The sequence below is a fragment of the Phoenix dactylifera genome, unplaced genomic scaffold (assembly GCF_009389715.1).
Source record: "Phoenix dactylifera cultivar Barhee BC4 unplaced genomic scaffold, palm_55x_up_171113_PBpolish2nd_filt_p 000397F, whole genome shotgun sequence".
In the NCBI taxonomy this organism is placed as follows: domain Eukaryota; kingdom Viridiplantae; phylum Streptophyta; class Magnoliopsida; order Arecales; family Arecaceae; genus Phoenix; species Phoenix dactylifera.
The window spans coordinates 237,068-308,242 of record NW_024067841.1 but is presented as its reverse complement, the minus strand read 5'-3'; the positions used below and the strand labels follow the sequence as shown (position 1 = coordinate 308,242).

Genomic DNA, 71,175 nt, shown 5'->3' with positions numbered 1-71,175 from the left:
GGCAGGTAGTGGTGATTGGGTCTTCTTTTAGAAGGGCAAAGGGGGCTCGTTAATAGGGGCCCAACAGCACAAGAGGTAGCATTAGAGAAAAGGGAAAACAGAGAGGGGGGTGGGTCATCTAAGAAGGGAGTATTGAGAGTGGGTGTAGAAGCTTATCCTTCTCTTGATCTGATTGGGTCTGGAGACCCAATTTATAATGGGGCATTAAAAACCCCACTAGAGAATGGATCTATGCTGGCAGACTTCAGTGGCTTTATAGATGTGGTTCCAGTTTTCCCAGTTAACAATGGACTGTTGTTTGTTTTGTAGTAAAGGATGCTTACCTAGACCTTAGGTGTTGAGCACTTCTTGATTGCTAATCTATCATTTTCTATCTTTTGAAATGTTGCAACTTAGTAGGAGAATAATCTTTCTCATGTTCTACGGACGTAATTAAAAACTAGTTTACTAATACGTCATTTTTTATAAATGTTTTTTCATAGCCTACCTAAACCTCACTGTTTAATTCTCCATGGCTTTCCTTGCATTTGACTCAATGTCTCTTTCAAAGGATTTGTTATGTGTCTAGCTTATGAGGCTCTGATTTGTATCTTGTGCCCAAAAAATAAATATTTGAAATTGTACTCTAAAGAATCATAATGGGTGCTTGATGTTAAACTCTATCTATAGAAACCTTTATGGCTAGGCTATCTTGAGTTTTAATGCATTCTTGGTACGCCATCATTATCGTCATCTTTAATTCCATTCATGCCTATTTTTATGAAATATTCAGTCTGCTGCACTTGTAGTTACCACCACTTTTGAGATATATGATAGTCATGCCATCACTAGGTTTCTAACATTTGGTCCTTTCCCAAGTGGAGAGGATGCAACCAATTGAGCTAACCCTGGTTGTCAAAATCAAATTAGCTTATAGTGGTAATATTGATCTCCATGACTTCGGGCTTATATGATAAAAAGTATTGGTAGAATGTGCACAAGTTAAAGGTGAGGTTTATGGTCTAAGTTGCTTGTCAAATTTTCATGAACTTGCGTGCCTAAAAAGTTCATGTTGTATGATTTTTAAGTAGAATGATTTTATGGAGTTCTGACGTATTTAATATCTCGTCTCATGTCCTGACTTTGCTATAATACAATTTTGTGTAGGGCAAAGGAAAGTCCAGAAGGCCTCCTATTGCATTTCCTCCTGCCGCTCGGAGAATGGACACACTCAATGACCTATTGGCAGCAAGCGATCTTGTTTCACTTCACTGTTCGCTATCCAATGATACAATGCATATTCTTAATGCAGAATGTCTGCAGCATATAAAGCCTGGTAACTTTAGTTGCACTTTTTGTGGTTATGGTCCTTAGTTTTTCTTTTTCTTTTTTTTTCCAGTTAACTGCTGTATTCTTAATCCTCTTGCTTCCTATTTATAATCTAAATGGTTTGGTTGCTTTTTACCAATTATCCATCAATTTCGACTTACAATGAACTGGTTTTCTCACAGGGGCATTTATAGTTAATACTGGTAGTGGTCAGCTAATAGATGATTGTGCACTAAAACAGCTTTTGATTGATGGAACTATAGCTGGTTGTGCATTGGATGGTGCTGAGGGGCCACAGTGGATGGAAGCATGGGTATGAGCATTAGTCTTAGGGTATGAATTATTTTCTTATTACATGTGGTCATTTAGGTCTGAGTAATAATATGATTAAGCTACCGTTTATAAAGGCATATCTTTAGGAAAAACACTTTTTGTTTTTCATGTATTTGATGTAAGTTTCTATGCATGCTCGATAAATGTTGTCGCTCAGTAAAATGGTTGCTGTACCTTACAATTTAGTGTAGTGGTTGGGTGTCCCAGCTACCACTTACTTTAATCTTCAAACTAGCCTATGGTGACAATTTTGAGTGTTAAAACATTTTTGAAAGCTGTTCAGTTGTCCTTCAGTTCTTCTATGATTTGTTCTAACTACAAGAAAGTTCCATTACTTTCTTAATCTTGTAGGTGTAGGCTTAATGGGCCTTCATCAACGAGGTTAACTGAACTGTGCCATTAAATTCACTATTTCACTTGTGTGGCTTGGACATATTTCATGAGCCTATTTTGTTAGTTATACAATGGAGCTTAAATTCTTAATAAATTGTAGTGTCTTCCATCCCTTGGCAGTCGCACTCTCTAATTATGAAATTTTTTTTATCATAAACCATGGCTACCTTTGGATGCTGGACAAGTTGTGCTATTTATCAATTTCTTGAATGCATTACCTTCTTGAGGGAACAACTAAATGAGTACTTGTCCTTGTGATGTTTATATTGTTGTTGGAAGACTAGCTTTAATTAAAGCTCCATGAGTAATCATGTTTTCCCCTCTCTCATGCACCACTAACCCCCTTTTTTGTGGTTAAGTAACTATGATTTTTGAAAATGAACCCTGATTGATGGGAAGAAACCATTTAGGGAGCAAAAGTGAACTAGCTAGGAGTGATTGACTTCTCGGATAAAAATAGTTGAACTTTTAATACATCTTTGTGGATGGAATATTATGTTGATAAGCTTTAGTTTTATATGGTACGATAGGATAGATTGAGAAAGGTGCATCTAAAATAGCTTGACTTGCAAGTTGCCACATTGGTGTGCATGTTGTTATCAACGTGTTAGTGACCCTATTGGTAGCAACGGATCATAAATGTTACACATGGATATACCAGAATAGGTCATATTTGTCACCGGAAAGCTAGATTGACCATCCAATAAGCAATGGTGAAAGGAGGAAGGCAGCGCAAGGAAGATAATTCTCAAGGTTTGTTGTACCATGCCATATCGTATCTTATTGGTAAGGTACCAGTATAGTAATGAGGTTTGGGTTGGTACATGAGCTGAATCAATTCATACTAGTCTGAACTGAGCACAACTATCCCACATCATCTGGTAACAATCTAGGCTACCCAGTTTCAAGCGGTACCATTGCTGGGAGTGAGAAAAAAAGTGTTGGAAGCTTGTGACTGTATAGGGTGTATGCCAATTGTATCGTACCAAAACGGTGACATCCAATGATTTCTGGTATTGGTTTTGTGGGCCTTGATAGACCAATAATCAAGGCATGACCATGCCTGAAAATAAGCAGCCTAGGTGTTGAGCCTGCAAAATTAGGTGGGATGTTTCTCAAGGATGCCCCATATATTGATTGACTTGATGTTATAATGGAGGAAAAATGAATTCTTGGTAAAAATTTTCTGGATAGTAAATTCCAGTTACATGGAAAAATGCTAGATAATTATGCTTCTTATAAATTGCATATCACTAGGGTAAAAACTTGAGTAGGTTGGAATGTTTTTTTTTTTTTGGTGGGTGGGGGTGGGGGGGGGGGGGGGAGGGGGGGCGTGGGTGGTGGGTAAAGGAGCTCCCTACCACATGTTTTTTGTCCATCATTAGATGCCACCTGACCGGTGACCACGTGAGAAGCAACTGGCCAGACAAAGAAAAGAAAAGGATAAAAAGAAAATCACATTCTAATTTTTGCACTTACCCCCAGAAAAAGCCCATAGGAGTGTTGAGAGTTTCCTCCCATTGGCTTGTAGCCGTAGAGGACCGCTCTCAGACTTTCTAGGAAATTGAACTCTCAACTTCTTACTCATAAATCTCCAAAAGGATAGGCATCTAAACTGACCATATCTTCTTTTCAATAAATCTTGGCTTTTAAAAGTAGAGAGAAAAATTTCATGGAATAAATGGATCAACCCTGTCTATGCTTCCTCTCATGTTCATCACATGGGTCAAGGTATAGTCTATGATGAATTGGCGTAGGCAAACAAGTACCTTGTTATATCTCAATATCCCAGAAAATTTTGTGTTAACCATAGAGTATATATCACTTGGATAATAATGCTTTGATTAGGTTAGCATTTCTGTTGGGGGGATTCATCTTATTGTTACATCCGTCTCCAGTCATCTTACTTTTTAATTCTTAAAAGCTTCTTGCAAGTAATTTACTTTAGTTTCTAGCTAGGTGTTACGTAAATATAGTTTCTTATTGCATGAGCATTTCACACCATTTTATCTGTTTCAAAATTAGTTATAATATCCTTTGTGATTGCAAATTCATAGATTTTATTTTTGTGTTTTTTTTTCTCCTAAGAGTTATACTTTGGTGCCTTCAGGTAAGAGAGATGCCAAATGTGTTAATTCTTCCTCGGAGTGCAGATTACAGTGAAGAAGTATGGATGGAAATAAGGGAGAAAGCAGTCACTATATTGCAGTCATTTTTCTTTGATGGAGTTATTCCAAACAATGTTGTTTCTGATGAAGATGAAGAAAAAAGTGAAACTGGGTATGAGGAAGACCAGTCGGAGAAACAAGACAAGGAAAGGGTTTCTGATGGTGAGCAGCAGACAGATGAGAGCCATATCAGCTCGGAATATTATAAGAAAAATGATATCCATCAATCGAAGGAATCTCAGGCTTCAGGTCTATCTCAAAACATTGGCTCTAGATCTGAAGGAAGGCATGGTAGATCTGGTAAGAAGGGTAAAAAGAGACCTGCTCGCCGTAGATCCCAGCAGAAGTCAGATGATTTTTCAGCAGTGGAAAATGATAGTAATTACACCTCGCGTCGGGAGGATGATACTGCTATAAGTTCTCGGTTTGCTTCTCCTGAGGATTCTAGAAATAAACAGATTTGTCTTGTGGAATCAGCAAGGGAATCAACTCCAGAAAAACAAATGGAAGTAAATACTGGGTTTAGCAGAAATTCTGTCAAGCTGCTGAGAGATGGTTTTGTTATAGCATTACATGCAAGAGACCGGCCAGGGTTCCATGTATCTAGGCAAAGAGTTCCTGGTAATGGGTGGTTCCTTGATACATTGTCTAATGTAACAAAAAGGGATCCAGCTGCACAATTCATTGTTGCCTTTAGGAGCAAGGTTTGTTTTGAAACTTTTTTCTGCTCTGTGTTTCTACTTTCTCCCTGCTCAAGTATGTACTACTGTCTGTATTACTATCCTGCTTACTGACCTATAACATTGGTTTACCTCATTTTACTTCAGGATACACTAGGATTGCGATCTTTTGCTGCTGGCGGGAAACTTTTGCAGGTCAGATTATATAGCCTTTATTTTTTGGATAAATAATATACAGCTTTGGTATATTATGTAACTGGTAATATTGTTGGATGATGTTAGATTGGAGACTGAAAAAGTTGGTATTACAGGTTCTTTAACTCATAGTATAAGCAAATGATGAAGGATTAATAAAGTCAATCTCAATTTGATGAGGCTTATCAGGTTATGGTTAAGGGCTTAAAACATGACTCTGATTTATGGATAAGAGCAGAATGAATGTCATTATAATACTTTGCTTTTTTTTATGTTGTGCATGTAATGGTTTATTAACTTGAGCAAGGGCATTTGATCATAGATCATCAAACTCTACCTTTTTTGTAAATTTATCTTCACTTCCCAACACTCGTATTAGCTTGACTATGAATCGTTCTTTTATACTCTGAAACTTCGGGAGCAAGTTTTGGAGTGGAACAAGTGTCTCATTAGGGGTGACAACCAAAATAAACAAATACTATGGAAATGCATAGTAGCAGTATCTCAGTTTCTGCTTTTAGACATTTGTCTAATTACAATAACTAATTAAAACCTGAGAGAAAACATGACACTCATAAATAGTTATATCTTTTTGATGCCATAATTATTAGTTGTTGGTATCATTAATACATAACCATTATATATTTCATTGTATTTTTTCAGGTAACTTATCATCTATCTTTACTTTCTTTTGATGTTTCCTTATTGATAACCTTTGAGACTTTCTAAAATTTCCAAATAAAACATGAAAAAGAATTAAAACCAGGTCTGCCGAACCGTACCGAACCGCCCGGTTCAGATAGTACCGAGCTGACCTGGTGCGAAATTGGGTCGGTTCGGTAATCCTATTCGGTTCCGGCTAGAGCAGGTCCTTTACCGGCCGAAATTGGCCAATTCACACCAAGTCTACCTAGTTTCGAAGTATGGCTTTATTGCCCCTGCCACCTAATACCTTTTAAAGGCATCTGGTGGCGTTGGAAAGGCCCGAGAAGACTTTCCCAACGCAATTTAAAAGCAGTTTCGCCACTTTTCACTCCTAAAAAATTTACAAACAACACTGATTCAGACTATCAGAAGAAAACTCCAAGGCTAAATAAGGTGTCCTTTCTCTCTCCTCTCCTTCCCTCACTTTTTTTTGGGAGGCTTGAAAATAGCTCAAAAATTGCAAAACAAGGAGAGATCATGCCAAATTTTTTGATTTGGGCTTATTTTTTTATATGTTGTAGATCTATAGATGTTGTATACGCTGACATAAATTTTTTTAATTTTTAGATTATATATAATTTTTAAAAATTAAAAATATATATATTTGGATTAAAAAAGGATAATTTTTAAAAATAAATAAAAAACTATAAAATCAGAAATATATTTAGGGGCATGCAAGCTACTCTCTATAAAAATTTGGTGTCCATTCATTCGTTTTGATGCGATTATGCGTACATTAGTCTAAGCCTAAATTTGAAAAAAATTGAGAAATAAGTATCCTTTGATGCTTGCCTGAGGGTCTAGAAAAATATATGTAGCATCCATTGTTGGATTCTATGTGGATCTGAGCTGAAATTAATTTTTTAAATATTAATATTTAAAAATTATTTTTAAATTTAAAAAATAATATAAATTATATAAATGATATCCAAAATTAGAAAATAATTAGTAGTACGTATTACATAATTCAGAAGTAATTTTTAAGGAAGAAATCATATTTTTTTGAATATATGATATTTAACATATTTTTAAATTTAAAAATTATTAAAGATATATAATAAATAAAAAAATTAGTATTATGTGTTAGATAAATTTGATGTATTTTTTAAGATATGTTACACATCAGGATGATATTTATCTAGCATTAGATGGTTACTAATATGGTACATCTTATATGTAATTTTTTTTCAATATTTTGCAGCTGAATGGTGGATTTATTTTGGGTTGTTCGTAAAAAAATTTAAGCGACTAGCTATCCGGATCTTCTTCCAAACGGTCTTCTCGAGTGGCTGTGAGTGCAATTGGTCCACTTTCGCCTTTATCCATAGCAAGCAGAGGAACCGTTTAACACAGAAGCACCTCAACGATCTTATATATATTCACTATAATTTGAAGTTGAGGCTGAAGTGTATTTAGGAGAAAGTGGAGCTCAAGTATGCAGAACCGGTTCATAGTATTTTCGTTGATAATGAGGATGATCCTGTGATCGGATGACTTATGGGCTAGCAGCAGAAGCCAGAGCTTGATGAGTGAGGATCATCTCCACAACTGCTAGTTTTGTAGCCAGTGAGGCTAGGGTTGATGCAGGGCAATGGACTGAGCGCAATATTTCATGCATTCCTCAAGCTGATCAGCCATAGCCACAGGAGAGCCAATCACCGTATGACTTCTTGTCCGAGACATTCTCTCAGAAATATGATCGAGAGATGCCTAAATGAGGCCGCTATGCTATCCGGTCGACTCGTTTAAGGTGGCATACATTCTTCCAGCATAGCCACAGAAAGGGGCACAAAGGGTAAGAGGGCAGTTGTCTAGCACACCAAAAAAGAAAAACAAAATGCACCTGCTGCCCCAATGGAGAGTGTGGAAGAGTTAGTACACTCAGATTTAGAGACCAGAAGCAACAACGATGACAATTCTTTTGGTCATAAATCTGCTGGTTAGAGAGGAAGTAGAGGACAGAAGACCACTGTTTATGAGATAGCCGCAGGGTGGTTTTCGATTCACCGGTGAGCCCCAGTTTACGCACATTACACAGGATAGGGACCACGGTGCATGATTTGGTAGAGCCCGCGAGCACATGATTGCATATAAGAGACAAGCTCCTCGAGGTCATTTAGGAGGATACGATGCAGCTGCAAATGATCTCACACGTAGAGTAGGATTCATAGACGTATCAAGTTTCAAGTCGTATACTGGATCCTATTATTCGCGACCATAGTCAGCCTATGACCATATGAATATGCATATAGATATGGTGCATTTGAGGCATTTTTCGGTGGCTACTATCCTATGTAACCCGGAGCATCTCATGGGTCGGATTTTACTGCCGGTATATTCTGATGGGCTCCTCCACAATCGTATTATTAGACAGAGAACACCTTTCAGAGCCAGAGCTTTAGTGAGAGATCCGAGCGTGCTTATAACCCGGCGCACGTTTCTTATGGGATGAACGTATTAGACTACAACGCTGTTTGAGTAGGATGGTGGGCTGATATGCTTCTTGACTATGCTGATGATCCAAATATTTATGAGAGGCATTGCCACTCGACCCGATTTTAGATATTGGTATGTAGGACTTTAAATGTATGTAATTGATTGCATTATTTTTTAATTATTACGTCACTACTTGATTTGAAAATATTTTATGTTGTTCATTTTATGATTTGTATCATTTTAAAGCAATAAGATGCATCACTTAGGTTAAACTGGGATCATAGAAACATCAAAAAACATAAAAAAATATCAAGCAACATCAAAAAAAATCAAATTAGACCTAAATTCATTGAAAAAGTTCAAAAAGAGTAATTACCAATTAAATTATTTTGAGAACTTAAAAAAAAAAAAGGGTGTGCCGGTCCGTGAATCGGCATGCCCTACCGGTTCGGTATGGTACCGAACCATACCGTGCACCTACCAGTACGGGTCCGGTACCGATTCGGGGGACTTTGATCAAAACACACAAAATAGTCTCAAAATTATCCTTCCAGATCCAAACTTGAGGATGCAAATTTTTTTATAATTCTTGAGCTTGCATTAAGTTAAGCGGATCAATTGCTCATCAGAGAAAATGGTATTTATGTACTGTTAGTTAAATCCTTGGTGCTTCAAAACTTGACATAGAGTTGAAGGATGTTCAAATATAATATCTTTTAAGATGAGCTGTGTTGCATGGACATGGATGCAAGGATTGGATTTATTTTTAAATACATGACCAAGGCTTTTGGCTTTGCAAAAGAGATAAAGGTGATTCAAGAACATTTAGGCAAAAATTATTTTAACTAAATTGGATATACTTGATGGCTTTTGAATCTTGTATAAGCGACCATTGAAAGCTTTTTTTTTGATGTGTTTTAATATGCATGTTTCTTATCCAAACTACAAAATTAGCTTAATGATAAAAGGAAATTCACATTTCACAAAGTTATTTTAATGCCTTATGTGGCTTTAAGAAAACAATCAAATCCTACTCTCAATGTCACTCTGTTGGTGGAACTCATTGCTAGAAAGGCCAATTTTCTATCAATATCTAAAGTTGCAAATAAGGAATTTGATCACTATCTAGGAGCCTGGTGCGTTTTTGACTTGCAAATATGCATCCAACATGGATTCTTTGATGTAGAAACAAGACTCCAGCAATGTAAAAGACAATTTTTTAACCGTGAGAATCATCATCAGCTTTCCTTTATTTGGGCTCCTTGTACAACTACACTCACCTCTAGAAAATCATCATCAGCCTTCCTTTATTTGTTTGTTTGTGGAGACATGCAATTTTAGATTACTCGAGTTTCATGGGAATCGGTTAGGGTCTATCTCAATCTTTTATTCATTAGCAACATTCCTTTTAGCATTCAATGTCTTGTCTTCATTCTTTGGATGGTTCACATGCTTGAAAGTGCTTAATTGGGAGAATATTGCATCCTTGTTGTAGTTAATAATAGTTTATTGATGTGGGCTTGAGAATAACATCATTCTTTTTAAACTGGTGCTCAAAAGCATAGCTCTGGAAATATTTAGAATAAGAAACAGTAATCAGGAAGCAGGATCAGGAGTGAATTTCCTGAGAAATTCTGAAGCGAGTGCAACAGTCACTTCTGGCATGGAAGTTGGTCTGATTTTTACATCCCTTATAATGAAAATTTATATGTAACGCCAATTTTTTTGGGTAATAACATGGCCATTGACTTTGTAAAGGAAATCTGAATTTAGTTGAATATTCAGGTCCACAAAGCTGTTTGCTAACAAATTTCTGGCATTTGTTTGGTTCGTTTCTTTTATAAAATTGTTCTATTAATAACTTTACTGGAATCATATAATGACTTAGTGAAATCTGTTGTGAACTAACTCTGCACAATGATATATATTACAACTAGTGTAATTATGATATTTTTACTGAACATAAATACGATTTTGTTTATTTTTCAATCTAATTTGGTTATCTTATACCAGATTAATAGAAGAATGGAATTTGTATTTGCAAGTTATAGTTTTGATGTGTGGGAGAGTTGGATGCTAGAAGGTTCTGTGTTGGAAGAATGTAGACTTGTGAATTGCAGAAATCCATTGGTATGTATCTTCTTTATCTTTCAAAGTGACAAGGTTTAAGCCATTTACTTCGTTTTAGCTGCAGAAAGTAAATCTTAAACTTGTTTATTACATGTACTAGTTTAGTAATCATTTTTAAGGTTTCATTTTGTATCATATTGTACAGTAAAATATATATTATATGCTGTAGAGTCAGCAAAATACTCCATATCTAAGAGATACACATTGATGTGGTATTCATCAGTTTCTTTCCCTTCTTATAACGTATTTACTGGTCCATTCAAGACAGAACAATATTTGTGATACCCTTCAATGTAGGAAACATTAACTTGACCTTGACATTCAAGAGTGTTTTCTTTTCTGAAAATTTTTATATTGATGTTAATCTATTGTTTTAGGATTAAAATGGTGCATTATGTGGTTTCTATTTAACACGTGTGTGTACCTGAGATACTTAAGTGTATGATGTGTTTGTATGAATCAAAATTTGTATTTTGCATTGTAACCATTTATAATTAGGCTGTCCATGAAATGTACATTAGAGTATGCATTTTCTGGGTTGCTTATCTTATGCCCGTGCGTGCCAAGCATCAACATAGTACTGAAAATGTGTATCATATTCATCACTGATTGTTATGGGCGCTATATGTGAAACTTAGAATCTTGTGGCTTCTAATTTATAGAAAAATATTAGCTAGTTTGTTCACTAGTAATGCTAATCTCTCTATGCATCAAAAGGTCATAATGTTATATATGTAAATTGGCACAAATTAGGATCAATAGGGGTTAATACATTTACACCGACACTATTTTTCTTAAAAGATATTGAGTTTGTTCGTTGATGAAGCATCAGGAGATCAATGATAAGCAACAGATTATTTGCTCTTCATATGCTTAATTTCGAATTTTGAGTTGATTTGTAAGGAGAGAAGTTTGTTGTTCATACATGTGGAAAAATCATGAAGATGAAAAGAAAACCAGAAGGAACATGCCAATTGTTTGAAAAGTATAATAAACATTTTTTTTTTTTCAAATTTCTCACAATAGTTGATGAATGATAAGCAAATTAATCTAGATTTTGATGAGCATTTTTTTTTCCAGTTTGCCATGATGAAGATATAACATAAATGTGAAAGTTAATTGAGCAAATTAAATTGATATGTAAGATGATGAAACTATGGCCTACCACCAATAATAGGATTTGCTTTATCTGTCATAAAAAAGAAGGAAAATAATACAATATTATTGCCATTTTGAACACTGGATTGGCTATTAACTGTATTATGGGCAAAGCGTGATATACGTCTTCCAAACTTATTAGTTTATTTTAATCAAGATGGACAAGAAACTAGTATGGGAACATTATTGAATTTGTAAGTTTTAAAGGAATCAAGAGTATTCCTGGACATCATTGACTATGATGCCCTACCATAAAAGGCAGCATATTTCCCATAAGAAAAGACAATGTTGATGGCCACAAGAAAGAACAATGTTATCAAGACATTGTTGGGTTTGTCATGTTAAAAGAATGTTCTAACCAAAAGGGTTCTTTTTACACAACTATGATTCCATCACCACTAAAAAACAAAGTTGCTTATGGGAAAGGAAATGTTTTTTCTAGCAATTGCAGTATTTTGAATGCTGTAGCATGGTGTTTATCTACTTTTATGCTAGAAAGTAGTATGATTCACTGGATCTCGTCATTAAACTTGATAACTGATTAAGTTTGTTTACCTTGCTAATGACTAAAAAAAAGTGATGTAAAAAAGAAAAATGTTGACTTTGTGACGATGGCAATTCTGGAAATCATCAAGTGAATTGTTGGTTCAATGTTTTCACAAGAAGTTTGATTTTGGTAGTTTCTTTTGAAGCTTTTCACCATGTTTTTAGGTCTCCCTTGAATCATTTTATTTGAAACCAAATGATAAAATCGGCCCTGTTTTCAGAGCTTGATCAAGTAATATCCAGTATGAATGGAAACTGACCCATGGATCCATTTCATGCATATAGGGGCTATATTTTCAATGGATTAACTTCTTTCATCAATGAATCTGGCCCTTGAGAAACATTGCTTCTAGATTAAACTCAGACTTGTGTGCTTTGGAACATTTGGCAGCATTTTTTTGGCTGCCAAGGCAAGTAGGGGACAACTAGTATTTTGAACAATTTCTTTGTATTAGTACTTCAATTTTTAAAACCTAACTAGGTCTGGATAGTTCTTGTTTTATTCCATGGAATCCCGAAATTAGCAAATTCATTATCTTGGAACTAGAATACAATGCCCCGACATAGATAGTGAGGATCAACTTCTTGATTCATTGGATTATTGCATCACTGCAATAACAGCTCCGAGAAATACTTTCATGATACAGAGTGTTTTGGTTTTCTATCCTCGATGCACTGCAACCATCTGAGCTGTTGATTGCATATTTTTGAGATGAGGAGTACCCATAAGGAAAATGGAGCCAATTCAGTCTGGTTGGATGGGACCAAGTTTAGGATTCTCTAATTACCTTTGGATGCTTCCAGTTGTATTCTTTTCCAGTGGACCTTTTTTGAGGTTTATTTTGGTTAGATGAACAAATTCACCTCGAGACTAACAGATGAGAATGTGGTTGTCATGGGATAGAAGGTGACAGGTCTTTTTTTTGGTGGAAGAGGCTTGATGCCCCATAAAAGCTCAGGTATTGGTAGATTTATGCAAATAAGCAAATAGGGTCTTGGCATAAGCTGATAGCTAAGATATATAGCGGTCTCCAGCAATGCTGTTAAGAACAATACAATGGTAAGAAGTGCCAATACCCTGCTAATACCAGTGTAGTAGGAGTAAAGTTTGGTCAAGGTGTTATAAATTGTCACTCTCGATCTTAAACCATCCCGGTCTTTGCTTTCTGAGTGATCAACCTACTGGAGTGATGCCTGTGTATGGAATGCATCAGTTCCTGGGATGGATGTCTATTGACTATGAAGGTCCATTGCTTCTAATAAATAATCTTGTTGAAAAAATTTGCCTGGTTAAACTAGTAATCTCTGCATGACATGAGATATACAACAATCACATAAGCCTTTTGGCTAGAAGTGGACTATCTTCGGAGGGCTAATTGCATTTTGTATCAAAGCAATTTCTTTTGGTGTTTGCTGAGTCTCAGTAAAATGGTGCAGAAACATGACATCAACAATTTAGAATATTCCTGAACTTTGATGAAATCAAAGAGGGCATGGAAGAAGCGAAGAAGTCGGGGCCAGGAGGGATGTCGGCCCTGATTCTAGCCACCTCGTAGGTCTTTGTCAAGATGGCTGAGAAGGAATGACACTGTTATTCACTAAGCATGGCTTATGTGCCTTGTTAATGCCTTGATTGATCTCATTCTTGCTGTGTATTTGATTCACTCTGTTTCTTGTTTAACTCTGCCCATTTTATTTGAGTGCAGGCTGTATTGGATGTACGCATTGAGATTCTTGCAGCTGTGAGTGAAGAAGATGGAGTTGCTCGATGGCTTGATTAAGTTATTTGTGACTTTTTTTAAAAAAAGAGGTTACCTGTGATTTGTGAGAAATGCTTAAGCGAACCAACTGCTCTTAGTTTTGTGTTCGTTTTCCTATCGGTTACGCCGCAAGTCATTCAATTTTTAATATGTTTGTGTGGGAATCCATGTCCTTGGATGTTCAATTTAAACAATGTCCTAGTTTTTGTATCAACTTCAATCTGCATCTTCTTAAATTTTGGCTCCCGTTTTCTGCCTGATATTTTTACTGTTATTGAGTGCGCTGCCTCACTTAAACATCGAAATTGTACTGCCTTTATTTTCTCATTCTAATTGGACTACCGTATTGCAATCTTAGCCTGCGTATTTTATATTTTAGATCATTGCCAATCATTTCCTATTGATTTTTTGCTGGAAAATGTTTCTTGCTGCTTGATGGCATAACAAAGGTTCATCAATTCCCATGGCTCCTCTTGATGCTTTGTTGATAGCGCATTGTCTTCTATCATCACTCGGTTTATAGAGGATTTGCAGGATTTATATATTATGGTACAAATGCTATGAACAGCACCAAGTTCATCCACATGTAAAGATTGGACCTAGGGTGGCCTTTACACAGGATTTACAATTACAGCTTATTATAATGGATTTTGTTTTAAGAAAAAGCCAACCTTCCAGTCTTCCACTGCCTTTGTCCAAAAGGTGAAGCAGCTAGGTTGTGGGCATTTGACGTGCCATCGGGCTAACCGAGACTTCGATATGTACGCATCGCAACAACTAGTTTACTAGGTTTGGACAATTTGTCCTTCCATGGAACGCTTCATCTTGAGCCCTCCTGTATCTTGTTTGACATCTGCTAGCTTTTCTAATCACTTCATCTTCAAGTATAGGAAGCCTATCGCAAGACTAGAACCTCAGGAGGAGGAGGGTCCTAAATGGATGGACTAAACCCCGGTTAATTTCTTGGTGTTCAATATTGAGTGAGTGACAGCTGGTCCTAAATAAGAATATGGTTCATCATGATACTGATCGACCCCAAAGATTTCGTATATGCTGAAGAGGCTGATAGCTAAGATGGTTATGTTTTCTCTTGCCAGCTGGGATCATAAAAACTTCCGGGGAGTAGTAGCATTCATATTTTAGGTTTCTTCTTTAACTCCTAGTCCATTTCAGTTGAGCCTACAAGCTCTGTAAAGGAGCAAGCATAGAAGAGAACCTTCAGCACTACAAGCATAAACTTGGAATCACAATATTTTACATCAAAAATCTATCTCTTGTCATCTTCTTCTTTCCACAGCTCAGGCCAGTTCTTCTTGGCTTCCTCCCATCCTAGAAGGGAACCCTCCTTGTTGTGATCCCAGCTGGTGGTCAGAGTAGCATAAGCAATGCCCATCGCCGACGTCCCGAAAGAGAGTAGGATGGTGAGGAACGGCAGCCATCCAGGCACCTCCCATAGGTTGCCTTTCTTGAGCAAACTTAGCACGTACAACAGGCCAATGCCCAATGCCATTGGGGTCCCGACAGAGAACAGCATACGACGTATCATTCTATCGAACACATCTGGGGGTATCTCGTCATCTCCATCATTCGGAGCGTTGTTGTTGATATCAGCTTTTTCTAGCCTTCTGTTCTTATCTGAGACTGTTATTCCGAATCCTCTGCCTTGGGCTTGCGACTCTTTAGCTCTTTTCTTTGAGAGTAGCGTATGGACAGGACTTGTGGGACGGATGGGAACTGGGCTTCTATTCATCCATGAAGAAGCTCTTGTGATGTGGGGAGGCGATGGCAGTGCCACTTGGTGAAGCAGAGTCTCCATGGCTTGCCCAAAAGCTCTTGCTTTTGGTGCCACTTTATGTGGCTTTTGGTGCCATTCCTCGCTTGGAAGTAAATCTTATCCGGAACGGATGGGTGGCAGTGCCCGACTCTTACCGGATTTAATATAACCCCACTGATATTTTGAGGGGTCGGTCCCATCTGAAAGTCATATAATGCTCTTATAGAAAACAGCTTTCTTGTACCGTCTTGGAACCCTAATTTGTGTGCTGTCTTTTGGTAGAATGTGCTCCATCTATGTCTCTAAATGGCTTTTTAAGTACACCACTATTGGAAGAGAAATCAATTGATTCAATTGTTTAAACACGGTCCGAATCCTAGATTTCAATAGTAGAGATTTCAAACCTAGTTGTTTGACTGATTTGTACTCCTGGGAGGGTTGCCAACCAGGCTTAGCTGAGCTAGCTGGCATCTTGGTTGGAGAAAGTGGGGGCAAAAGGAGACAGGAAGATCAGTGTGAAGAATCCGCGTGGTGCTTCAATCTGTCAGTCTTAAGGTTCTCACGATGAGCACGCATCCTCTGCGTACGGTACCTAGAATCCTGTACGGCCATAAATAACCATCCTCAAAACATGGATTCAACTAAGACAGTTCATGGGCATAGGCTTGATGGTTCATCCTTTGATGGTGGTCAACGTTCCATGATATATAGTTTTGCTTTCCAATAACACAATCTATTTAGGCCTCGTTTGGTTTTCAAAAAAAAAAAAAATCGAAATATTTTTTTTCTAAAAAATGATTCCTAAAAGTATAATGCCTGAAAAAAATGATTTTGGCATGTTGGTTGAACATCTACATTCATGAAATTACCACTCCAATCACATGCCTGCATTCCTGTGGTCCAATCATCGAGATGAGCAGACAATGGATGGAGCCCATGGGAATGCATGCATGTGATCGGTGTGGTGCACCGTCATGCACATGGCGCCATGTGGTTGGTGTGTGTGTGAGAGGGGGGGACGAAATGTTCAATATCATGAGCACAAGCATTGACTACTGGCGAGGCTTAAGAAGATTGCAGAGAATCTTGGACAATATCTTTCTCTCTCTTTTGTTCGGGAGAGAAAATCTGACCATGTCCATGTGAGGTTTATGGCAGACGCTGCCCGCTGCAGTTGATGAAAATAAACCAGTACAAGAAATACCAAATGACAACATCAATTTCAAAGAAGATCAACGGTATTGTCTAGTTTTGAATTTATGATGACACAACAGTATCTTATAAGATTACAACTTTTTTAACTATCATCGAGAACTAAAGGGACGTTCAGAAATAGCGACGAGCTTGCCCACGAGTCCTTTTCAAGTGAGTTATAGATAAGTTTTGGATGATGAGTAGTTTCACAAGTTCAAGTTGAAGGATTTAAGTTAGAGCAGTCGCCTTGGAACAGATACTATATCTTCTTCTGGAGGTTAATATTAGAACAATTGAGGGTAGGTATTGTTGGAAAGGTAGAATGGTGATAAGGTTCAATAGAAAGTTCCCAAAAGACTTTACCAAATAGCTTTAAAAAAGAGCACGAATTTTTTGCGGTGCATGGTTTGCATCATAAAATTCAGTGCAATGCTCGATGGCCGCTATCAAAAGATGGACAACCATCAAACAAAATACTCTTATGTGTCATATATGGCATGCTTTATTTGATGGCCTTCATCTTCTAATGGCGGCCATTGTGCGCTACACCAAGTTTTGTGGTGCAAGCAATGCAAGGATCCTCGGGCTTGGAAAAACATAAGGAGTCTAAACTTTATAGATGCTGTAAAGTAATCCACTAAGCTTTTTCTTCGCGACTATTAGAAAGGTTGGGTTTTTGGATCGTTCAAGACATCGGAGAGTTCTATTTGAGCACATACTTTATGAAAGCTCTCCAACGTGGCCAATGCTTTTGGGTTGCAATTCTTAGCATTTATTATTATTATTTGAGGCAAGCAAAAAATTTCCACGGAGCAGGATAAGAAGTCGAAACATATAAAACTTCTGCTGCAGTGCTATGACGTTTGAGTCTTCTATTGTTATCTTTTTTGGAAGGGGAGTCTTCTATTCTTATCAATTGCAGAGTAGGTTTCTTAATTGTTGACCGTTTTCCTCTTGTGACTTCCACGGTTCTTTTTTTTTTATCCTTTTGAGGAACCAAGAAGATTTGATTGGGATTGGGTGCTACTTTTTCTCCATCTCCAGTCCATGGTTCATTCCAAGTCAAATTTTAAAACATGGGTCAACACGATCCTTTTCACCATTACAGAGAAAACAGAGAGCCAAGGAATTTCTTTTCCTCCGTATTTTCTAACATATTCCTTGTAGAATTAAAAAATACATATTCCAGTAGTTTTACTCAAAAAAAAAGTTACAATTTTTCTTGATAAAGGAAAGGAGGAAAGAACGATACATATTTCTTGAAAGAACCCGTTGCGGCTCTAATAATCAAAAAATATTTATCCATCTTATTTTCTAATAACCAATAATTACTATGATGTGCCTTTCATCTTCCTTTTCCTTTTTTGCTGCCAATTTTCCCCCGTGCGCGTGGTGATCGATCGGGACACCCGGTTAACCCGTTTTTTGATCAGATCTGCCAAATTGTCTTGGGCTTTCATTGGGCTCGTGCGCACGTAGGCTTCGTCTATTTTCAATGTGAGACTAAAAAAAATATACAAGAGAAAAAAAAGAATAGGCTTAGAATTTTGAAATACTCTAACAATTGGCGGAAGAACAGTCCTTGGTGCCTTCATCCTCCACAACACTAGCTATACTACTAAGCTGGAGTGGTGGCTCGAACAACAGGAGAGTGCGGTGACAATAAGCTTGGGGTCATGGGGGTCATGGGGGTCATGGTGGTCATGCCCTCAAACCTCCGAGGAAAGCTTAAGCGAAGCCCATTCTGCCACCTCTTCTTTTTCGCCCGGCGCATAAATGACTTGAACCTTTGAAGGGCAACTTCCATGGTCTCGTCATCTATGTTGGCAAAGCATACCCTAAACCACCCAGGTTCACTGCAATGAAATGAGGAACCGGGCGACACATTGAGCTTCATATCGTCAATTATCCTGCGCCACAGCTCGAGTTCTCCTTCAACTGTGGATTCCTTGAGAAGCATTTTCAAGTTCATCCAGCAGAACAGCCCGGCGTTGCTCTCCAAACACTGGATTCCCTCTTGCGCAAGCCGAGAAGTGAAGATCTCGTGCCTCTTCGATAGCCTCCTCCTGCTCTCTGCTATCAACTCGGTTGTGAATTCATCATCTGATAGCATGGAGGCAAGCAGGTATTGTGTTTGTGAGGAGACTAGTCCAAAGCTCGACATCCTACGAGCGCAGCGAACCACTGTATCATTGTAGGAGTAGACCACGCCAACCCTGAATCCAGGGAGGCCGAGGACCTTGGAGAGGCTGTAGGTGATGTGGATGAGGCTTTGGTCACAATTAGGATCCTCTTCGAGTATCTTGGAGACGCCAACGAATCTGGGCTCGCTGAAGACGGTCCCTGCGAAAATCTCATCGCAGATTAGGTGGATCCTCTTGGCATTGATGAAGCTGACCAAGGTTCTTAGTGTTTTTTTGTCCAAGGTTGTCCCCAGTGGATTTGATGGGTTGGTTACTAAGACCCCTTTAACTCTAATATTCGCCTGCTGGGCTTTCTCATAAGCAGATTCAAGTGCGGACTGGGTGATTTTGAAATGATTGGTGCTCTCGCAGTGAATTGGAAAGAGCTGGATTCCTGTTCTCCACCTGAGGTCTCGATCGAATCTGAACATGATACATGAATTGTAAGTTTAGCTTTATATATTGTTGTGCAAATAATGAATATAAGATGATTGAGTTTCAAGATACCATTTGCGAGTAGGTTTTAGATATGCAGTGTATAGACTTGCAAAATGTTCAAACCTCTCCACAAATATGGCTACGTTAAATATAAATGAGGTTTTAGTAATACCGCTTTCGTCCATATATATATAAGAAGAAAAAAGGATAACCAGAAATATTTTTGTTGAATTTTCATTTGTTATTAGACTCGTAAACCAGAATGTCTTGGTATCTACCATATCATCAGCCTTGGAAGATTTCCATTTAGAAGAAAAAAAAGAAGTAGGATTATGTCGTGTTTGTGATAGACATCAAAACTTAAATATATATAGAGGAGCTTATACGACATACGCTGGATAATATGGCGTTGGAACAAGGAATGCTTCGCCAGGGTCAGCCAAACAAAAGGCCAATATTTCGGCAGCCCCGGTAGCTCCACCGCTCATCACTATCCTCGCAGGGTCAAAATTGATTCCTTCTCCTCTCACTTTCCCCATGAACTTGGCAATGGCCTGCAAGTTTCGACAAATCACATCGATTAGTCATTTCGCATTACAACCACAAAGCAACAACAATTACTAACTTTTACGGACAAGACCACCATTAAATCACTATCAAGATTTCAATCATCGTAGGAGTACTCTTAAGACAATTTTTGGTTTTTATGCTGGATAACTCCATTGAAAACTTCCGAAGCTAAAACCTTTTGCAAGGACTCGATGCATCTTTGCAAACTTGACGACATCATTCATGACAAGATAAGCAAATCATTATGCTAGCAATAAAAAAGCTGCGCTTTTGTTAATTACCTCTCTGAATTCAGGCAGGCCGTGGTAATCCTGGAAATTTGCGATCGCTTTGAATTCTGAAACTCCCGCTTCAGTGCAAATGGAGGCCCTCTGGTTCTTCTTAATCCACTCTTGCATCAAATCCAGGCAAAGCTGAAAAGTAAATAAATAAAAAAAAACACCTATGAGTAGGACACCCGAAGATTACTTTGAGATTATCGAACAGAGACCCTAAGTAACAGAAGAATGTGCAACAACTGCTACTTGGATTGGGGTTCGGGTTGCATATTGTTTTTTTTTTTTTTTTGCGACGTCAACCGTTAGATGTCAAAGTATTCCAACCTCTTTCTTCAAGCAAAGATCCTGAAGCGGGCTTTGTGTGATCCAACGGTTCACGTGGCGGAAGAAGGTGAATCATTCTTTCGTGCGAAAGATACAACCCGAACACTGGATGGGTGCTTCTTGTACTCCTATAGAGCATAGTCCGCAGCATATGAGAATATGGATATGCTCTGCAACTAAGTGGGTGGATGGTGTTGGTTTTGCGATTGTGATTGAAATTACGTACAGCGAGGTATCGAGATGACTGCTGCTGGATATGTTCTTACCTGGTTTTCGGCTAGACCCATTTGAATGACTCCCTCTGGGTTTTCGGTAGGATGGAATGGATCGCTATCGTAAGCCTTCCACCCGTCGAAGTAAGACGATTTCTCGCCGTGGCCATCATTGGTTGCCATCTTCGAAAGAAGTGGATAGTTTGGTGCATCGAACTCCATCACTAAAACTCAAATGTGTGAATGTGTAATGAATGTGAGAAACAGAGCGCGAGACTTGAGAATTTTGGAGTTTGTGCATATGGTCGGGCGGGAAAGGAATTTATAGGGCTCAGAAGCAAAGACTCTTTTAACTTTGAAATCCTACACGTGGACCAGAGAATGTTTGGGCTCAACCAAGGGACCCGTCACCCTTGAGAGTCGGGTCTGCCTTAAAATGGAAAACGTGAGAGGGCGTGGAATTTACGTGAATAACAGCAAACAAATCGTACGATGCCGGCTGCGTTTTCAAAAGCCTAGTCGCAATCGTAACCAGGAAACAAAGAAATCCGGGATGGGAGAAGCTTCGTGCGAAGCGAGCGAGGCGGAGAACACGGAATTCTGAGGAGGGCGCTGACGATAGAAGGGAGACTGCGCCTCCTTGGTGGGGACCGCGCACTGGTGGTGTTTTGAGGTGTTGATTCTGTGGGAAGGTTAATCTCACCACTATTTTTCTTTCTTGTCTTTTTTTAGTACAGCTCTCACCACTGATTTCGTGGAAGAGTGCAGAAGAGGTTTTGTTGCCTACAACTCGAAGTTATGCAGCTGGTGAAATTATTGCTAAGAAGGGATGGCCGGTGGCTGGAACTGCTTCGTGTGGATGCCGTCCTTCTATTAAAAGCATCTGCTGGATATTGAAAACTCGAACATTTCTGCAAGCGATCCTTCTATTAAAACATTTCTTCTCGTGGATGGCCGGTAGCTCTGTTCTCAGGAGTTCGTGCGACCACTGTTCTAACATTTCTGCAAGCGATCCTTTATTTACTAATTAACTCGCCTGCTTTTAATAAAATTTGAGTGGCGCTTAGCTTCCCTTTTAAAAAGAAACTCGAACTTACGCATAATTCCTCGGTCACGCTCCCGTTAAAACTATGCCTGGAAAACCAAGACGGCAGTTCGGTTGTATAAACCTGTCTATTAGTATGCAGACTCCGCTGTAGTCGCCCGAGTCATATTCCTTCATGTGAATGTGCCTTCCTACAGGCGAAACGCTAGGATAGCATTTATTTCTAAAGCACGCATGGGCGAGGAATAGTTATGTCAACGCTACCCAGAAAAATTGTGATAAACTTCTCTTATATCATAAAGCAATTATCCATGCTTACATTTTTTCTTTTGCGAAAAAAAAGAATCTCCGACCAACATCATTCTACAAATTACAGGACAAATAGGATTAATTTATGGCACATCTACGCTAAGTAGCATAACTTTTTCTATTCTAATTCTTCTTATTCTACAAACAAAGGCAACTTGAAGTCATGGATGCTTTGATAATTACCTATCATATCTAAAAATCCATGTGTTTAAATAGATGGGGGCAACACGATTAGTAAGTGGAAGCATGAGAATTTTGATAGGCAAGAAGAATCGGTAGGCTCTAATACCATGTTCTGATCCGATCTAAAAACTCGGACCTTTAGATGGATAGGCTCAATAGTATATAAATGCCACAAGAATTGTTAGCCTATCCAATATGAGATTATTATTCCTCAACACCTCTCTCATGTGTAGAGTCGGAGAGACAGAATCCAAAAAGAGTTAAGATCCTATCTAAAAATGGAAGAATGGATTAGTAGGCATGTTAACGAGGCGAGCTGCTCGGGCTCGGCCTGGTAAAAGCTTGGCTCGAGCTCAGCTCGTTAGTCGAATGAGCCCGAGCCCGAGCCCGAGCAGCTCACGAGCCCAAACGGAGCTCGTGACATAACACGACCAAATGAGGGGGCGGCTTCGGGATCCGACAGTCGAGATCGCGCCATCGACAGAACCGTGGGCGGTCAGATCTGGATCTTACTACATGGAAACCCTGCATCCAACGATTCCAACATAAGGGCCAAGGCCCTCCCTCTCGTTCGCGTCCATGACTTGCCCTTCCGTTCTTGTTATCATCTCTCTCATCCTCTCTATTCTCCTCCTCGTCCCCTGCCAAGCCCGATCCACCTCCAAAACCGGCGGCGGCCTTCCATTATTAGAAAAGGAGGAGGAAGACGCCGTCATCAAGGAAGAAGAGGCGCATCAGCGGACAGAGTGCGAAGGATGATGGATCCACATCCACGACATCCCGCCGCTGTTCAACACCAACCTCCTCCAATCCTGCAATGCCTTCCCCCTCTACTACGACAGCAACTTCTGCCCCTATCCCTATCTCACCAACCACGGCCTCGCCCCCCGCACCCACAACTGCTCCCGGAGCTGGTACCACACCGACCCCCACATGCTTGAGCCCTTCTTCCACCGCCGCTTCCTTGAGTACCCCTGCCTCAACCCCGTACTACGCCACCCTTGACGCCCTCCCTCTCCTCTACCATCTGCCCCTTTTCAACTCTAGTGCCCTCCACGGCCGCGACCTCGCCGATTTCCTCCGCTGCGACCGCCTGGCCATCTGGGGTCGGCGCGGCGGCCATGACCACTTCCTCGTCCTCACCCACCTCGCCTCGGATTTCTCTCAAGACCCCGACGCCGAACCCCCGCTAGGCACCTCCTTCCTCCATCTCTCCAACTTTTTGACCTCACCGTCCTCTCCCTCTGGGGGTACCAAACTCTGTATTGGGCTTGAGCTCGGGCTTGAGTTCGTAATTGAAACGAGCTTTACGAGCTCAAGTCCGAGCCTTTGCTTTGCCAAGCAAGCCCAAGCTCGAGCCCTTGCTTTGCCAAGCAAGCCCGAGCTCGAGCCCAATATAGAGCTCGGTACTGAGCTCGAGCCCGAGCTTCTGTGAGCCCAATACAGAGCTCGGTACCGAGCTCAAGCCCGAGCTTCTGTGAAACGAGCCAAGTCCAAGCCTGGTGAGGCTCGGGCTCGGCTCGGCTTGGCTCGTTAACAGGCTTATGGATTAGTAAGAATATGATCTGATAGAGATTAAGATTTATAAAATATGATCTGATAGAGATTAAGCCTGGTGAGCCAAGTCCAAATGATCAAGTTTGCTCACAAATACAATATCCCATTTGGGGTGGAGTTAGTGTCGGATCTTACGGACTACACAAAGACATGACGAGCTTTGCATACGAATTTCCAGGGCAACGCAATGATGTTGCATGCACAGCGGCAGCAGCGGTAGTCGGTGTTTTTTTTTTAGTACAATGGTGCCTCACAGCATACGTACATGAGTGCAGCAAACAAAATCTAAAAAGAGAAACCGACAGAGAGGAGCAAACGCTTGGTTCTCCCAAAGGAACCCTCTAGAATGTTAAGCCGTGAAGAAGGCCACCTAGTTGGCTGCACTGTTCACCTCTCGGTAGACATGGGAGACCTGAAAAGAGCCACATCCTCATGCTAGTCTCTGAATATTGTAGAGCAGTGACTGCCCGCCCGTCTCATAGAGGACAGGAGTCATCAATGATAAGTGCATGGGGACCAACCCATGGCGCTGAACAAGATGGTATGGTCTTCTCCGTATAGCTGATAGCTAATCTAATGTTGACGGCCAAACTATGCTATTCTTAAAATTGATTGCCGCAGAGGTGCAAAGCCATCACGAGTGGCCTTTTATTTGCTGCCACGCCATTCGGGTGCATAAATGTCTTGGAACGAAAATCGCACGCTTCCAATTTCTTTATTTGTTTTAAAGCAAAAGAAAATTTTTACATACACAAATCGCTTAATTTGCATTTTACAAACTTAAGATATTTTTATTTGGGAAATGCTTTAGGGCGTTACATGAAAAATTCATCAAGTCCAAAAATTGCTAATTTGCTAACTCCATAATCAACTAATTTCCGATAGAAATAAATTCTATAAGCTGCATCAATTCTAATGACATATTACCCTCAAGAAATTTATTAAATTACAATAGCTTTTTTTGACTAAATGTCAAGTGTTGCGAGGTTGACCAGGATGAGGCTTTCTCATGCCGTCATGCGTTTTGTAGAAAGGCAGGTGACAGGAGCTTGCGAACCTGGAGTCAAAGTTTTGACTATTTTTGTAACCTCATCCCCCTCCCCCACCCCAAAAAAAACCTCCCCGGCCTTTTCTTTTTCCCCCACTTTTTTAGATGGAGGAGGCTGCATGACGTACTCCGTAGGGCCTCGAGTATGTAAATGGGCAAATCGAGCAGAGACTCGTAGATCCAAGACTTACTGCTCAAACTAAGACATGGATCATTGCCTGTGTACTGCACAAAGGGCCCTGATGCATGTGAAAGGGGTGTTACAGGAGAAATTATCCCCTGCATGATGTGCACCATGCCAACTAACTATCTATAAACTTCGTGCTGCATGCTCCTGTAGAATTGCTCCACCAAGCATCTCATCTCAATTTGTTTTTATAGTGCATTGTTGACATGATGTGCATGGTGTTAGATATAATTTCTTATGTTACAAGCCATCTGGCTTGAGGGAAATGCTAGATTTTTCAATAGGAGAAAACAGTGTGTTAGAGGATGTCTTGCAAAAACTTCCAAGCCCATTTTGCAAAAAATGCTAAGTTGATTTGCTCAACATTTTTAATCCTCAATCCTTCTCGTTCTTTAGACCTACACACCAAAGTCCAATTCACCAACTAATGGAAGCCACAAACTTTGTCCTCTTCTTTACAAAGAAATGCACGGCACATATGATCAATCCTCTCCTTGGTCTATATAATTTTTTTTTAAACAAAAATACTTCAATAAATTTGACTAGCTGGACATCCGTGCCTAACACTTACATAGAAAAAAAGAAAATAGTGATGTTTGGTGCAAGTCTCTAGGTTATACGCATTATCTAATCACTATGATGTTTGTTGAATTACCGTGATACAAACCCTGTGCTTTGGCCAAATCAATGTGCTGCAGTAGGTTTCTTATCTATTATTCCAAGAAGGATGTTTCTTCCGCATTTCCTTTAGTGTTGAGACATTGTGGACAATTAGAGAACGAATCCTGTTTGGATTTTTTAAAATTTTGATATCGTGATGTTTGTCTACCAAATTGTCTCACCCTCATTTTTTGCATGCGTCTTTACAACACTCTCGTGTCAGAATTAAACACTTGCTAGCTAGGACAATGCAAGCCATCCTTTATCACCTTTTTACCATTGAACAAACTCACATGAGGCGAACGTCTTCTATCATAAGCAAATAATCCACATGCTGAAGGATTTGATTTTCTCTCCATCTCAATCTTTTTCAACCGCAGACACATCCACGAACGTGCATGGAAGCCCGAAAGGTGAAACAAAGCGAATGGAAAACAGGTTGGTGATGGCCTGATAGGAAACGTGGTCTTACCATGAAAACGTAGTTGTCGCAGCCCAAATTCTTATCCGAAGGAAGCGGAGACCGAACTGCTCAGCTCGGCAAGTCAGACAGTAGTTTGGGAAGGAATAGTAGGAATATGAGAAGAACGGCAAGGCGAAAAGCCTCCTCCCTAGAGATCCTTTTTGTTGATGTGGTTTGTATAAAGAGGAGGGTGAGAATCCGTCATAATTCTAGACGCACACGATCTATTGGTCAGCCATATGTCACCCAGCTATTGGTCAGCTGAGCTGGCAAGCATAACTTCGACGGACGGTGGATTTGAGCCGCATTAGTAACCCTTATGCTTCAACTCAAGAAAGGACCCCCGACCCTACATGGGAGACAGTGTTTCGGTAATCAAGCAAATGGACGACAAATGCCCAAACGCGGAGGTGGGTCACGCGAGTGCGAGGAAGGTGGGGCGGCGTTTTCCTGTAGTACTCTGTGGACCAGCGAGAGGGAGCTTTCGGAGCAAAATCCAAATCACTCTGTGGTCTAGATCACAAACTTGATCAATTGGCACCCTCTAAACGGTGCAAATTAAAATAGAATTTTTCATATTTGTGTCGTGTAGGAATTTAAGTTGAGTTTCATATCGTTGGTCTTAAACGATTTTGTTCAGAGTTTTCATATTTTTGCCATGCTGAAAATAGATATTATTTTGTTTCAAGCACAAATGCCACGTTGGCCATAATGCAAATCCATAATTTTTTCTTTTCTTTTCTGAGTAAAATCCAACGAGGATCTTGACCCGTATTAAAGAATGTAGCCCAGCTCGGAGGTACCCACAGTGCACGCGGCGTTGCCCGTTGAACAAAATCCAACGACGAGAAAAACAACGACCATCAATAGCTGGTCACGAAGACTTTGGAGCTCCTTGCCCTTACTAACTCCAGCTGGCTGCTGCAGCCTCTCAAACTTCCCTTATGGACTTCGAGTTGCCCCTTTCTTTCTTTTTGTAATTTAATAACGTGCCTTTGATAAATTTTGGGCCGTACCTTGCTCCCATAAATGTGCAGCTCAATGCTGCCGCGAGATCTACCAAAAATCATAGTAGCATGCCCGGAGGTGGAGGAGACCATTTACCATGCCCTCATCAAGTGCCCACGGGCTATCCAGATTTGGAGGAGCGTCTCAGCCTTCACCAACCACCAGCAAATGTAGGCGTCTATTAGGGACTTTCTGAACTTCCTGAAGTCCTCGATGCGTGGTCCGGGAGATGAGAAGGAAACGCCGGCGACCTACCTGGCCTATCATAGCTGGCTGGATAGGAAATGCCCGGGTCTTCGAGGACGGTGGCTCACACCCGAGGGTGGTAGGAGATAGAGCTCTTATGCACGCAGCGAAGTTTTTTGGAGTCAGTACTGCTTCGCCTGCGGAGTTAGTTGGAGAAATCTGGGGCACCCATTATGCTATTACAGCGTCAAGGACTGTGTTTGTTCTCAGGTGCCCCCACTCTTTGGCTACCTCAAGGTGAACTTCGATGACATTATTGGCGAGGGAGGGACCCGCAACGGTGTGGGTTTTATTATTAGAGACCACGATGCTAGACTTGTGGCGGCAGGGGGATGATAGATTTTCGATATGTCTGTCCCAAGTGCCAAGCTTAGAGCTGCATGGGAGGGTGTCATCTATGCGAGGCGGGTGATGAGCGCGGATAGCATCCTCCTCGATGGAGACTCGATTACAGTGATTGAGTGGGTCCAGAGTTGGGGAAGCATGGTCGAGGAGAGGCCATTGCTCCATGATATCTGCAGTCTACTAGGAGGGTGTGTATCCTATTAAGCCACGCACGTCTACAGAGAGATAAACAAGGCAGCTAACTGGGTTGCCTCTTATACGGCTTAGCATTTTGGTGGTTTCATTTAGACGACCCACGAGGCGGTGCCAGAGCCCCTCGAGAGCCTTTATTTTTTGACTTTGTTAGCTGTATTAACACCAGCAGGGTGCGAGCCGCTGTTGTACCAAAAAAAAAATAATCATGGTCGCCGATGGACGCACACGAGAACTGACATGGCTGGCACCACTATGTACTGGCAAGATCATCTTTTGAACACCTCACAGATGCGTACAGTTCGATCCATCAAGTCATTCCATTCCATTTGCTCATGTTCGACACATTGCTCGTGAAAAAGTCATGCCTGCATGTGAGTTTTGATGAGGAAAATACTGGGTATTCAAAGCCAACAAGTTTGGTTCCTATTTGGCCACCAAAAGCCTCCCATGCCGAACAAAAATCATATGGGGCTAGCGTCCGAAAAAAATTATAAGGCCAGTTTCCTATTTTATCATGTTTTTCTTAATGCTCATCTTAAAGAAGAAACCTAAAACTCAAAGATTTCTCTTACTAACCAAGTTGTCGGTCTCGTGATTATAAATGCAGCACGGCATCCTTCTTCTTCCTTATTTTCAAGACATCCTCCTTCTTCCTCATTTTCAAGACATCCTCCTTCTTCCTCATTTTCAAAACATACTTTTTACTGGTACACACTATATGGCCAGATTGGTACACACTATATGGCCAGATGATACATACCAAGTGAATTAATAATCTACCAAGTTAGTACACACTTTTAGGTAAATCGATACACATTTTTTAAAATATAGTGTTTACCAATATACAATACACAACCAGGTAATACACACTTAACAAATTAGTTATTTAGAAACTCCATACACATTTTCAAACAAATTAATACATAGTTTTTAGAATATCATATTCATCCGTATACAATATATGGCCATATGATATACACTTATGTACTTCTAATACATGCCGTAAGCCTACTTGATATATACCCAACGGTGATCTAATATATCTTTAGGTAAACGATACAAAATTATTAGAATATACTTTTTATCAGTACACACTACATAACCAAGTGATATATATCAAGCAAATTAGCCATTTAGCAAGGCAATACATAACTTTAAGTAAGTGATACATAGTTTCCGGGCCATCATGTTTATTAATACCAGTATACAGTTTTTTAATTTTATTTTTTTTAAAATATTTATCATCTGATTATGTACTATATATTGGTGAACACTATGTTCTTCATTTACTTTCTCTTCTTAAATAACAATTAGGAATTGGTGGGATATGCCAAACATATATCTACATAAAGTGCGGAGCCGGGAATAAAATCGTGCTGCCTAGCATTCTTTGATGGGAATTAACGTGAATACTAATTTCTAATGCGTGGCATACGTACCAGCACGAAGTCAATGTGATCGCGCTGCGTCAAATACTCATGGTCTAAAAAGAGAGTGGTGAGCCTTCCAACCATAATCTAGCTTCCCTCGAGGTGAAAAACGCATAAACGGCGTTCAGGAGGGGACTTACCACATCTACCGTCCGAATTACAACATTTTCCTTGCATGGGACCCACCAGCGGATCAGTTCCTTCGGGGTCATCGACTTTGTTGTCTGGCGCTGTAAAAGTCCTCGGTTAAAGTCAAACTGGGGACCACTTTTTGGATAAGTTAGCCATGGATCCTGAGCCCATTGTTTTCATTTATAAGTTGGTCATGGAGGCCTTCAGAGGGTGCTCGTTGAAGTATTTTTATTTTCAACCATTTTTGTCACATAGTTGTCCCTTAAAAAAAAATAGTAATCTGTCTCGCGGTGTGTTTGACTTGGTTGCTTATCTTTTACTTGGTTGCAACGAAAGATCTAGAGAATTTCTCACTGGATTTGGACAGGATCGTCAAAAATGTTGACCTAAGACCGTTTGTTTCGTGGTGGTTGGCAAGTTGACTTCCTTATAAACGGAAGGATTTCAAAATTTGACTGCTGGAGGCAAGAGATGCGGAACAGCTTGATTTCTCAAATAGGCTCGTATTTTAATCGGGTCAGATTAATGTTAATACTGCAAAGGGAAATTGACTCGGGATGTCATGAAGCACAGAAAAACAATAGCTTTGAAGAATTCTTATGACCGTGCTCTAAGCATGAGCTAAGGAAAAGGGAAAAAGAAAAGCTCCGAGCTCAGGGGAGTGCAATATGACAATTTCAATTGTTTATTGCAATTTCTCCAATATAGACAAAATGCGCCATCTAATTTCGTCAGCATTCAAGTACCGCTGTTATTGTTACAAATTTCCCTTTGTGCACAGAATACACATAAGTTCATTAAACCTCCCCATATTTTGTAGGATTCAGCTATTAGTTTTGGATTAATGACAATTCTGGTGGCAGCAATCTAAGAGCCATGGCCCTAATACCTAGGTAACCATGTATGTATGCCTTAGTAATCCACATTTGTTAATATCCGATATAAGCCCTTGTTGACGGCCAATTACAGCTCATGTGATTCCTTTTTCAACGGAAGGTTGGTAATGAATGCCATCCTGCTTCATTTCATCGCCAACGGATATTATTCTTACTTATGGATATCCAACCTGTTTCTGTATTCACTTGCCAATAATCAACAATGAAATTTAGATTTAAATTGAATCCTCATAGCATGATAAAAAAATGCATATGTGGATATGGTAGATATACATCTGATCCAGATCTCAAATAGTTTGGGTTAACTTCAACAGTGAAAGCACCAAGAAAGGCAGAGTCATGCACCAGATACTTTAAATAAGGTTGGCAAGGCAATCAAACTACTGTTTGTGACCTTGGCACTGTTGTTAAATCTTAAATGAGAACGATGATGATAATTATGATTGTGATATCTCCGACATGGTAGCGACAAGGAAAAGTCTTTGATCGTGCCATATCACCACAAACTCCCAAGAGTAAACATTATTGTTCATTAAATACTTGGAACATAGACAGCAATGATCAAGGCATTTGCAAGGTGACACTTCAATTGTCACATTTGCAGATATGGTTGAGACATTCTCAAACACAATTTGCAACCTATGTTTTCCTTCCTTCCATTTTTCAATAAAGTAAAATTATCATAAATAGTCATGAAACATTTAGAATGATGAAAACATTAAATTGGACTGATATTTCAGCACATGCTATATACAAAAGCAATAAACAATATACATACTACATAGCAAGCTAAGATAGGCAATCAATCCTCGCTCTCTCAATTTTTTTGAAGCTTCTCGTATGATTTCTTGAGACCTGCTAATTTGCAGCAAAGTTAATCAAACATGTGGAAAAACAAGCATTGTCGATAAAGGTACCAATAGAACTACTCAAGAAAATAGTAAGGTACTGTTCATCAAAGTTGATCTCAAGTAACAGTGTTATTGTGCCGCCATACAAGTGCAGCCATCATTCAAGAAAGTCATGAAAACTAATTCCATCACTAACCGTATACTGACTACACAATGTGTTTTATTCAGTAAAGTAGCCTTTTTTCAAGAAAAAACAGTACCCTATCTTCTATTGGTGAATTTGGAAGCTTGTAAAGAGGAACGAGAAATTAAAGGTTTATAACGATCCACCTAATACGTGTCTGGAGTACATTTACAGGTTATGAGTAGTAGTTGTGATGAGACTAGCACGTTTCCAGTTGCAACATGCCAAATAGAGGGCCGGACGCCTTTTTGAGTTTCTTATATTGTCACAAGAGAACCAAAATTTCTATTCCTTTTCTGAAACACCCCATGTATCATAACTAGCAATAATTTAGGTTAATTGCAGAATAGAGAACAGAGGCAAAAGTAACCAAAAAAAAATAGAGCAGAGACAAAGAATGATGACATAGATATCAGTCAACTAAAACAGTGAAAAAAATACAGTAATCAAAATGACTGAATGAATAGTTCAATGGTATAAAAAGTTCCAGTAAAGTAGCAGCATCAACAATCAATGCGCTCAGACATTCAGGAAGAATGACCCCCTGCAAAGCAAAGCTGAAGAGTATTCCACTTACTCAATTTGAAGCTGGTAAACTGTGGCTTAGACCTGCATGATTAGCTGGTGAACTTGGCGACAACTTTCAAGGAGAATTTGAAATGGTTGCTGTTGGACCAGCAGCTTGAAAATTTGGAGAAACAGGTGAGCATGACATGGAAGTATGATGATAGGGAGAAAAGGGAGAAGCTGTTAGCACTAATCGTGCAAAATGAGAGATATATGCAGCTCCTGGAGATCTTGGTGATAATCTTCTTGGTGGTAACATAATTATTTTGATCCTGAAAAGGAAACCATAAGGCCTTTGAAAGCAATAAGAAATTTTGCAGCAAAATACAGAATTCACATGGTTGTGGCTTACTTGTTGTGGACATCAACATAACGTCTGTTTCATCCAATATTTCTTCCTTCAAAGATAATTCAAACTTCAAAGCAAAAAAAAAAAAGATAATTCAAACAGAAGTATTAGCTTTAGCATGCTACAATTGATATAAATATAGTATGACATATGAATTTTAATAAGCATAATGAGAAACCCTCGTACCAATCACAAATTGAAGGGAAGACTTAATGAACTCATGCTATCTAAATCAATTTGGTCGGGATTCATTTTCAAAAGATATGAAATGATACAAAGATTGCAGAATTTGTAGGTAGTTAATGTGCAGCTGTAATTGCACACAGCAATAAATATGCATGCACGGTCTCAGACACACCTATGCCAGCAGTGACACAAGCACCTGAAAGAATGCATGCAAATGAGAAGTATAAATTTCTTAAAATTAAGGAATCCAGCAAGGATTCTTTTCTGAAAATCAAACCAATGGAGACCGAGGATGCCAGCAACCTAAAAGCAGATGAAACAAGATAACCAATTGATCATAACATAAAAGTTGGATGATAAAAACAGCAGATTATCTTCAGATTTCATATCATGGTACAATCATTCTTGAAAGTTGACCTGCCAACTATTGCAAGTGAAAGGCCTATTTCGCTGTCACAGAAACAGATACAAGCAGCAAACCCTCCTTACCTGTCCACTTCACAACAAGCTCCAAGAAAGCAACTGCATTGACTTCATCACCAACTAACATCTCTCCATGTTACCAATATGACTACCACCAAACATCTTACTTTTCAAAGTTTTTGCGTTTGTGTGCAGGATCCCAAATTCATCCAATCTGATTTTAAATTCGAGCTATGTATGCCCATTGGGCTCGATATTGTAACAACACTAATAGTTTCTTCCAAAATCGACTTAATTTCTAATAGTATATCCTTTGTTTTTATCGCTGCTTGAAAAAGTAAACCATAACTACGATATTCAACGAAAATTTGTGGATATAAAAAATCAAAAATAATGATTAATAGCCACATACTTTATACTATTTTTTTAAAAAGTGCAAAAATCCAAACCAAAGAACAAATACTTAATGTTGTTAACTTTCTCCCTCTTAGCTATTCTCTTGAATCCTCTCTATTGAGAACAGCTAATTTCTTTTGGTGATGCTTCTGGCCCATCAATGTCATTTTGGTGATTGATGCAAGTTAACAGTCATGGACTCATCACCATAGTTATTAAAATCAAACTGGTGACTGTCCCAGTCAAGGGTCCATGCCACGGCATCATTGGTCTGACCGTCGGGTCAATCAGTCAGACTAGGTTATAATTGAAAAATAATAAAATAGCTACAATATTAGAAAAATATGCATAATAAGTGATCAATTGTGATCCAATTGGAGAAATGGAAGATTTTCTTCAACCCGCTCAACTCGAATCTATCGAAAAATAACTAGAAGAAGATAGAAGAATTTCAAAAATAGAGCTTAAGTCCCCTTGATGATTAAAAAAAAAAGATATATAGCCTCTATGTATAATGTGAGGTCCTCCTTTACACAATTTAGGTCAAATTTCTCTTTCTAATCATAGCAGAACTCTCTTTTCTAAAATAGACATTACTAGTAGAAATCTTCTAGAAAAAGTTAAAAATTATAAGGAGGTAGATCTCGACTTTTACATCAACTCTGTCTTCAGTCGCTCCGTCTAATTCTTCTCGGATAGAGAGCTACAGCCGGTCAAAGTTTTATCTATTTTTTTTTTGGTTTGATCGGCCTATTTCGGGCCCCAAACGATGGAATTAGGCTCAATTCCTAGAGGCACCACCCCCTAAAGGGTAGGGCATCATGTCATAGATCTCAAAAAACTGTCCGATTTAAAAAAAAAAAAAAAGATAATTTCAATCAGACGTCATATGACCAAGTTATGGTCTCCGAAAGTTTGGCCTACGACTCGATTTTTCAATGTAGCGGATCTTGCTCCTAGTCCCTTTGCAACTCTGCTCATAGTGGCCAAAGTGATGTACGTCAATCTAAGAATCCTCGTGGATCAAATTGTCTTTTAAAAAGTATGCTTTAAATAACATAGATCATTATTTTATATTAATGTTTAATTGCATTATAAATAAAAAATAATGATGAATAATTTATTTTAAATTTGCTAAAAATGTATAATATAGAAAACATGTAGAATCTATTAAGCTGAATCTAATATGTAAAATATGGTAGAACAATAAAATGATGTTTATGTTTTGGGTTTTGTATCAAAAAGCAAAGAGTTTTATTTTTTATGAAAATAAATTATTATTAAAATATGATAATATAGTTGAAATAGTTCTACCATAAATATTTTAAGTTTCACGGTCATACTGACCTAATGTCACACCCCGAACTCAACACCTGGGTCAGCCATGCGACACAACCACATGAACTTTAAGCGATGCCCTAGAGATAATGAAAGGCCTGAAAATTTATTACAACCTCAATATCACTAAACATAAGTGGTCTCAATTCATAACAAATAACAAAACTTGTATAATTATAAAATTTGATCATCCGACCAGTATCGACGGTGGTCTATCTATTTATCCTTTCACTCGCGATTCAACCATAGCCAAGTACTAAACATCCTACAATTCTGAAAGAAAAAAAGAAAAGAGGTGATGTGAGCTTTATAGCCCGGTAAGAATCCTCCACACACGCACACCAGCACGAATATGGACAATATCTTTTAGCAAATACAAAGTTGATAGGAAACAATATGATTCATACATCAACAACCTAATAATCGCATAATGCTCAATGAATCCAATGTATATATTTATAAACACATATAAGCCATGCCAGCATAAACATCAAGTTTAATCAAATAGCAATCCAATCATATGCACATGACCATAAATGAGAGTCTCGACGTAGATGTCATGTATCACCACAGTTTTGTGTAACACATCCCATATCACCCAATCAGCAATTCTATTCAACCGTAAGTAACCGATCAGCATAGTTTAGTTCTTGACAACACTTTCGTTCTGGCACTATACTAGTCCCGCCTACGCTCCAGCCCATGGCAGGCCAAAACACACCACGTTTTTGCTCGTGGCTAGCAACCACAATATCGCATCTCAACTGCAGATGATATCACGAACACCACATTTCACACATGTCGGCTAATCCAGTTGCCTCTCTTTTTCTCAATCTTATACTTAGGAATTCCATTAAACATAATTTATTTTCTTGATTTGTTTTCAGCATTAGACTAGTCACAACCATGCTGCTGTCCGTGGTAGGCCAAACACATGCTATGCTTCCACCCATGGCTCGCAACTACAATATCACAACTCAGCCCACGGCTAACACACCACGTTTCACACATGACCGGCTAATTCAAATGCTCCCCCTTTCCCCCACCCCACTCTTACAATTATGTAAAATTCAATTTGATTATGTTACAACTACGATTAAACTGCAGTTCATTATCTAGAATTGATTTTCTGGCATTGGGCTACTTACAGCCACGCTCCAGCCGTGGCAGGCCAAATACAATGTGCACCCCAGCCCAAGATTAACCCAGCATATACACCACGTTTCTTACATAGCCAACCAATCCAGATGCCGCCCATACCCATCTTATCTTATATCGAAGCCTTGATTTATTTATAGTCTACATGATTTCTATAATTAATCATCAATTAAAAAGTTTCATACTGAGCTAGACTAAGTAACATCATAATCCACGCAACATCACATCAACACATGATACACATAGCAATATGTATAAAATATTCACAATCATACAAGATACATTTATATACAAAACTTCAATAATCATGTAGATGATTGTGTTGAGAAATTTTACCTCTATCGATGACAGACTCAACTCAGTCCACACCTCGTTTTAAGAATAGAGATGTACAATACCTTGCTCAATCGCTTTCTTGTCTAGATAATTGCTCACCTACAGAGTCAATCTCATCATCAGAATAATCATAACCATCCATGGATTATAGTAGAAGATCATAACAAGGTCAGCCCGAAAACCTAGAATCTCTCCTACGGTCGCATAACGCCGACTAGGATCCGTAGTTATGCAATCCCAGCTCGGACCCCTGGGCGCTCAATGGGAGCTCGGGACCAATACCAGCTCGAAGCCCCTGGCCACACAATATTGGCTCAGGACTCCTCCAAGGGTCAACCAGTCCATAAGATTTTGGGTCCTTTCCTTAGGCCCATTAAGAATTCTAGAGAGAGAGAGTGATTAAGAGAGAGAGAGCAAAAGAGAGACGAAAAACAGGGGAGGGCGGTTTGCTTCAGCTGGACGGAGGATCACAGGGTGGCCGGCGGTGGGAGTGAGCGTCTGCCCCAGCACAACTTCCGGCGACAAATGGCAGCAACATCGTCGGCCATGCTGGCTGGCGACTGGGAGAAAAACAAGGAAAACCGACCCTAGCCGGCTCAAAAACAAGGAGAAGAAGGGAGCAGCCCGGCTCACCGGTCGGCGACGGCTCTGCATCTGGTGTTGGAGGTGGCCAAGGGCTCTATTAGAGCTCCGGCAAGAGCCTCGGCCCCAATATCAGAGGATCCAACGGAAACAGGGAAAAGAAGACTCAAAACAGGCTCTCATAGTCAAATCCGGCGGCTGGCGGCTCTAATCAAACTGTCAATGGCTGCCTTGGGATCGGAAAAGAAAAGAAGAAGAAGAGATAGAGGCCAATACCTCAGCTCCGACGAGGTACTTGGCTGCACTCCCCAGCGAGCACGATGGCTGAGACGCCGCAAGGAGGGAAAGAATCCGGCGATGGTTGATTGGAACTCATCACAGAGGTGCTCAAAGGGAAGGGGAGAGGGATTTATAGATCAATTCCTAGGGTTCACCGGAATCCAATGTGCCCTAGGAATCCTTCCTTCCGCCGGACTCGCGGAGGAAGAAGCCTCACCGGAGTCCAACGCGCCCTAGGGTTCCACTCCGTCTCACACGCCGAGCGTTGAACAGCCACTGGCCCGGCCCAGGCCAACCAAGGCGGACCCGGCCCAGTGTCTCGACAGACATTGGCTTGAATCCCGTTTTAAATGCATTTTAGTTACAATTTGTGAACTCGGTTTGGACAGGGATACAATTTTTGAGAAAATGGCTGGTTCAACGGTTTCTATCTAGTCCGAACAGGCGAACACAATTACAGTCCCGAGAAAAAACCAAAGCGGCCAGAGGTCCGATTCATCGGTTATCCAATCAAACTGGCCAGTCCGGTTCAGTTTTTGTAACCATTATCATGTCAATCAAGTTGAAAGAATTATATTATGTGATTCTTCCAGTAAAATTGTGTACATGTTGAATATTTTGGAATTTGACCTGTCGTGCTCTATCGTATATCAGATACATTGTTAAAATCTTCACTAGCTTTTTCCAGGTAAAAAGTCAAAAGTATTGTCTCAAATGAGTCTGCTATTCTCTACACCATGGTATGACAGAAAAGTTTATTATCTGAAGTTATAGAAAATTATTTTAGATTGCAGATATGGATGCCCTGGTATAAAGTAGAAAAATAATATTGTCACATATTGAAATTGGGCCCAAGTGTAATCAATAAATAAAAGAACAATGATAGAAAATTAGTTAGGCAGATGATCTTGCACCGACCAAATAGAGCACTTGGAGACATTACTAGCTAAAATAATTAATACATGGGTCAACAATTTGCTAAGGTGGCCTGCCCAACAACGATCTCTTAAATTCTTTAGAAGATAAACCGTATGTAGATCTCTGGCTTGATTACATTACTCCTAAATTGTCTTAACACACATAGCAACATAAGATATCTAAATAACTTGGGAAAATCTACAAATAGTAAGTCATTAGGCTCAATGGTAGGTCTCTAGTCTCCATATATAGAGTGTTCAATACATTTAACAAATAAAGGACATTGAGTTATGTATTTCAAAGGAAGTAAACTCAGAAAATCAATTGATTTTTCTCCTATAACATTTGCTTTTGTAGTGTGGAACTTCTTCTTCACTCTTTGAACGATCAAGATCATCTAAATCATTAATCAAAACAACCTAAAGCTACTGACAAAAAGACAGACTTCCCCAATCAAAGTCGAACTTGACAATCATATATCAAGTTTGAACTTTTAGGTCATTTAAACAACATATGAGCATAAGACGTAAATCGGTATGCTATGGTTAACCTTCCTTTTGTTCTCATCATATACCCAACCCAATACATACATTTTATCACATGTCTAGCGATCTTACACCTAAGCACTGAATTTATTTTTGCAACTTTTATCATATCCCAAGTGATCATAAACTCAAGACCCGATATATTTTTGTCGCAGTTTCTAGTTATCTTAAACCTTAGGCTCTGATACTAATTCTGTTACGATCTCCAATGATCTTAAACCAAAGCTCTGATACCATTCTGTCATGCCTAAAATCTAGCATCCGGGTCCGGAACGTGATACGGCCGTACACTTCCTAGAGCAGAGCTCTATAGAATATGCTAGGCCTAAAAATTTAATACAACTTCAATATCCATAATCAATAATGATCTCAATTTATATCGAATAACAAAGTTGGCCCAATTATAAAATTTGATCAACCAACCAGTATCAGTGATGCTCTATCTAGTTACCCCTTCCACCTATGATCTCAACCATAGCCATATACTATGCAACATGCAACTCTGAAAAAGTAAGAAGAGGAAGAGAGTTATGAGCTTTACATTTCAGTAAGAATCTCAAATTGCTACACCATAAGTAATATAAAAATAATCAATTAACAATACTAAATAAATAAATATTGTATCAATACTCAGAAAACTCATCAATAACATGTACATAAGTTTTCATAATCAGCTTTTCAAAGAAGCATATATATATATATATATATATATATATATATATATATATATATATATATATATATATATATATATATAACCAATTGCTCAATAATAATTTCTTATGTCATGTTATCCATTTCTCATTATTTCTTATCAATTTTTTTTTAGCTTTGAACTAACCAAGATCAAGACTTAGTCCAAGACTGATATTGTATCACGTTATAGCCCATGGTGGCTATCCGACCCACATTATAGCCTGTGGTAGCTTTTCGACCCACATTATAGCTCGTTGTTGCTTTTCTTGTGTCAGCCCATGGGCATTATGACGAGATTAGTCCAAACTATTTCTTATCCGTCTAATTTACCTGTTACTCTTGTCAAATCAATTATCACATATACAATAAATTTTTTTTCAAATTTAAGGTATCTTTGTTCATATAACCATGTTCCAATATCTGATGCGTATAATAACCATACGAATATATTTGAACTGAAAATCATATAAAGCATATTATCATATGCCAAACCAAATTTATCGATATAAATTTTACGATACAAATCTAGTGGTACAAACCAATAAACATATATATATATATATATGTATGTATGTATGTATGTATGTATGTATGTATGTATGTATGTATGTATGTATGTATATCTGATCATCGCCTACAAAAAATTCTTATCTTTACCAAAAACTGACTAAACACAATGATCACTGACCCTCTTTAGGGTCTACGAGCTGGCACTACCAGAAAACACGCGTATAGTGACGGAGATTCCCGTCACTATACCGTGTTTCCGGTTACTAATATGGAATTTGTGACCGGAGCTCCCGTCACTGACTTCGTTACAAAAACACGCGTCGCTAAATTCTCCGTGACGGCGGCGATTCCCGTCACTAACCTCCGTGACAGAACCGCCGTCACTAAGCCGTTACAAATTCAAGAATTAAATATTTAAGAAATTATGTATTTCCCATCACTATCCAGTTGCGGAGTTAGTGACGAAGGCAACTTGGTCACTGATTTTGTCACAGAATGCGGTCACAAGTTTGGTCACTAATCTGTCACGACCTTTAGTGACAGATTTAGTCGTCACAGACATGGTCACACATTTTGTCACTACATTTGTCATTAATCCCGTCACTGACCTAGTGATAAGTTTACGGTCACTAATTGGTTACAAACGCGCTGAGCAAAATCAATTTTTATTGACCAAAATCCTGTCACTAAGTTTATGACTGCTCGTCACAATAGTTGGTAAACAATTTAGTAACCAAAATTTGGTCACCGATCACAATCTAATAACCTGGTACATTTGGTACATTGATTGGCACATAATAATAATAACAATAATATCATTAATAGCAAAGGCATTCAACATTACGCAAAAGTCATTTTAAATGTCATTCAAAATTGGCATCAACATGTCCTGAATCCATCAAAATCAAAGTCTAAAAATATGTCATAAAGATCAACAGAGATTTCATTCCTCCTAGGAATGCAAAGACCTATCATCTAAGGCAAAAACAATTATAATGAAGCATGATCAGCAGAACCAGAATCACCATTACTCCCCCGATTTGCATGCCTTGGTCCAAAGCCAATCTCTTCTCTCATCTTTTGAAGAACCTCCTCTTGCCATTTTTTCTTTTCCTGCTCAAGAATACGTAGAAGGTCTTCATGAGTGTACAGCTCTGGAGCTTGACTTGTAGAGGTGGAAGCAGATGATGATTGCCCAATAATTCCAGTGAGATCCTCTAGGGGACTAAAGCCATAGACATGGCCATGAGTTGGGACACCAGTTGCCTCAAACCACAAGTCATAATCACGTGGAGGAGCATCTGAGGTGGAGGCATCACCATATTTTTTGGAGTATTCAGCTGAATACTTTGCCTGCCAGTTGATTTAAAAGAAGAGAAAAACATTATGGTGGATCAAACAAGAGATAAACATGAGCAAGCTCAATAATATTTATGAATCATAAAAAAATTATACTTACCATGACAGCTTCACTTCTCTTATCTACATATCCTCCCATGCCTTGCTTTGTCTTATGCGTCCGATTAAAAGATTCAACTATTGTTGGCTCCCGGCCTAACTTTAATTTCTACAAAAGAGAAAAGAAAAAATTCATTAACATATAATGGGCTAATTTAAGATGACTGAACAATAATATAAAAATTATTATAGAAATCTAATTGAATAAAGATATGTACCAATCGTTCGTCATGATTGACAAATGTGATTGATCCTCCACAGTGTTTAGAGATGCTACCGTTCTTCATGGTGTTTCTATTATTTTTGTTGGCTTCTGATTTCTTCTTCCATTTTGGGGAGATCCAAATATCAATTAGCTTATTCCAATTTTCTCTAGAGATCCAATTAGGGGGTTTATCACGGGCTTTGTTTAAATCTCCTTTTGCTTCCAGAAGCTTTTGGCTTCTGACCTTCCCTAATGAGGTTGTCAATCGTCGCTGACAATGCTTGTTCCAAACTTCATGCACATGATGCAATTGTCCTGGAAGAATTGTGTGTATCTCCTAACAATATATAGATCGCAAGTAATCAGACTTACTATTTGTTAAGGGCAAAAGTTAATGATAAGAAATATAAATTAATTACATCACCTCAAATTTGTTCCACATTCCAACTTTAGCATGTGTAGGGACCTCCCTCCATGACAACCACGGACCATTAAAAAATTGGCGCATGATAGCAACAGCTTTGTGACTGACCTCATAATCAGCATGAAAACATGACAATCGTGACTTTTTAACCCGTAAAACTTATAATCATCCAGGTTAACACACTTCGATATGTTTGAAGCATATCCATCAGGCAGTCTTAACCCTTTCACCCACTCGCAGACCTCCATTGCTTGGTCTTTGGACAATACATAGGAAGCTGGAGGCTTAACTAGCTTTCCATTAACAAATTGAATCCTCAACTTAGGACGCTTGCAATACAACTCCAAATCTTGCCTTGCTTTCACATTATCTTTAGTCTTCCCTTTTACATCCATACAAGTGTAAAATATATTGAGAAACACATTCCGAACAATATGCATGACATCTAAATTATGTCGAATAAGTAGTGTATGCCAATAGGGCAACTCCCAAAATATGCTCATTTTCACCCAATTATGATCTTTACCGAATCCAGGAATGGTGTGCTTAGGAGCTTTCAAACCAAAAGTTATATTAGGCAAAGCAGAGATCCTATTTTTCAACTCCTCACCAGACAGTCGACGAGGTGGGGGGTCTGTCTTTATTCTACCATTGAAGAAACTATCAACTTGGTATCTGTATGCATGGTCCATGGGCAAGAATTGACGATGGCAGTCAAAAAAAAAAGTCTTCCCACCATGTTGTAGTGTAAATGTTTTTGAGTTCTCCATACAATACGGGCAGGCCAACTTTCCATGCGTACTCCATCCTGAAAGCATGCCATATGCAGGAAAATCATTGATAGTCCATAATAAAACTGCCTTCATTTGAAAATTCTCTTTTCTAAAGATGTCATAAGTGGTGACCCCTACTTCCCATAATATTTTAAGTTCATCAATCAAAGGCCTAAGCAAGACATCAATACTTTTGCCAGGGCTCTTAGGTCCAGAAATGACTAAACTTAGAAAAATGTAGGGTCGTTTCATACATATTGATGGTGGAAGATTGTAAACTGTTACGAAAACTGGCCAACAAGAATAAGGACGAGCTGATTGGCTAAAGGGGTTAAATCCATCCGTACATAACCCAAGTCTAACATTACGAGGCTCGGTAGAAAAGGATGGATGAATGCGGTCAAAGTGCTTCCAAGCCTCCCCACAAGCAGGATGCACCATCTCATCTGAATCACCTCCCTTCACATGCCATGACATGAGTTCAGCCGTTCTGCTTGACATAAAAAGCCTCTGAAGTCTTGGTGTTATTGGAAGATATCGCAACCTTCTATAAGGAACATCTTTTCTTCTACCACCACCATCATTTCTTCTGAGTTTATAACGAGGATGACCACAAATAGTACACTCAATCAAATTCTCTGTTTCTTATAGAATAGCATACAATTATTCTCACAAACATCAATACTTGTATACTCCAACCCCAACTTCCGAAGCATCTTCTTTGATTGATAGAAATCAGAGGGCAGCTTCTCACTTTCCGGCAACATATTCTTCACTATTTTCATGATTCGATCATAGCAAGATATACTCATATTAAATTCAGACTTGCAATTTAATAATTGACTAATAGCAGATAACTTAGAGTGTTTTTTACACCCTTCCCACAAAGGTACTTCTGCATCTTTCAACAAAGAATAAAAATCTGCAGCATCCTTGTTTGGCTCTTCCTCATGATTAACTTCAAATGCACTTCTCAAATGAAGTTCCTCTTCTGGACCCATAGCTTCCATCACCATGGTTCTATATTGCTGACCATGTTCACAACCAACATCCATTGATGTGGATGCTTCTACTGCACTTGTACTTACAGGAGCAACTGCACCAAGTAACTCCCCATGTGCAAACCATGTTGAATATCTCGGTGTAAACCCCTTTCTCAACAGATGAACATTGACCGTATCACGGTTAAGAAATTTCTGGTTGTCACATCTTATACAAGGGCATCTAATCTTATCACCACTACAATACTCTAACTGAGTAAATGCAAACTCAAGGAACCCTTTAACTCCATCACAGAACTCAGCTCTTGTATAACCATTTTCACTAAGTCGGTGGTACATCCAATTACGATCAACTGACATAGTTCCTCTAAAAATCAAAAAAATAAAACAACATAAGAAAGCCTAGAAAATATTAGAGAGATGATAAAAAAAGAAAACAACATAAGAAAAACCGAACCATTAAAAACACGAAAGGCAAGATCGTAAAAAATGTAAAAGAAACAAAAACTGGTATGATATTTATGAAGATGAGAAGTTATCATAAGCATGACAAAAATAAGTCATTCAATCTTGTCCCAGCATCATTGACATTAAGAAGGCATTCAATCTTTACAAAAAGCTGAACATAAGGAATTAACCTTTACAAGTTATTTGTTCATTCATCTAATACCAGCAATATTCAAAAAGCATTTAATCTTTACAAAGACAAGGAATACAAGTCAAATCATCCAAATTTACATATGGAATACTATCTGCTTCACATAGAACAAATGTGAATATACATGATCGCCTCTGATGCTAGGGAAGCATGGTACTTCTTAGCAAGCTTTTTGACCAGCTTCTTGATTGCACACTGGAAATAACTCACAACCATGAAGCAACACCACTTTCCACCACTTTTCATTATTCCTTGCAGATGAACAATGATTGTAAAAATGAATAACATGACGAAAAAATTAAAATCCATGAACTTTACATAATCCCAACCCATCAACCCTCAAAATTACAACAATAATCAGTGAAGCAGTCTAAATATATGCAAACCATTGGTAGGACTAACAAATGTGTCAGAATAAAAATGCATAATATTAAGGAGCTCCTCAAGTACAACATTATTTTTGTCTATTTTAGCAACAGTAAATTCGACACAGTGCCCGTATCATGATTTACCCAACCAAGTGATGTGTCCAAGTATCATAATAAAAGCAGCTACTCAGATATATCAAAGTTTCTTTCGTCTATTTTAGCAAAAAAAAAAAAATCCCTCCTCTCTTTCTCTGTCTCCCGTCTCCACCCAAAACAAAACCACTGTCCCCACTCCCCACTCTCCCACTGTTCCGAGCTGTCTCGCTGCCCCACCACCTCTCTCTCTCTCTCTCTTTCTCTCTCCGGGCTTGGGCAAAATCTACCGGGATCGAGCTTGAAGAGGAGGAGGAGGAGGAGAAAACTCTTACCGGTGACTGTGAGTCGGTGACCGGAGCCGCGGAGGTTGCCGTCCGGGGGAGAAGGACGCGAAGAGCCGCCGGCCGGTCGTTGAAGAGGCGACGACACCGAGAGGAGGCGGCTATCAGGCTCTCAGCGAGGGAAAAGGGGGGGCGGGGGCGGCGGCGGCGGCGGCTCTCAGCGAGGGAGGGGGGCCGGCGGCGGCGGCTCTCAGCGAGGGAGGGGGGGTGCGGCGGCGGCTCTCAGCGAGGGGGTGCGGCGGCGGCTCTCAGCGAGGGAGGGCGGCGACGGCTCTCAGCGAGGGAAGGGGGCCGGCGGCGGCGGCTCTCAGCGAGGGAGGGGAGGCAGCGGCGGCTCTCAGCGAGGGAGGGGGGGTGCGGCGGCGGCTCTCAGCGAGGGGGTGCGGCGACGGCTCTCAGCGAGGGAGGGCGGCGACGGCTCTCAGCGAGGGAGGGGGGGCGAGGGAGTGGGGGGGGGGGGCGGCGGCTGCTCTCAGCGAGGGACGGGAAGGGAAGGGAAGGGAAAGGTTAGGGTTTTGGTATTTAAGTCGGTTTGCAAGCCAAATTGTATATAGGCTGATTTGGGCTAAATCGTGATTTGGGCTAAATCGGTTTGCAAGCCAAATTTCATATCAAATTTTTTTTTTATTTATAAGGCTGATTGGATGGGACTTGCAAGGCAAAAATATTTTTGAACTATAAAGTATGGTAAAAAAATTCTATAAAGCAGGAAACTTGCAATAGGGGTGCAAATGGATCATGGCCGACACCATGAGATTTTAAAATGAGAAGAAGAAATTTGAGTTTTATAGAGAGCAATTGGAATTTGGATTATCGAAGAAATTTGGGCGGAACGGCGGGCACACTTAGTTTCATTTTGGATATTCCTCCTTTTATTTTTTCTTTTAATTTAGGTTTACTCAAAAATAATATTTTTAATATTTTTGGAATTAAAAATTAAATTTGGTGACAGAAATTTTTGTCAATAATCTGTTACTGCCAAAAATAATCTTTTAAAAATTTATAAATACTAGGGTTACTATATTTGTAACGGCTGCATTTGTCACTGTCTGGTTGCAATTTTGGTTATCATATTGCTGACAGATATCCCGTCATTATGATGGTCACTAAGGTTTGGCGCCCATCCTACCCGCGCATTCTGTGACCGGTCCGTCACTAAACGGTCACTAAGTTTACACCACGGTGACCAAATTTCTGTCGGTCACTAATCCGTCACAAATAGTAACTGATAACGGTCCGTCACTAATTTCCCATCACTACTCACTATACGCGTGTTTTCTGGTAGTGTGGGGTGCAGAGTATTCTGATCAAAACCTTCTTGTGCAGATGACTCTCCCTCTACAGAATCAAACTCGATTATCAAAAGAAAGTCAAATAGTAAACTAGTAATCTAGATTGCCTACCGGCATCCACCAGGGATCCATCACTAGGTCCCCCCAAGACCCCGTTACCATCTACTTGGGTCAACTAGAAAGAGACACCAAGAGAGAGAAAAAGAAGGAAGAGAGAAAAACTAGAGAAGATAATAGAGAGAGAAGAGAGAAAGAGAGAAGAGAAAAGAAGAGAGAGAAACTCTCTCTGCTCTCTTCGCGATCGGTCGTCTCCTTCTCCCTTCCCCCTCATAGGTCTAAGGGGGATGGCGGCCATGGTGGCCTGCCCCCCACTCAATGGCTGCCATGGCGACCGCAGCCCTGGCCAAAGCAACGGCTGAAAGAGGGCACCTTTGTTTTGGCGATTTGCCGTTTCCAATCACGACGTACAAGGCTGAAAACAATAGAGAAAAAAGAGAAGGAGAAGAAAGAGCCTTACCTCGATCCCGCGAGGCGCTCCGACAATCCTTCTTGACGACGAATGGTAAAAGAAAGACTGGGAAGAGGGCTTGAAATCGGTGGTGATCTTTGGCGACTCCGGAGAAAAAAAACTAAGGAAGAGGAGGGAAATTACATAGCCGAGATCCTAGAGTTCAAGTCAAACACGGATTGCTCCTGGAGAGTCTTCGACTCCGCCAGAATCGGGGGAGGAAGAAGACTTCCATTGGAGTCTTCTTCTTTGCCTACATTGGCCTTGGGCCTGGCCACTCTGGGTCAGCCCACGAGCCTAAAAAAAAATTGGGTTATTACATACTCACCTCCCCCTTAAAATAATTTCATCCTCGAAATTAACTTACTTAAGGTTCAGACTTTGAAAGTACTCCACCATCATACTTCCGCTACGCACTCTCATCTAACTCATCAATTACTCTAAGGATGCTAAACGATTTGTAACCGAACTAGTATAGCTTTGTATCATTACTAAAAAAATCCAAATTTCAAATTTTTGAGTAGGACTAGAGCAAAACCACTAGATCGCCTTGTCCTCAATTTATGTAGAGTGTACTTACCATAACTAACCCTCAAGCCATTAATCAAGCTTAAGGTCACTACATGATCTCCACAATTTTTTTAGAATCTAAAATATCTAGATTTAATTTAAAGTGGATTAACACTAGATGTCCTAAGCAATTTGATTAGACAATGTAGATCGACCTTTCTTTTCAAAAGAATTTACTCCAAATTTAATGGGTTATAAGTCTTTAAGCCAATATCACTATGAGTAGAATTAACTTTATTAACCTCCAAATCTTCTTTACCAAGATTCTTAATATCTATCAGTAATGCTATATATGATAATTCATGTAAGCATCTCTACTCAATATGATATTTTATTAGCGGCTTCATCGACAATGATAAAAGATCCCTGCTCAAATCATAAATCTAGACTTGAGTTTAAATTAACACATCCAATAGACTCCAACAATTATGAGAAATATCTAATAGCACAATCCAAATATAAAAGTTGCTAGAATTTTTCACCGATACGCATACTCTATGGCCTTAAAAATAAAATTAAATCGACCAACAGAAATACACCTATTTACAATATCTGACAATTTCAATTCCAAATATAATTCACATACAGATTTAACCTCGAAGGACATTCCTTTCTAATATTACGAAAAATCTTTCTTAGTTCACTCCAATACTATGACAGATCCATGCACAAACTCCATTCTAATAATTAGCAGCAAAACTATAGGCGTGATCACATCTACAACCATATCAAGTTTGAACTTTTAGGTCATTTAAACAACATATGAACATGATACGGTATCATCCAGTCCTTCTGTACTCATCATATACCCAACCTAATACATATATTGTATCACATGTCTAGCGATCTTTCACTTAAACACTGAATTTATTTCTGCAACTTTTGTCACGTCTCGAGTGATCATAACCTCAAGGCTCGATACATTTCTATCACAATCCCTAGTGATCTTAAACCTTAGGCTCTGGTACTAATTCTGCAATGATCCTCAACGATTTTAAACCTAAGCTCTTATACCAATTTTGTCATGCCCCAAACCTAGCACCCATGTCTGGAACGCGATGCGGCTGCACACTCCCAAGATGGGAGGATGATGGATGGAGCCCAAGGGAATGTGTGTATGATTGGTGTGGTGCACCACGGCGTTGTTCACATGGTACCATGTGATTGGGGTGTTTATGAGAGAGAGAGAGAGAGAGAGAGAGAAAAGAAGATGAAATGTCCAAAATGACGAGCAAAAAATAAAATCTCACAAGGTTGGCATCTCGACATTTGAAGTTGAGGATTGACTATTGGAGAGGCTAAACAAGATGACAGAGAAGCTTGGACAATATCTTTCTTTTTTTTCAGCTCTTTTTTTTTGGGTGGTGGTGAAAATCTGACCATGTCCATGTGAGGGTTATGGTAGACCCTGCCCACTGCATTGATGAAAATACCAAACCAAACCAAACCAAACCAAAACCAAAACCAAATGACAACATCAAGTTTAAAGAAGATTAATGGCATTGTATAGTTTTGAACGTTATGAAGACAACAGCATCTAATAAGATTACAACTTTTTTGACTATCATCACATGTTCAGCAATAGCGATGAGCTTGCCAACGTGTCCTTTTCAAGTGCGTTATAGATGCGGGATAAGTTCAGGATGATGAGTAGTTTCAGGGTCAGAAAAAAATTTCATGTTGAAGGATTTAAGTTAGAACAGTCGCCTTGGAACAATTGAGGGTAAATATCATTGGAAAGTGAAATGGTCATAAGGTCCAACGGAAGTTCCCAGAAATATATTGCTAAGTGGCCTTAAAAAGGAGCACGGATTTTAAAACAAAGGTCAATACGATCCTTTTCACCATTACAGAGAAATCAGGGAGCTAAGGAATTTCTTTTCCTCCTTATTTTCTAAAACATTCCATGTAGAATTTAAAGATAGATATTTGAGTAGTTTTTACTCAAAAAAAAAGATAAAATTTTTCTTAAAAAAGGAAAGGAGGAAAGAACAATACATATTTGAGTAAGCTTTAAACATTTAGTACCTGTACTTCGGTTCTAATCTACAGGAGAGTGCTATACTACTCAGCTGAAGTGGTGGCTTGACCAACACGAGAGTGCGGTGACATTAAGCTTGGGGTCATGGGGGTCATGGTGGTCATGCCCTCAAACCTCCGAGGCAAGCTTAAGCGAAGCCCAGCCTGCCACCTCTTGCCGCAGCCTGCTTCACCTGGTGCATAAATGACTTGAACCTTTGAAGGGCTACTTCCATGGTCTCGTCATCCATGTTGGCAAAGCACACCCTAAACCACCCAGGTTCACTGCAATGAAACGAGGAACCGGGCAACACATTAAGCTTCATATCGTCAATTATCCTGCGCTACAGCTCGAGTTCTCCTTCAACTGTGGATTCCTTGAGAAGCAGTCTCAAGTCCATCCAGCAGAACAGCCCGGCGTTGCTCTCCAAACACTGGATTCCCTCCTGCGCAAGCCGAGAAGTGAAGATCCCGTGCCTCTCCGATAACCTCCTCCTGCTCTCTGCTATCAACTCGGATGTGAATTCATCATCTGATAGCATGGAGGCAAGCAGGTATTGTGTTTGTGAGGAGACTAATCCAAAGCTCGACATCCTACGAGCGCAGCGAACCACTGTATCATTGTAGGAGTACACCATGCCAACCCTGAATCCAGGGAGGCCGAGGACCTTGGAGAGGCTGTAGGTGATGTGGATGAGGCTTCGGTCATAGTTAGGATCCTCCTTGAGTATCTCAGAGACGCCAACGAATCTGGGCTCGCTGAAGACGGTCCCAGCAAAGATCTCGTTGCGGATTAGGTGGATCCTCTTGGCATTGGTGAAGCTGACTAAGGTTCTTAGTGTTTCTTTGTCCAAGGTTGTCCCCAGTGGATTTGATGGGTGGATCCTCTAGCTATACTACTAAGCTGGAGTGGTGGCTCGAACAACAGGAGAGTGCGGTGACAATAAGCTTGGGGTCATGGGGGTCATGGTGGTCATGCCCTCAAACCTCCGAGGAAAGCTTAAGCGAAGCCCATTCTGCCACCTCTTCTTCTTCGCCTGGCGCATAAATGACTTGAACCTTTGAAGGGCAACTTCCATGGTCTCGTCATCTATGTTGGCAAAGCATACCCTAAACCACCCAGGTTCACTGCAATGAAACGAGGAACCGGGCGACACATTGAGCTTCATATCGTCAATTATCCTGCGCCACAGCTCGAGTTCTCCTTCAACTGTGGATTCCTTGAGAAGCATTTTCAAGTTCATCCAGCAGAACAGCCCAGCGTTGCTCTCCAAACACTGGATTCCCTCCTGCGCAAGCCGAGAAGTGAAGATCTCGTGCCTCTTCGATAGCCTCCTCCTGCTCTCTGCTATCAACTCGGTTGTGAATTCATCATCTGATAGCATGGAGGCAAGCAGGTATTGTGTTTGTGAGGAGACTAGTCCAAAGCTCGACATCCTACGAGCGCAGCGAACCACTGTATCATTGTAGGAGTAGACCACGCCAACCCTGAATCCAGGGAGGCCGAGGACCTTGGAGAGGCTGTAGGTGATGTGGATGAGGCTTTGGTCACAATTAGGATCCTCTTCGAGTATCTCGGAGACGCCAACGAATCTGGGCTCGCTGAACACGGTCCCTGCGAAAATCTCATCGCAGATTAGGTGGATCCTCTTGGCATTGATGAAACTGACCAAGGTTCTTAGTGTTTTTTTGTCCAAGGTTGTCCCCAGTGGATTTGATGGGTTGGTTACCAAGACCCCTTTAACTCTAATATTCGCCTGCTGGGCTTTCTCATAAGCAGATTCAAGTGCGGACTGGGTGATTTTGAAATGATTGGTGCTCTCGCAGTGAATTGGAAAGAGCTGGATTCCTGTTCTCCACCTGAGGTCTCGATCGAATCTGAACATGATACATGAATTGTAAGTTTAGCTTTATATATTGTTGTGCAAATAATGAATATAAGATGATTGAGTTTCAAGATACCATTTGCGAGTAGGTTTTAGATATGCAGTGTATAGACTTGCAAAATGTTCAAACCTCTCCACAAATATGGCTACGTTAAATATAAATGAGGTTTTAGTAATACCGCTTTCGTCCATATATATAAGAAGAAAAAAGGATAACCAGAAATATTTTTGTTGAATTTTCATTTGTTATTAGACTCGTAAACCAGAATGTCTTGGTATCTACCATATCATCAGCCTTGGAAGATTTCCATTTAGAAGAAAAAAAAGTAGGATTATGTCGTGTTTGTGATAGACATCAAAACTTAAATATATATAGAGGAGCTTATACGACATACGCTGGATAATATGGCGTTGGAACAAGGAATGCTTCGCCAGGGTCAGCCAAACAAAAGGCCAATATTTCGGCAGCCCCGGTAGCTCCACCGCTCATCACTATCCTCGCAGGGTCAAAATTGATTCCTTCTCCTCTCACTTTCCCCATGAACTTGGCAATGGCCTGCAAGTTTTGACAAATCACATCGTTAGCCATTTCGCGTTCCATCCGCAAAGCAACTACAATTACTTACTTTTACGGACAAGACCACCATTAAATCACTATCAAGATTTCAATCAGCGTAGGAGTCTTAAGACCACTTCTGGTATTTATGCTGGATAACTCCATTGAAAACTTCAGAAGCTAAAACCTTTTGCAAGGACTTGATACATCTTTGCAAACTTGATGACATTATTCATAACAAGATAAGCAAATCATTATGCTAGAAATAAATAAGCTGCGCTTTTGTTAATTACCTCTCTGAATTCAGGCAGGCCGTGGTAATCCTGGAAATTTGCGATCGCTTTGAATTCTGGAACTCCCGCTTCAGTGCAAATGGAGGCCTTCGGGTTCTTCTTAATCCACTCTTGCATCAAATCCAGGCAAAGCTGAAAAGTAAATAAATAAATAAAAAACACCCAGTGAAGATTAATTTGAGATTACCGAACAGTGACTATAAGTAACCAAAGCACCAACCATGGGATTCGGTTTGTATCTTTTGCGAGAAAGAATAATTGAATTTTTTTGCGACGTCAACCGTTGGATTGCGCCTTGCACAGCTCTCGAAGCATTCCAACCTCTTTCTTCAAGCGCAGATCGTGATGCGGCTTTTGTGGCGGAAGAAAGTGAGTCATTCTTTCGCGCGAAAGATACAACCCGAACACCGTGGTTTGGTGCTTCTTGTACTCCTAGAAAGTGAGAATATGGATATGCTCTGCAACTAAGTGGGTGGATGGTGTTGGTTTTGCGATTGTGATTGAAATTACGTACAGCGAGGTATCGAGACGACTGCTGCTGGATATGTTCTTACCTGGTTTTCGGCCAGACCCATTTGAATGACTCCCTCTGGGTTATCGATAGGATGGAATGGATCGCTATCGTAAGCCTTCCACCCATCGAAGTAAGACGAGTTCTCGCCGTGGCCATCATTGGTTGCCATCTTCGAAAGGAGGGAGTAGTTTGGTGCACGAGGCAGCTGATCGAACTCCATCACTAAAACTCAAATGTGTGAATGTGTAATGAAGGTGAGAAACAGAGCGCGAGAATTAAGAATTTTGGAGCTTGTGCATATGGTCGGGCGGGAGATATGAGGGGGTGAAGGGAATTTATAGGGCTCAGAAGAAGCAAAGACTCTCTCAACTTCGAAATCCGACAGGTGGACCAGAGATTGTTTGGGCTCCGCCAAGGGACCCGTCAGGCCGTCACCCGTGAGAGTCGGGTCTGCCTTAAAATGGAAAACGTGAGAGGGCGTGGAATTTACGTGAATAACAGCAGACAAATCGTACGATGCCGGCTGCGTTTTCAAAAGCCTAGTCGCAATCGTAGCAAGGAAACCAAGAAATCCGGGATGGGGGAAGCTTCGTGCGAAGCGAGCGAGGCCGAGAACACGGAATTCTGAGGAGGGCGCTGACGATAGAAGGGAGACTGCGCCTCCTTGGTGGGGACCGCGCACTGATGGTGTTTTGAGGTGTTGACTATGGGGGAAGGTTAATCTCACAACTGTTTTTTTTTCTTTTTTTTTCTTTTTTTGGTGCAGCTCTCACCACTGATTTTGTGGAAGAGTGCAGAAGAGGTTTTGTTCCCTACAACTCGAAGTTATGCATCTGGTGAAATTATTGCTAAGAAGGGATGGCCGGTGGCTGGAACTGCTTCGTGTGGATGCCGTCCTTCTATTAAAAGAATTTGGTGGATATGGAAAACTCGAACATTTCTGCAAGCAATCCTTCTATTAAAACATTTCTTCGTGTGGATGGCCGGTAGCCCTGTTCTCGGGAATTCGTGCGACCACTGTTCTAACATTTCTGCAAGCGATCCTTTATTTACTAATTAGCTCGCCCTGCTTTTAATAAAATTTGAGTGGTGTTAACCTTAAAGGCTGAATTTTGATGATTACAAAACACTTGAGTTAATGTTGTATACTGATGCTGTTGGCTTGATTGTGAAGATTGAAAAGTCAAGAAAAATCAAGAAGAAAAGAAGCACTTCAAAAAAAATTTCAGATACTTCATTGGATACATTTCTAAAAGAAAAAGACTTTGTTCCAATTCATGGATATTAAAAAAAAAAAGGTCTAAAGAATTTTGTCTGAGACACTTGAGTTGATCCCTAAGTGAAGAAGACATGTTAGAGTCAACTCTGGCACGGTAGTTGTCTACTAGCATAGTGAATGAGTCGACCCCCGCAAGACTTGAGTCGACCCCAGCGTAGCTCAAATTTCATAGAGAGCTTTTGTCGCCTGAGACATTTCTTCATGAATCGACTCCTGAGTTTAAAGAGTCGACCCCCGATCTCAATGAGTCGACCCTTGTGTTTCAAGAGTCGACCCCAGCCCAGTCTCACCGTTGGACAGAAAGTCAACTTCTAGATTTCTCATGTCACGCCCCCCGCCTGCGCGGGGCACGTGAGGCACCCAGTGTCCACGTGGGGGCCACATCAGGAGGGACCGCAGGGCTCCCCTGCCAGATATTGTCCGGTTCCGGAGCTTCACACAAGCGTCCTTCACCCCTTTCCGGTTTTGTTTTCCTCCCAAAACGCGTCTGCAGGATTAGAAGACACCCGCCTCATATGCCCGGGCTTTGGAACGAGTCTTTCCGATGTGGAACTATTGGGCCTCACACCCTTCCCACCATTTGGTATCAGAGCCGAGGACGGCTCTTGTCCGATGGTGGGAAGGGTGTGAGGCCCAATACTCCCACATCGGAAAGACTCGTTCCAAAACCTGGGCATATGAGACGGGTGTCTCCAAATCCTGTAGACGCGTTTTGGATGGAAAACAAAACCGGGGAGGGGTGAAGGACGCTTGCGTGAAGCCCCGGAATCGGACAATATCTGGCAGGGGAGCCCCGTATTCCCCCCTCATGTGGCCCTCACGTGGGCACTGGGTGCCTCACGTGCTTCGCGCAGGCGGGGGCGTGACATCTCAATGAGTCGACCCTTGTGTTTAAAGAGTCGACCCTCGATCTCAATGAGTCAACCCTTATGTTTCAAGAGTCGACCTCTGAACTCAATGAGTCGACCCTTGTGTTTCAAGAGTCGACCCCAGCTCAGTCTCAGCATTTGACAGAAAGTCAACTTCTGGATTCCTCAATGAGTTGACCCTTGTATTTGTTGAGTCGACCCCCGATGCAGATGAGTTGACCTTTGGAATTGAAGATGTCGACCCTTTGAAGCTACTACTGGATGAGCCGTCTCAGGATTTTGTTGTGTCGACCCATGATAAGCATAAGTCGACTCCTGTACAACTGGCACCTCAACGGCTAGTCCGTAACAACTTTTGTCTTTTTTCCTAACCGATTGCTTTCTCATTAGAATGGCAAGGAATCTTTTGAATTTCTCTGAGGGAGCTATCTATAAATTAAAAGGAACCTCAAAAAAGGAAGCACAGAAGAAAAAACAACAGAATTGAGAATATACTTTGAGAAAATCGCAAAAGAAGAGAGAAAAAGTATTTTCAAGTTCATCCTCCTCACCTGCTTTCTTCTGAAACCATTTTTCTGTGACAAAAGCAGTTGAAGCTTCTCATCCACTGATTTAAGAAGAATTGGTGCTCAGCATTGGAATCTTCATCAACAGCCAACCTCTTCATCAGCTTCAGCATTGTTTTTATTATTTCATTCTAATTCTTTCTGAAGCTGTAGTTTTGTTATAGTAATCCTTTGGTTGGATTTTTTGCTGCTGTAACTATTTCATTGATTGAAACTTGTAAAGGCACTTTCAAACCTTAATTAGAAGTTGCTGAATTGGGTTATTCAGTAAGAAAAAGTTTGTGGTTGATTTATCTGAAAACAAAATGTGTAAAGGTTTGTGGTTGGTTATCTGTGAAAACCAACTAGGTTGTTTGTGAGCCCGAAAAACAAACTGTGTAAAGGTTTGTGGCTGGTTGCCTGTAAAAACCAACTGGATTGTTTGTGAGCCCGGAAAAACAAACAGGAATAGGTTTGTGGTTGGTTGCCTGGGAAAACCAACTGAATTTTTGATTGTGAGCTTGGAAAACAATCAGGCTGTAATCTGCTGGATTATAGTAAACTCTCAAGCTTGGCTTGAGGAGTGGATGTAGATGCTTGGGTGTGCAACGAACCACTATAAATCTCTTTGTTTGTGTGTGACTTGCCTTCTTCCTTGCTGCATCATTTTTACTACTTTGCTTACTGCACTGTTTATGTTTCTCTATTTCCGCTGCTGAGCTCTCTGAGTTTGTTTAAAGTTTTAAGTTATTTTATAAGTTTTAAAAAGACCCAATTCATCCTCCTCTTGGGCTGCATATCTGGGCAGCAAGTGGTGCTTAGCTTCCCTTGTAAAAAGAAACTCGAACTTACGCATAATTCCTCGGTCACGCTCCCGTTAAAACTATATGCCTGGACAACCAAGACGGCAGTTCTGTTGTATAAACACATGTCTATTAGTATGTAGACTCAGCTATAGTTGCCCGAGTCATATTCCTTCATGTGAATGTGCCTTTCTACAGGCGAAACGCTAGGATAGCATTTATTTCTAAACCACGCATGAGTGAGGAATAGTTATGTCAACACTACAAAGAAAAATTCTGATAAACTTCTCTTATATCATAAAGCAATGATCCATGTTTACATTTTTTTCTTTTGTGAAAAAAAAAAAAGAATCTTCGACCAACATTATTCTACAAATTACAGGACAAATAGGATTAATTTATGGCACATCTACGCTAATTAGCATAACTTTTTCTATTCTAATTCTTCTTATTCTACAAACAAATGCAACTTGAAGTCATGGATGCTTTGATAATTACCTATCCTATCTAAAAATCCATGGGTTTAAATAGATGGGGGCAACACGATTAGTAAGTGGAAGCATGAGAATTTTGATAGGCAACAAGAATCGGTAGGCTCTAATACCATGTTCTGATCCGATCTAAAAACTCGGACCTTTAGATGGATAGGCTCAATAGTATATAAATGCCACAAGAATTTTTAGCCTATCCAATATGAGATTACTATTCCTCAACACCTCTCTCATGTGTAGAGCCGGAGAGATGGAATCCAAAACGAGTTAAGATCCTATCTAAAAATGGAAGCATAGATTAGTAGGCCTGTTAACGAGCCAAGCTGCTCGGGCTCGGCTCGAACTTGGCTCGTTAGTCAAACGAGCCCGAGCCCGAGCCCAAAATGAGGCCTGTTTAAATCCGAGCCCAAGTAGCTCACGGGCCCAAACGGAGCTCGTGACTTAACACGACCAAATGAGGGGCAGCCTCGGGATCCGACGGTCGAGATCGCGCCACTGACGGACCGTGGGAGGTCAGATCTGAATCTCACTACTTGGAAACCCTGCATCCAATGATTCCAACCCAAGGGCCAAGGCCCTCCCTCTTGTTCGCGTCCATGGCTCGCCCCTCCGTTCTTGTTATCATCTCTCTCGTCTCTCTGTTCTCCTCCTCATCCCCCTGCCAAGCCCGATCTCGATCCACCTCCAAAACCGGTGGCGGCCTTCCATTATTAGAAAAGGAGGAGGAAGTTGCCGTCGTAAAGGAAGAAGAGGCGCAGCAGTGGACGGAGTGCAAAGGACAGTGGATCCACATCCGCGACCTCCCGTCGCGCTTCAACACCGACCTCCTCCAATCCTGCAATGCCTTCCCCCTCTACGACGACGGCAACTTCTGCCCCTATCTCTATCTCACCAACCAAGGCCTCGGCCCCCACACCCACAACTCCCAGAGTTGGTACCGCACAGACCCCCACATGCTTGAGCCCTTCTTCCACCGCCGCCTCCTCAAGTACCCCTACCTCACCCCCGTACTATGCCGCCCTCGATGCCCTCCCTTTTCTCTACCATCCGCCTCTTTTCAACTCTAGCCTCTACGGCCACGACCACGCCGACTTCCTCCGCTGCAACTGCCCAACCACCTGGGGTCGGCGCGGCGACCACAACCACTTCCTCGTCCTTGCCCGCCCCGCCTGGGATTTCTCCCAAGACCCCGATGCCAACCCCCCGCTCTGGGGCACCTCCTTCCTCCACCTCCTCGACTTTCTGACCTCACCGTCCTCTCCCTCTGGGGTACCGAGCTCTGTATTGGGCTCGGACTCGAGCTTGAGCTCATAATTGAAACGAGCTTTATGAGCTCAAGCTCGAGCCTTTGCTTTGCCAAGCAAGCCCGAGCTCAAGCACAATACAGAGATCGGTACTGAGCCCGAGCCCGAGCTTCTGTGAAACGAGCCTATGGATTATTAAGAATATGATCTGATAGAGATTAATATTTATAAAATATTATCTGCCTATTATGTGATATAGTTAGATGAAAAATGCCAAATGATCAAGTTTGCTCACAAATACAATATTCCATTTGGTGTTGAGTTTGTGGCGGATCTTACGGACTACACAAAGACACGACAAGCTTTGCATATGAATTTGCTGGGCAGTGCAGCAATGTTGCATGCATAGCGGCAGCAGCGGTGGTCGGTGTTTTTTTTTTTAGTACAATAGCGCCTCACGGCACACACGTACATGAGTGCAGCCAACAAAATCTAAAAAGAGAATCCGATAGAGAGAAGGAGCAGACGCTTGGTTCTCCTAAAGGAACCCTCTAGAATGTTGAGCTGTGAAGAAGGCCACCCAGTCGGCTGCACTGTTCATCTCTCAGTAGACATGAGAGACCTAGAAGGAGCCACATCCTCTCGCTAGTCTCTGAATATTGTAGAGCAGTGACTGCCCGCCCGTCTCATAGAGGACAGGAGTCATCAATGATAAGTGCATGGGGACCAACCCGTGGCGCTGCACAAGATGGTCTGGTCTTCTCCGTATAGCTGATAGCTAATCTAATGTTGATAGCCAAACTATGCTATGTCAAAAATTGATTGCCCCAGAGGTGCAAAGGATGGTTCCCATCACGAGTGGCCTTTTATTTGCTGCCACGCCATTCAGGTGCGTAAATGTCTTGGAACGAAAATCACATGCTTCCAATTTCTTTATTTGTTTTAAAGCAAAAGAAAATTTTTACATAAACAAATCGCTTAATTTGTATTTTACAAACTTAAGATATTTTTATTTGGGAAATGCTTCAGGGCCCAAAAATTGCTAAGTTGCTAACTCCATAATCAACTAATTTCCGATAGAAATAATTTCTATAAGTTGCATCAATTCTAATGACATTTTACCCTCAAGAATTTATACAATTACGATACCTTTTTTTGACTAAATGTCAAGCGTTGCGAGGTTGACCAGGATGAGGCTTTCTCATGCATTTTGTAGAAAGGCAGGTGTCAGGAGCTTGCGAACCTGGAGTCAAAGTTTTGACTATTTTTGTAACCTCATCCCCCTACCCCACCCCAAAAAAAACCTCCCCGGCCTTTTCTTTCCCCCAACTTTTTTAGATGCAGGCGGCTGCAGTGACGTACTCCGTAGGGCCTTACGTATGTAAATGGACAAATCGAGCAGACTCGTAGATCCAAGACTTACTGCTCAAACTAAGACATGGATCATTGCCTGTGTACCGCACAAAGGGCCCAGGCACGCATGTGAAAGTGGTGTTACAGGGCCACCAAGGTAGTAGCCTGGTGGTAAGGGAGCGATAATTCCGTCCAAGTTGCCCGGGTTCGAAACGCACGGGCGTCGATTAAATTAGGAGACCGAATGCCCCACGCCCGGCTGGCTTGTTGGCGGTTATGCTTTCCTTCCACTTGTACCAAGGTGGCACTGGGATGACGTACCCACACGTGAGGCGGTGAACCCAGTGGGGTGAGCCCACGGGTCGGGGAAGGCACGCGAAACCTGCGACCTGTATCGAACATTCCCTAGTGGAAGGGGGGCTCAGTAATGGGGTTGCTACGCGGGTGGGCTGGTCCCTCCCCCTCCCCTTCTATTTTTTTTTACCAAAAAAAAAAAAGTGGTGTTACAGGAGAAATTATCCCCTTCATGATGTGCACCATGCTAACTAGCTTTCTATAAACTTCGTGCTGCATGCTCGTGTAGAATTGCTCTACCAAGCATCTCATCTCAATTTGTTTTTATAGTGCATCGTTGACATGATGTGCATGGTGTTAGATATAATTTCTCGTGTTACAAGCCATCTGGCTTGAGAGAAATGCTAGATTTTTCAATAGGAGAAAACAATGTGTTAGAGGATACCTTGCAAAAACTTCCAAGCCCATTTTGCAAAAAATGCTAAGTTGATTTGCTCAACATTTTTAATTCTCAATCCTTTTCGTTCTTTAGACCTACACATCAAAGTCCAATTCACCAACCAATGGAAGCCACAAACTTTGTCCCCTTCTTTCCAAAGAAATGCACGACACATATGATCAATCCTCTCCTTGGTCTATATAATTTGTTTCCCTTTTTTAAAAAAATACTTCAATAAATTTGACTAGCTGGTCATCCGTGCCTAACACTTACATAGAAAAAAAGAAAATAGTGATGTTTGGTGCAAGTCTCTAGGTTATACGCATTATCTAATCACTATGATGTTTGTTGAATTACCGTGATACAAACTTTGTGCTTTGGCCAAGTCAATGTGCTGCAGTAGTTTTCTTATCTATTATTCCAAGAAGGATGTTTCTTCCGCATTTCCTTTAGTGTTAAGACATTGTGGACAATTAGCTAGAGAACGAATCCTGTTTGGATTTTTTAAAATTTTGATATCGTGATGTTTGTCTACCAAATTGTCTCACCCTCATTTTTTGCATGCGTCTTTACAACACTCTCGTGTCAGAATTAAACACTTGCTAGCTAGGACAATGCAAGCCATCCTTTATCACCTTTTTACCATTGAACAAACTCACATGAGGCGAACGTCTTCTATCATAAGCAAATAATCCACATGCTGAAGGATTTGATTTTCTCTCCATCTCAATCTTTTTCAACCGCAGACACATCCACGAACGTGCATGGAAGCCCAGCGGTTGGAAAGGTGAAACAAAGTGAATGGAAAACAGGTTGGTGATGGCCTGATAGTAGGAATATGAGAAGAACGGCAAGTCAGACACAAGTTTGGAAAGGAATAGTAGGAATATGAGAAGAACGGCAAGGCGAAAAGCCTCCTCCCCAGAGATCCCTTAGGGCTCGTTTGGTTCGCGGGAAAAGAAGGGAAGAAAGTGTGGTCAACGGAAAAGTAATGAGATGCCTCTTGTTTAGTTGGAGTTTTCAAAGGAGATAGACGGGAAAGTTGTATTCCCATGGGAATATGATTCTCACATTTCGGGTTCGTTTGGTTCGCGGAAAAAGAAGGGGGGAAAGTGTGGTCAACGGAAAAGTAATGAGATGCCTCTTGTTTGGTTAGAGTTTTCAAAGGAGAGAGAAGGAAAAGTTGTATTCCCATGGGAATGTGATTCCCATATTTCATGGAAAAGTCTTTCCCATGAGAAGAAACATAGGAAAGTTACTTTTCCATGAGAAACATGGAAAAGTTACTTTCCCATGAGGCGGGAATCACTCCATTTTTACTTTTTCCCAAAAAGTCCCTTCAGCATTAAAGAAGTATTAAAGAGGCATTAAAAACCTAATTTTTATTAAGGGCATAATAGGAATTATATATAACTTTCCTAGGAAAGTGGATGGCCAACCAAACATAAGCACCTTGGAAATTTGTCACTTTCCTATGGTCAACCAAACATGCCAAAAGTACTTCCCTAGGCATTCTCTTCCTAGGAATTTGTTTCCCAGGAATCATATTCCTAGGAAGGAAAATGCTTCCTGCGAACCAAACGAGCCCTTCATGGAAAAGTCTTTCCCATGAGAAATATGGAAAAGTTATTTTTCCATGAAGCGGAAATCACTCCATTTTTACTTTTTCCCAAAAAGGCCCTTCAGCATTAAAGAAGCATTAAAGAGTCATTAAAGATCTAATTTTTATTAAGGGCATAATAGAAATTATACATAACTTTTATAGGAAAGTAGATAGCCAACCAAACATAAGCACTTAGGAAATTTGTCACTTTTCCATGGTCAACCAAACATGTCAAAAGTACTTTCTTAGGCATACTCTTCCGAGGAATTTGTTTTCTAAGAATCATATTCCTACGAGGAAAAATGATTCCCGCGAACCAAACGAGCCCTTAATTGATGTGGTTTGTATAAAGGGGAGGGTGAGATTCCGTCATAATTCTAGACGCACACGATCTATTGGTCAGCCATATGTCACCCAGCTATTGGTCAGCTGAGCTCGCAAGCATAACTTCGACGGACGGTGGATTTGAGCCGCATTAGTAACCCTTATGCTTCAACTCAAGAAAGGACCCCCGACCCTACATGGGAGACAGTGTTTCGGTAATCAAGACAACGCACGACATATGCCGAAACGCGGAGGTGGATCACGCGAGCGCGAGGAAGGTGGGGCGGGGTTTTCCGGTGGTACTCTGTGGACCAGCGAGAGGGAGCTTTCGGAGCAAAATCCAAATCACTCGCGTCTAGATCACCAACTTGATCAACTGGCACTCTCTAAACGATGCAAATTAAAATAGAATTTTTCATATTTGTGTCGTGCAGGAATTTAAGTTGAGTTTCATATCGTTGGTCATAAACGATTTTGTTCAGATTTTTCATATTTTTGCCATGCTGGAAGTAGATATCGTTTTGTTTCAAGCACAAATGCCACGTTGGCCATAATGCAAATCCATAATTTTTTCTTTTCTTTTCTGGGTAAAATCCAACGAGGATCTTGACTTCTATTAAAGAATGTAGTCCAGCTTGGAGGTACGAAGACCATCCACAGCTTGAACGAAATCCAACATCAAAAAGCAACGACCATCCACAGCTGGTCACGAAGACTTTGGAGCTCCTTACTAATTCCTGCTGGCTGCAGCAGCCTCTTAAGCTTCCCTTACGGTCTTCGAGTCACCCCTTTCTTTCTTTTTGTAATTTAATAACTTGCCTTTTATGTTCTTTTATAAATTTTGGGGTGTAACTTGCTCTCATAAATGTGCAGCTCAATGTCGCCGTGAGATCTAGCAAAATGTCGCGGTCGCTGATAGACGCACTCCGGAGCCGACATGGCGTGCACCACTATGTACCGGCAAGGTCATCTTTCGAGCACCTAACAGATGCGTACAGTTCCATCCATCAAGTCATTCCATTCCATTTGCTCATGTTTGACACATTGCTCGTGAAAATGTCATGCCTGCATGTGAGTTTTGATGAGGAAAATACTGGGGATTCAAAGCCAACAAGTTTGGTTCCTATTTGGCCACCAATAGCCTCCTATGCCAAACAAAAATCATATGGGGCCAGCGTCCGAAAAAAATTATAAGGAGTGTTTCCTATTTTATCATGTTTTTCTTAATGCCAAACCTAAAACTCAAAGATTTCTCTTGCTAACTAAGTTGTCGGTCTCGTGATTATAAAAGTAGCACGACATCCTCCTCCTTCCTCATTATCAAGACATCCTCCTCTTTTCTCATTTTCAAAACATACTTTTTACTGGTACACACTATATGGCTAGATGATACACACCAAATGAATTAATAATCTACCAAGTTAGTACACATCTTTAGGTAAATCGATACACAGTTTTTAAAATATGGTGTTTAAGAATATACAGTATGTGGGGGTAAAAAATGGATCGTCCTGTTCACAACGTGGGACCACCCAATTTCAGCCAAATAAACATCAGCACCGAGCAGGTCATACCACAGTCCTGCTGAACACCAGTCCGACCCCGGACCCTACAAAAGGCCGAGCAGAACTTGCCCGGACCTCTCCGCTCGGAGCGTCCTGCAGGATCGACCAAGAGCTGAAGAGACTCCATCGACCGCAGGTATCTACAATGGCGCCCCTCGAGCCGGGCTCGGAGCGCCCTGCAGGACCGATCGAGAGCCAAAAAGGCTCCGTCGATTGTAGGTATTCGTAACGACGCCTTGGCCCAAGCTCGAGGCCCCCTACCGAGTTGGCTTCAAAACCGAGGAGGCTGGGCTGACCTCAGTGTCTGTCGAGCTGATCTCATCAAATATATGTAGCGGCCCCCCCAAGCGAGCTCGACCTCAGTGCTCATGAAGCTGACTTCACCAAGTAAAGGTTGCGGCCTCCAAGCGAGCCCGACCTCGTGCACGGCCACATCCACGTGTGCACCTACGCGCGCCCCTATGCCCACATACTTGACCATACATTATAACCTTATCGCGCCATGCTTTGCTTGCTGGCCACTCCACGACATGTCAACCAGAGACCATACCCCGCCACCTCTGTCGACGCCATGCCGTTCATAAGGACGGCCTACACCGTATGCCTCAAGCAAGCCCTCGCTGCACGCCACCTGAGCACCTCCACGAAGACTATAAATAGCCCCATCAGGTAACGCCTAAGGACTTTTTAGCTGGACCACCTAAAATCTACTCTAACTTTATCATCGGAGGGGCCTCACCGAAACTCTACCGGCGAGGCTTTGTGCAGGTCCGCCGGTGCGTAGGAAGCGACTCCCTTCTCCATCCCATTCGACAGCTTCCTCCAACTCCTCCGGCGTGGTCACTCTCGAGCAGCTCCCTCCAGCTCCCTCTTCGGCCTCTTGCCGCTGTTGCTCGGCGGCCTTTGCTCGATCCTCAGCCTCCCGCCTCAGGAGCACGACATGCTGCATCCTTGGCCGGAGCACCCTCAGCAACCCCCGACAGTTAGACATTCCAGATACCAGCATGTCAACTATATGAAGAAGCTGACACAAGAAACAAAGTGTTAGCTGAGGTCAAGCACTTAGAAGAGATATAAAAAGCAAGGGTATGACATTACTTACCAAGACAAGGCGGAGTATGCTTTGTCAGCGAAAATGTCGAACCCCAGCCCGTCCAACCAAGCTCGGTCATCTGGAAGTGTGTTACAACGGACGAGCTCGCGAGCGACCTTGCCAAACTCGAAGGCCATGTCGTCCTCGAACAGATGACGCCCGGGCTGGAACGGCCTCCTCCCAGACTCCTAGGGAGTGGGCTCGGCCCTAGCCGAGGTCGGCACCCCAGATGAGGACCCGGCCCCGGAAGAACTCGCGGCCCTAGCGGAGGTCAGCACCCTAGATGAGGGCCCGGCCCTGGAAGAGCCTGCGACCCCAGCAGAGGTGGGGACCCCAGGAGTGGACGGGATCCCCGAAGAAGTCAGGACCCCGAGCCCACTCCTTGGCTCAGGGTCCGATCCGCACTGGCGGACGGCTTTGCGGACCCTTCAAGCTCCGTCCCCAGGCGCTCCCGCTGGCTCTATAGCACCCCCTTCTACTATCAGTAGGGGCACCTCGACTTCAGTGATTAAGGCCTACTCGAGCCCAGGCCGGACAAGTTCAGCGGTGTCAACCTGAGCGGGCTCATCCCACATGACATCCGAAGACGATGCGACCCTGGCTTTCTTTAGCCCTCGCTCGGGCCGAGCTCCATCTGAGGCAGCTACCCTCTTATGGCCTCTAGCCATTATAGTCTTGGCATCGAAAAGCATCCCTGCGATCTCTGATAACATAAGCCTTAGCGGGAGTTAAATATTAAAAAAGGGAGAAAAAAAAGAAGGATGGCTACGCCGCCCTTACCCTCAGGATGAGCTGAACTCAGACCGACATTTACTAGAGCTTCCTCGCTGAGCAGATCAGGAAGCCTCAGAGCCCCTCCAAGCTCGAGCAGCTCGTCCAAACTTTTCTGCTCGAACCGCGACAACTTGGGAGATTTATTATTTACTACAGCCTGTGGCAATCCCCAAGTCAGGTCAAACCCCCACGACCGCTTGGAGGAAAAAAAAAGAACTTGTCCTTCCACCCATGAATGGAGGAAGGAGTACCTCGAAAAAGAGTGTGGCCTTCCTGAGGAGAGAAGTACCACCACCCCTTGTTTGCAGGATTAGCTTTCAGTATGAAGCAACCCCATAAGACATTCACCGAAGTGTGAAGACCATAGGCAAGGCAGAGGGCAAGGAAGCCGATGATCATCCTCCAAGAGTTCGGAGCAAGCTGCGCCGGGACAAGGCGATAAGTCTCCAGCAGCTTGTTCACAAACCCGTGAATGGGGAAGCTCAGCCCTGCTCGGAGTGTTTCTACATACACTCCGATCCAACCTCTAGGAGGGTCGGTGACTCGAGCCCCGGGCTCTAGAAGCTCAAGGGTGAACTCTTGAGAAAAGAAGAACTGAGCCCGAATCGGTCCTAGCTCCTCTTCATCTATGTTCGAGCCGGTCCCATACGGACCATGATTCACCTCGAGCTCGGCCTCCCCTGCTTCCGAAGAACCCGAGCTCGGGATGGACCCGTGCTAAGCATGAGGGCTCTTGAGGACGATCCCATTGCCTTGCTCACAGGGAATCTAAACAAAAGAAAATAGAAAAAGCTTTTCCAAGCGATCGAGAAAGATGAAGACACCTACCTAAGGTCTCACCAGAAAAGAAAGCATGAAAAGAGGGCTGTCGGAGACTAAGAGCAAAGCTCGCCGCGAAGTTCGCCGAGGAGCTCCAAAATACTCCGGAAGCCTCCTAGAAAGCTTAGGAGTGACAATGGCGGCCGGAAAGAAAGGAAGCAAGAGATCAAATAAGGGCTCGGGGATCTCTCTAAGGCCTTATATAGCCTCCCTCGATGACTCAGATCGGCTTAATCAAGAGGTGAGGTAGCCGGATCTCGCCGAGTAGCGGGCCCAGGAGCTGCCTCAGCAGATCTCCCTAGATCACGGTACTAAAAACCGATCATCATAGCGAACGCTTCGAGAGATGAGGGCATTAATGATTAGCCCCTCGTATTCCACAAAGCAACGCTTCGGAAGGGAGGGCACACGCCACACATTAAACAGCCCCCGTAGCCGTTTCCGCTTCGAGTGATGTGACAGTGTCACTCGAGCTCGGCTCGGGAAGCCCACCTTGAAGCCGACCTTGAAGTCCACACGAATACGAAGGTAGACTATAAAGAGGACTAGGTGGCCGACTTTACAAGAATAAAAGAAAAGGGGATAGGCGGAAGAAAGCTTAGTTAGTTCGAGCGGCCTCAGTCTCGACCTCGAGATCGGCCTCTGTCCCGACCTCGAGAGTAGCCTCCGTCCCTACTTTGTGTCCCGGCCTTGACGAGCTCTTTGCTGACTCTGCAAAGCTATCTATGCAGTTCGGACCTTGCAGGATCGACCAAGAGCCGAAGAGTCTCCGTCGACCGCAGGTATTTACAATAGCATCCCTCGAGTCGGGCTCGAAGCGCTCTACAGGATCGACCAAGATCCGAAGAGGTCCCGTCAATCGCAGGTATCCGTAACGACACCCCGGCCCAAGCTCGGGGCCCTTCTCTGTCAGCTCCCTCCGACCCCTCCGGCAAGGTCACTCTCGGGCCGAATTTGAACCACAACACAGTACGTAGTATACACTTAACAAATTAGTTATTTAGAAACTTTATACACATTTTCAAACAAATTAATACATAGTTTCTAGAATATCATATTCACCCATATACAATACATAGCCAGATGATATACACTTATCAACTTCTAATACATGCCGTAAGCCTATTTGATACACACTCAATAGTGATCAATATATCTTTAGGTAAATGATACAAAATTATTAGAACATAACTTTTATCAGTACACACTACATAACCAAGTGATATATATCAAGTAAATTAGTCATTAGGAAGGCAATACATAACTTTAAGTAAGTGATATATAGTTTCCAGACCATGGTGTTTATCAGAACCAGTACATAGTTTTTTTGTTTTGTTTATTTTTCAAAATACTGATCATCCGACCGTATACTATATATTGGTGGATGCCATGTTCTCTCCATCGACTTCCTCTTCTTATGGGATTGGTGGGATTTGCCGAATATAAATCCACATAAAGTGCAGAGCCGAGAATAAAATCGTGCGGTCTAGCATTCTTTGATGGGAATTAACGTGAATACTAATTTCTAATGCGTGGCATACGTACCACCACGAAGTCAATGTGATCGCGTTGCGTCAAATACTCATGGTCTAAAAAGAGAGTGGTGAGCCTTCCAACCATAATCTAGCTTCCCTCGAGGGCAAAAACGTATGAACGGCGTTCAGGAGGGGACTCACCACATCTATAGTCCGAATTATAACATTTTCCTTGCATGGGACCCACCAGCGGATCAGTTCCTTCGGGGTCGTCGACTGTGTTGTCTGGCATTGTAAAAGTCCTCGGTTAAAGTCAAACTGGGGACCACTTTTTGGATAAGTTCGCCATGGATCCCGAGCCCATTGTTTTCATTTATAAGTTGGTCATGGAGGCCTTCAGAGGGTGCTCGTTGAAGTATTTTTATTTTCAATCAATTTTGTCGCAAAGTTGTCCCTTAAAAAAAAAAAGTAATCTGTCTCGCGGTGTGTTTGACTTGGTTGCTTATCTTTTACTTGGTTGCAACGAAAGATCTAGAGAATTTCTCACTTGATTTGGACAGGATCGTCAAAAATGTTGACCTAAGACCGTTTGTTTCGTGGTGGTTGGCAAGTTGACTTCCTTATAAACGGAAGGATTTCAAAATTTGACTGCTGGAGGCAAGAGATGCGGAACAGCTTGATTTCTCAAATAGGTTCGTATTTTAATCGGGTCAGATTAATGTTAATGTTGCAAAGGTAAATTGACTCGGGATGTAATGAAGCACAGAAAAACAATAGCTTTGAAGGATTCTTATGTTCGTGCTCTAAGCATGAGCCAAGAAGAAGGGAAAAAGAAAAGCTCTAAGTGCAATATGACAATTTCCATTGTTTATTGCAATTTCTCCAATATAGACAAAATGCGCCATCTAATTTCGTCAGCATTCAAGTACCGCTGTTATTGTTACAAATTTCCCTTTGTGCACAAAATACACATAAGTTCATTAAACCTCCCCATATTTTGTAGGATTCAGCTATTAGTTTTGGATTAATGACAATTCTGGTGGCAGCAATCTAAGAGCCATGGCCCTAATACCTTGGTAACCATGTATGTATGCCTTAGTAATCCACATTTGTTAATATCCCATATAAGCCCTTGTTGACATCCAATTACAGTTCATGTGATTCCTTTTTGAATGGAAGGTTGGCAATGAATGCCATCCTGCTTCATTTCATCGCCAACGGATATCATTCTTACTTATGGATGTCCAACCTGTTTCTGTATTCACTCACCAATAATCAACATTGAAATTTAGATTTAAATTGAATCCTCATAGCATGATAAAAAAATGCATATGTGGATATGGTAGATATACATCTGATCCAGATCTCAATAGTTTGGGTTAACTTCAACAGTGAAAGCACCAAGAAAGGCGGAGTCATGCACCAGATACTTGAAATAAGGTTGGCAAGGCAATCAAACTACTGTTTGTAACCTTGGCACTGTTGTTAAATCTTAAATGAGAACGATGATGACAATTATGATTGTGATATCTCCGACATGGTAGTGACAAGGAAAAGTCTTTGATCGTGCCATATCACCACAAACTCCCAATAGTAAACATTATTGTTCATTAAATACTTGGAACATAAACAGCAAATGATCAAGGCATTTGCAAGGTGACACTACAACTGTCATAATTGCAGATATGATTGAGACATTCTCAAACACAATTTGCAACCTATGTTTTCCTTCCTTCCATTTTCAATAAAGTAAAATTATCATAAGTAGTCATGCGAAACATGTAGAATGATGAAAACATTAAATTGGACTGATATTTCAGCACATGCTATATACAAAAGCAATAATCAATATACATACCATATAGCAAGCTAAGATAGGCAATCAATCCTTGCTCTCTCAATTTTTTTGAAGCTTCTCGTATGATTTCTTGAGACCTGCTAATTTGCAGCAAAGTTAATCAAACACGTGGAAAAACAAGCATTGTCGATAAAGGTGCCAATAAGAACTACTCAAGAAAGTAGTGAAGTACTGTTCACCAAAGTCGATCTCAAGTAGCAGTGTTATTGTGCCGCCATACAAGTGCAGCCATCATTCAAGAAAGTCGTGAAAACTAATTCCATCACTAACCACATACTGACTGCACAATGTGTTTTATTCAGTAAAGTACTCTTTTTTCAAGAAAAAACAGTACCCTTGGGCCTGGCCACTTTGGGTCGGCCCATGAGCCCAAAAAAACTAGATTATTACATACTCACCTTTCCGTTAAAATAATTTCATCCTCGAAATTAACTTACTTAAGATTCAGACTTTGAAAGTACTCCACCGTCATACTTATTATAACTAATCCTCAAGCCATTAATCAAGTCTAAGGTCATTGCATGATCTCACAACTTTTTTAAAATCCAAAATATCTAGATTTTCTAAGCAATTTGATTAGACAATCTAGATCGACCTTTCTTTCTAAAAGGGTTTACTCCAAATTCAATGGGTTAGAAGTCTTTGAGCCAATATCACTATGAGTAGAAATAACTCTATTAACCTCCAAATTTTCTTCACCAAGATTTTTAATATCCATCAGTAATGCTATATGTGATAATTCATGTAAGCATCCCTACTCAATATGATATTTTATTAGTGGCTTCATCAACAATGACAAAAGATTCCTGCTCAAATCATAAATCTAGACTTGAGTTTAAATTAATACATCTAATAGACTCCAACAATTATGAGAAATATCTAGTAGCCCGATCCAAATATAAAAATTTGAATTGCTAGAATTTTCCACCAATACACATACTCTATAGCCTTAAAAATAAAATTAAATCGACCAACAGAAATACACCTATTTACAATATCTGACAATTTCAATTTCAAATATAATCCTCATACAGATTTAACCTCGAAGGATATTTCTTTCTAATATTATGAAAAATCTTTCTTAGCTCACTCCAATACTATGATAGATCCATGCACAAATAGGGCTGTCAACGGGCCGAGCTGCTCAGGCTCGGCTCGAGCCCGGCTCGGTAAAAGCCCGGCTCGGGCTCGGCTCGTTAGTCAAACGAGCCCGAGCCCAAAATGAGGCCCGTTTAAATCCGAGCCCGAGCCCGAGCAGCTCACGAGCCCAAACGAGCCCAACCAATAACCCATTCCCTCCACCGACCACCTCCTCTCTTTTTATTTTTTTTTCTTCTCCTTCCTTCTGGGTTTTTCCAGAATCTTCCCGGCTCCCGCACCCGGTGTTAGTGTGGCGGTGTCCCTCCCCCGAGTCCCCTCTCGCCTTCCTCCTCCGCCGACCACCGCCGATGCCTCGCTGCCTCCTTCCGCCGCCTGGGAAATAAGCACGCGAGGCCCCTCCCCCTCTTTCTTCTCCGTTTCTCCCCCTCCCTTTTCCTCTCTTTGCCGACTCCTCTACCGGCGAGACTGCGATAGAGG

The 71,175-nt window shown here is 41.1% G+C and overlaps 5 protein-coding genes, 1 long non-coding RNA gene and 1 pseudogene across 12 annotated transcripts in view; 1 reads left to right on the top strand and 6 right to left on the bottom strand.

Annotated features, from left to right (window-relative positions):
- LOC103718493 (C-terminal binding protein AN-like) overlaps positions 1-14,074 on the top strand; it is a 15,916-nt gene extending 1,842 nt beyond the window's left edge. Inside the window, exons 2-7 of the mRNA XM_008807349.4 lie at positions 1,147-1,315; positions 1,491-1,621; positions 4,145-4,906; positions 5,030-5,077; positions 10,232-10,348; positions 13,759-14,074. Coding sequence (XP_008805571.1) covers positions 1,147-1,315; positions 1,491-1,621; positions 4,145-4,906; positions 5,030-5,077; positions 10,232-10,348; positions 13,759-13,833 — 1,302 coding nt within the window. The 3' untranslated portion in view covers positions 13,834-14,074. The remainder of the gene's footprint in view (positions 1-1,146; positions 1,316-1,490; positions 1,622-4,144; positions 4,907-5,029; positions 5,078-10,231; positions 10,349-13,758) is intronic.
- An 836-nt stretch (positions 14,075-14,910) lies between these two features.
- On the bottom strand, positions 14,911-15,718 carry LOC103718492 (uncharacterized protein PAM68-like). The gene has a single exon (XM_008807348.4). The coding sequence runs from the start codon at positions 15,626-15,628 to the stop codon at positions 15,080-15,082; it is 549 nt and encodes a 182-aa protein (XP_008805570.2). The 5' UTR covers positions 15,629-15,718; the 3' UTR covers positions 14,911-15,079.
- Positions 15,719-17,847: 2,129 nt separating this feature from the next.
- On the bottom strand, positions 17,848-21,082 carry LOC103697217 (1-aminocyclopropane-1-carboxylate synthase-like). Its single transcript, XM_039118702.1, has 4 exons — positions 20,840-21,082; positions 20,253-20,384; positions 19,795-19,955; positions 17,848-19,386 (listed from the first exon to the last, which is right to left on the bottom strand). Exons 1-4 carry the CDS (start codon positions 21,005-21,007, stop codon positions 18,399-18,401), a joined length of 1,449 nt encoding a protein of 482 aa, XP_038974630.1. The 5' UTR covers positions 21,008-21,082; the 3' UTR covers positions 17,848-18,398.
- A 10,030-nt stretch (positions 21,083-31,112) lies between these two features.
- On the bottom strand, positions 31,113-37,826 carry LOC103697216. Of its 6 annotated transcripts, XR_005508167.1 has the most exons (6): positions 37,136-37,820; positions 36,278-36,376; positions 34,980-35,056; positions 34,793-34,881; positions 32,444-32,822; positions 31,113-32,363 (listed from the first exon to the last, which is right to left on the bottom strand). It is a non-coding gene; the product is annotated as an uncharacterized LOC103697216 (long non-coding RNA). The 6 variants fall into 6 exon arrangements; XR_005508166.1 differs by having other exon boundaries at positions 32,444-32,507; positions 32,627-35,056; positions 37,136-37,826; XR_005508165.1 differs by having other exon boundaries at positions 32,444-34,881; positions 37,136-37,826.
- A 2,849-nt stretch (positions 37,827-40,675) lies between these two features.
- Positions 40,676-42,006, bottom strand: LOC103699002. The gene is made up of 4 exons (XM_039118701.1): positions 41,895-42,006; positions 41,484-41,807; positions 41,267-41,374; positions 40,676-41,160 (listed from the first exon to the last, which is right to left on the bottom strand). The coding sequence occupies exons 1-4, from the start codon at positions 41,976-41,978 to the stop codon at positions 40,798-40,800; spliced, it is 879 nt and encodes a 292-aa protein (XP_038974629.1). The 5' UTR covers positions 41,979-42,006; the 3' UTR covers positions 40,676-40,797.
- Positions 42,007-49,359: 7,353 nt separating this feature from the next.
- LOC103697218 lies at positions 49,360-50,398 on the bottom strand (annotated as a pseudogene).
- Positions 50,372-53,075, bottom strand: LOC103699314 (1-aminocyclopropane-1-carboxylate synthase-like). Of its 2 annotated transcripts, none has more exons than XM_008781347.3 (4): positions 52,810-53,075; positions 52,256-52,387; positions 51,802-51,962; positions 50,372-51,398 (listed from the first exon to the last, which is right to left on the bottom strand). In XM_008781347.3, the coding sequence occupies exons 1-4, from the start codon at positions 52,987-52,989 to the stop codon at positions 50,420-50,422; spliced, it is 1,452 nt and encodes a 483-aa protein (XP_008779569.1). In that variant the 5' UTR covers positions 52,990-53,075; the 3' UTR covers positions 50,372-50,419. The 2 variants fall into 2 exon arrangements, with proteins under 2 accessions (XP_008779569.1, XP_026657629.1); XM_026801828.2 differs by having other exon boundaries at positions 52,476-52,946.
- Between the last annotated feature and the right edge of the window lie 18,100 nt (positions 53,076-71,175).

Excerpts from the sequence above, each read along its gene's own strand:
- LOC103718492 (XM_008807348.4), bottom strand. The coding sequence starts at position 15,628 with ATGGAGACTCTGCTTCACCAAGTGGCACTGCCATCGCCTCCCCACATC.
- LOC103697217 (XM_039118702.1), bottom strand. The coding sequence starts at position 21,007 with ATGGAGTTCGATGCACCAAACTATCCACTTCTTTCGAAGATGGCAACC. Across the intron at positions 19,956-20,252 it reads GCCTGCCTGAATTCAGAGAG|GCCATTGCCAAGTTCATGGG; the intron begins GTAATTAACAAA and ends CGAAACTTGCAG. Across the intron at positions 19,387-19,794 it reads CCAACGCCATATTATCCAGC|ATTCGATCGAGACCTCAGGT; the intron begins GTATGTCGTATA and ends TATCATGTTCAG.
- LOC103699002 (XM_039118701.1), bottom strand. The coding sequence starts at position 41,978 with ATGCGCCAATTTTTTAATGGTCCGTGGTTGTCATGGAGGGAGGTCCCT. Across the intron at positions 41,375-41,483 it reads TCAATCATGACGAACGATTG|AAATTAAAGTTAGGCCGGGA; the intron begins GTACATATCTTT and ends TCTCTTTTGTAG. Across the intron at positions 41,161-41,266 it reads AGAGAAGTGAAGCTGTCATG|GCAAAGTATTCAGCTGAATA; the intron begins GTAAGTATAATT and ends ATCAACTGGCAG.
- LOC103699314 (XM_008781347.3), bottom strand. The coding sequence starts at position 52,989 with ATGGAGTTCGATCAGCTGCCTCGTGCACCAAACTACTCCCTCCTTTCG. Across the intron at positions 52,388-52,809 it reads TGGGTCTGGCCGAAAACCAG|CTTTGCCTGGATTTGATGCA; the intron begins GTAAGAACATAT and ends TTTACTTTTCAG. Across the intron at positions 51,399-51,801 it reads CCAACGCCATATTATCCAGC|ATTCGATCGAGACCTCAGGT; the intron begins GTATGTCGTATA and ends TATCATGTTCAG.